Raw genomic sequence first — 72,089 nt, 5'->3', positions numbered from 1 at the left:
CCGCGGAGGGGGACCCGCAGACGACAGCCGACCCGGAGGGCCAGGACCCGCAGGCGCCGACCAAGCCCTAGCGCCGGCGAGGGAGGGCGAGCCAGGGGGCTGGGCGGGTGGGACCCCAGCCGTGCGTCTGTGTCCTCTCCCCTTATGGGACACAGACATAAGGACCCGTGGCCGGGGTCGGGCTCGTCGGGGTGAGGGTACCAGAGTCACAGGGGGAGAAGGGACTGGAGTGGGGCCAGGGACTGGAGCTGCAGGCTGCAGAGGGGGCGCCTGCCCGGGAGCTGCAGGCAGGGAAAGCGCCTCGGACGTGGGCGCGGTAGCTGCAGGCAGCGGAGACGGCTGCTCGGGCTCTGGGGCCGCAGGGGGCACTTATTTTATTATATAAAATAAGTGTCACACAACCGGGGTGACATGCCTTGCCTGCTTGTGGGATGAGGAAGACTCAGGGACTGGAAATGGGATTAAAACTGAAGATGTGCTCATTCCTTTGTGTATTTACAAATTTTCCTTCCGTCAGACATGAGGAGTTTGCTGCTATATTTGGCACTAATAGAGATTCTGATGCTGCTATTTTTATTGTCTATTAGTTTGTTATTATTTACAAGTTCTGTTGTGTTTTTGCATTTTTCTCTTCTGGTTAATTAACTGCTGTCTGATTGCTGTGAAGTATGAGTGTGGTGAGTAAGACTCAGGGACTGGAAGTGGGATTACAACTGAAGATAACATGCTTATTCCTTTTTGTATTGTTTACAAATTTCCTTCCGTCAAACATGAGGAGTTTGCTGCTATATTGTGCACTAACAGAGATTCTGATGCTGCTATTTTTATTGTTTATAAATGTGTTATTGTTTCCAAGTTGAGTATTCAATAAATGCTAAATTGAGAAATTTTGTGTATCGTTTGTTATTATTAGTGTGATATTTTACCATGCAAATAGAGGGGAAAACGTCCAATTATCGGCCAAAAAAAATCAGCAGCATATATCGGCCATCGCCTGACCCTGACTCCTAAATATCGGCATCGGCTATTGAAAAACCCATATCGGTCGACCTCTAGTAACAGTACATTCTGTCCAATTCATCCATCGAGTTAAGTCACACACCCACTTGAGGGGGCACTCCGGCAGACGTGAGGATGGGGATGTTCTTTCCGCTATAACATCCACTGCAGAAGTACATCTCGCTCCTGTTCACAGGGCTTACTTCAATGATGAAGCAGGGCTGGTTGTCTGGACAAGTGAAGTTGTCCTGCTGCTGGGTCTCGGTGCCGTTTTTCCACCTAAGCTTGAAGGTGGAAATGTGTTCCAACTTGGTCCCTGGGACTGCAGCATAGCCAAACATCGCGAGCAGCGTCGGCCACACCCACCACCAGAACCATCACACCGTCCTATACACATAAAGAAGAACTAAAACATAGAGTGTTGTGACAATCTATGCGTTAATGTTTGGCAGCATAGGTGATTCGTTAAAATTATACCGAAGAATGGAAAATGTGATATTTAGAATATTTTTTGCCATTTAGTAGCTAATTTAAGCACTTACCCAATGCCTCAATTTGTTTTAGGTCAGTAATGTCTGAGCCAAAAGAATGAATGTATGAATTTAATACAATTCACCCACTCCCACCCACACACAAATCTGAAATTCAATTTATTAAGACACTTCTTAAACATTAGTGCATTAACAAAAAAGGAAAATCTTAAGAGATTCAGTAGGATTTTCTATGTTAGACTTAAGTTAATAGTTCAATAGTTTTTATATATTTCAGTATACCAATTTGACTTTAATGTTGAAACAGATGCTAAAACATGGAATAATTTCATAACTAGAGAAACATGTTATTCACAAACACTAGCAAAGGTAGCTTATAGTTAAACTTACTTAAGTCAGCAAGTCAGGCTACAGTGTGTAAGAATTGTCGTAAACGATAATTTGTCTCAGTCTTACATGACAGAATAAGTAAACAGAAAATATAAAATGGCTGAAACAGCATCATTAACGCCAGCTACAGTAGAGGCGCAGAAAAGGTGTCATGACTGAAGTATTCCCAAACTTTGGAAGACCGCATGCGAGCCTTTTTTGCCGCGTGTTTCTCCAGAGGCTCCGGAGCTCCGCTGGTTGACGCAGCCAAGTTGGCTCATGTGCAGGGGGACAAGCGGCAAATTTCTTTTTTGCAGGGTGGTAGGTGATGTCTCATTAATATTTCTGAGAGAAGTGCTACATGATTGGCCAGTGCATGCCTTACAAAATGGTGCGGCACTGCATCCAAGCCTGCGGCACTCAGAGTCACAAATACAGTGGAAACCATTTGTAGTAATTACGTCTGTCTGGCTGATTTCCAACTAATTGATATTTGTATATTTATTACACGAATATAAGGTAATATAAGGTAATAGAAGAGGTATTTAATGGTTTTCCGTCTGAGGAATTTGCAAAAAACTGCAGTGCATGATGGGTCGGATCTAAAGGCTGCCTAACGTCCTCATCTGTAGGACGACTTACATCAAGACTAGGAAGGTGCATAATGTTCATGCCTGGTTGCGTTTGTTGGTCCAGAAAGTAATTCAATTTCGCCATGTAGGTTACGTTCTTAAAAACTGCTTGGAATATAGCCCGATTATATGCTGTGGGCCTTTTAATTTCTTTGTTTACCAGGTAGGCTACCTTCTTTAAACTGCGTTTTGTTAGACTACATATTTAGGGAGGTCTTTATAAATTTATTGTAGTCTTTATAAATATGTACATAGTTTAGCCTAACCCAGCCACTTAAGGGAGCAAGCCAGCTCAACTAGGTGTCGGTCCCAAGCCCGGATTAATGGGGAGGGTTGGCGTCAAGAAATAAAGAGACTGTATCTTCACTGCATGACTGATGTCAAAATGTGTGAAATATGTGGTTGTATAAATAAATTCATTAAAGTAGGTTAATGATTCTGTGCTGTCTAAATTGTATAGAAAATTTCTACATATAGCCAAACAAATCTCCTCCTGTTTGAAAAGGCATAGAAAAAGCAATTTAGCCACTAAAACTTTACAGTTTTTGTGAGGGACAGTCGAATTCTCTCGTTAAGTTTTTTGTGATCCTGCACCTACACTTTGCCGGCCCCAGGAGGATGGGCTCCCCCTTTGAGTTTGGTCCCTCCCAAGGTTTCTTCCTTCTTGGGAGTTTTTCCATGCTATCGGCGCCTATGGCTTACTCACTGGGGGCTTTGGGTGGGCATGATATAAAGCAAAGCATTTTCCCTTCCAGTTTCCTCCTCTGGTCCACATTGCAGGACCATCAGCCATCAGAAACAGCCCAGACAGTCTCCTTCAGCTTCTTTAGTGTCCTTGGAAGCCAAGGCAGTTTTAGATCTGAGAGGAGGTTTATCAGAAGGACACATATTACGTCGTTTGTCCTGAAATGTAACATGGGGAGGAAAAGTTAAGCGGTTTAGTCAGATTGGAGTCGTTTATTCAGCAGTGGCAGCGCCAGTGACTTAATGCTACAGGTGCTATAGGGGAGTGAGATTATTTAGAGCGGGTGCTTTAGCTTTTCAGCTTATGTAGATGCTGTATAGAAGCACACAGCACGATAAGCTACAGCATGGATAAAATATGAAATTCTAACGTCTAGCTCACAGAGCCTCTATGTGTACTTTGAAGAAAAAATACACTACAAGTATGCTATAAAAACCGCAAAAATGTCTTACACAATATACAGATTTTACAGATAGTTAAAGAAAAAATGAAACCAATATTTTGGGGGTGCTGTGGGGGTACTATGGTCATTGGAGGAGGAGCTAGAGCCCCCCCCCCAAGCTTTTCCCTGGTGCTGCCACTGTTGTTCAGATTAAAAGTAACCTTGTCATTAATAAACAGTACTCTGATCAAATTTTTGCATGTACAAACACAATCAAAGTTTAACCACATGTTTAGACACAATTCACACACCTGTTACATTTCCATAATGCTAAGACTCTCTACACTTACTTCATCCACTTTCTTGTTTGGTACACAGTCAATTGATGGATGTGTAAGATTATTACCAGACCGTCTGCTGCAAACTCTACAGTTAATGAATGGCTGCAAAAACACACAGACACACAAAAACAGTATTTAAAGAGTGGTGGGCAATAAATACAGTGAGAGAAGGTGTAGTAAAGATATATCTAAAGATTTAAGGCAGAGCTGCTGGACTGCAGGGTTTAATGACACAGAACAATTTTAGAGGAAAGAGCTTCCAAAGCAGGGTCACCTTAAGGCTATATTATACAAAGCAAGTTCATCTAAAAGTATGAACAACAAATTCCGTTTAACTGAACACTGCTCTGTATTAAAATACTGTCCTCCGATCAAGCTAAGTGGTCCTGTAGTTCACTATTTAAAGAGGTAAATTTAAAGGGTAATTCACACTGCGCATCTACCCTGCTCTGACCAGATTTAATTGCCCTTTCACCACAAAACACCACACTGCCATTTAAGGCTGATTTCAACTGCCTGGTAATCCAGCCTTTAAGCCTGTAAACCTACTAAAATTTGAGAATAAGGTGATGGAACTGGCTGTTTGAGGCCACCTATCTATTTGTTACTTTATTGTTGGCTAACTTTCCCCCGCAGGGCATCAAAAAAGTTAACATGAACCTAAATTAATTTGCTAACTGATATGTCCAATGCTCACAGTCACAGTGACTCTTTACTTACCCTCTTGTCCATGAAAATACAGTCAGCCCGATGGTCTGTTGCAGTTGACTTTGGACATTTTGTTGCTCTCAAGAGAATCTCAATGTCAATGTATTCACTGCTGATCTAAATCACATAAACACGTTATATACAAAATTGCCTACAACTGTTTTAAAGGCAATATAACAAACAATAATCACCCAAAAAATGGCAAACTGTCACAGACTTGACTGCAGCAGATTCAGAGAGAAACTGTGAGAAGGTAAAATTGACCAGGGCTGAGATATACAACCATCACTTTCATTGTGAAGAGACATTAAGCATCATATGCATTGAAATTAAAACATCAAAATCAATGTGATTCTCATTAGTTCAGCTTGCAGATGATGAAAGTTTCACACTTTTGTAAACACTTTCTCAGCAGTTACCTTCGGACGGCCCTGGATGTTATAGAAATTCATGTGCTGACGGGTTCCTTGATGAGCATTTTCGACTGCGAGTTTAATGGCCGTCTTGTAGAGTGCAGGGAGACTGTGGTAATCTTGCTGGGCCTCTGTGGAGATAAGCAGAGCTCCATAAGCCAAAACCAGAACCAGCAGGCGGGTCATCTTCCTCTCAGCTTTGAAGGGAGAAGCAGGACTGAGGACACTGATCTGTGGTCCCCTTATCCAGCACGTCCAGGGGCGTGTCCTTCACCCGAAACAAACAGACCTTTGAACAACATTGGAAAACTCTTCAGGATGAATCGAGGCAGGTGGTCAAGTGGGTTTATTGTTATTTCAGCAATATACACAGTACACAGTGAAAGGAAACATTGTTCCTCCTGGACCACGGTGCAAGACAAAGAAGAAAAACAGAAACAACACAAGATGACACAAGTGCGGGCAAGATAGAACTATACAGAGTGAAAGGAGCACAAACAGAGGGAGAAAGTGCAAGATAAACACAAGAGCAACAATACAATACTACAGGACAAGACAGCGCAGTCAAGAACACAGAGTGCAGCCAGAGCTAACCTGAATAGGGGCATCAAGGTTGCCAGGCAGGCAGAGAAACAGAAAATAGAGGTCTACTTCACATACAACAACCCACAGTGGGTGTGGCAGGGAATACAACACATTACAAACTTCAAAGGCAACAACACCGTCACTGTTAACAGCAACGCCCTTTTAGCAAAGGAGCTAAACAGCTTCTTTGCTCGTCTGGAGGAACACAGAGCAGACATAGCCACACTGCCCCCTCCCCCAATCTCCAGCACTCACAGACTCCCTCTGCAGGAACACCACGCGAGAAGGCACATTGCATCTCTAGGTGTGTGGAGTTTAAGACAAGGCAAGTGATGCTACGATAACATAATTCCTTGGTAAGACCCCACCTAGAATATTGTGTGCGGGTTTGGTTACCATACCTTAAGAAGGACATTGCTGCCTTGGAAAAGGTGCAACGTAGGGCAACGAGAATGATTCCTGGTCTTAGAGGAATGTCTAATGAGGAGAGGTTAGCTGAGCTGAATCTGTTTAGCCTCGAGCAAAGGAGACTAAGGGGGGACATAATCCAGGTGTTTAAGATTCTAACAGGTCTGGATGCTTTTCAGCCAAATGACTATTTCAATGTTAGTTTAAATACCAGAACTCGTGGCCATAAGTGGAAATTAGCTGGAGAACATTTTAAAACGAATTTGATGAAGCATTTCTGTACACAGCGTGTAGTTAGAGTATGGAATAGTCTTCCTGTTATTGTAACACAAGCTAAAACCCTGGGTTCTTTTAAATCAGAGCTAGATAAGATTTTTTGCAAAATTGCTTGTATTGCAGAACAGTATTTTCCCTTTTAAGGTTACTCATTTTAAATCTGGTCATTGCATTTTCATGATTACATTGTTTGTGTCCACTCCGTTATTTCGTGTTTATTGTTTGTTAGGTGTAATGTCTGTCTTATGTTAGTTATAGGAATAAATGCATGTCTTTTACACAACTTCAGCCTCTGTTCATTGAGTGCTCACAAGAATCCCTGCCTGTGCGATCTACGCTCTGAAACCTCAAATTCGCCTGAAATATCGCGAGACTCTCTCTCGTTGGCCGTGAGGGGAGCTTCGCTACCGATCGTTTACATTACCTGGTGACGCAGCTTGTTGTATGAGCCTTCTATTCTAACCCAGGTTATTACGCGATACTGGTTATTAATGAGTTCCATTTAAGTCACACATTAACAGACTCACAGTGTTTCGCAATTGAGTTTGGAGGAGCCGACCATTCGGCATAACAATTGGTTAATAATCACAAGGCAGAAGGTTTAAACTTATTCTGAGCACACAATTTAAATTTTTTATGACCGAACGTGCAGTGAAGAAGCGCTACTGTGAACTGGTTGCCAAAGTCGCACTCATGGCAATCTGAAGGCATTTAAGCGGGATCATAAGGGCTTATTATAGTTATTTTTATTTCTATTATTAGTAGTTATATTATTTTGTTTTATTTTCGGTTATTTCATTGTAGTTCTTTCGTATTAAACTGCAGTGAACCTTAACCATATGTCTGACGAAATTCTCAGATGTAGCGCTTTGTTTCCAGGTTCGATTCGGAGTTTCTCCGTTTCTATATATCCTGGGAGAGATCTCTCTATTAGCAAACGGGAATACTTGTTACGAGGTTCTAACCTAAATTATGTTGCGCTTGGACATAAGACCGATAGCTTAGTTACCTATCAGGATCATACTCGTATGTGTGTGCCTGCTGTAGACAAAGCAAGTTTAACACAACTTTGCGCTGTGAGTGTGTCATTTAGAAATTGGGAGTCTCCTGTGCTTGAGACCCACCGTGGTTAAGCACCATTTGCGACAAATTATAGTGCACTCACAATTTAAATCCGTCGCCGTAACGCGAGCGCCGTCTCGCTTCAGTAATTGTTTTAAGGGGGTTTATACTGTGCAAGGCACAGAAGAAGGCCGCAAGCGGCATGCGCATGCATTAAATGTGTGTGTCACTCATCTTGCGTCGGCAACCGTTTGGTTACCTCTAGTGGTCAGGCATAGAACTTCCACTCCATTTCGAAATTGCGCCTCCAGTGGCCAGGCATAGAACTACCACTCCATTTCGATATTGCGCCCCCGGTGGTCAGGCATAGAACTACCACTCCATTTCGATATTGCGCCCCCGGTGGTCAGGCATAGAACTACCACTCCATTTCGATATTGCGCCCCCGGTGGTCAGGCATAGAACTACCACTCCATTTCGATATTGCGCCCCCGGTGGTCAGGCATAGAACTACCACTCCATTTCGAAATTGCGCCTCTAGTGGTCAGGCATAGAACTAACACTCCATTTCGAAATCGCGCCTCTAGTGGTCAGGCATAGAACTACCACTCCATTTCGATATTGCGCCCCCGGTGGTCAGGCATAGAACTACCACTCCATTTCGATATTGCGCCCCTAGTGGTCAGGCATAGAACTACCACTCCAGTTCGAAATTGCGCCTCTAGTGGTCAGGCATAGAACTACCACTCCATTTCGAAATCGCGCCTCCAGTGGTCAGGCATAGAACTACGACCCCATTTCGATATTGCTCCCCTGATGGTCAGGCATAGAACTACCACTCCATTTTGAAATTGCGCTTCTAGTGGCAAGCCATAGCAGTGCCACTCCATTGAAATTGCACCTCTAGTGGTCCGCCATAGTAGGTTAACAACATCTGAGTTGGGTCTCTGGTGGTCAACTGCGGTGATACAACACGCATAATTGGACACACAGGTTCTTGCCTGAAAGCAGGAATTAACTTCATGGACTAAATCAATTTGATCACAATACATTAACATCCAATTAGGTTATTGTTGCATAACTAATTTATGTTTACAATTGAAGAAGAAACACAATTCATTTGGTTTGATTTCTGTTTAACCTTTTTGATTTATTTTAGGTTTTATTTCACCTTATGCTTTCATTCATTCCCTCTCCCCCAACAAGGGGACTTGCATAGAAGTTCAACCACTATTAACAACAGTAAACCAGTTACGTACACAATCCCATCAGGAAGTCGTTTGGATGTGATCAGTTGAGCCCTTCGGGTGTTGGGTGCTTACCATTCGCTCTCTGCTGGTTGAGCTTGTCTGTGGCTCTGCTGTCACTGCTTGCGATCGTACAGTTTGTCAAAACCGAAGGGGAGTTCTCAGCAATTGGACGCCCAAAAGCGTGTCAGCTCGGCTACACCCACTGACTCATTACGGGCAAGGCTCACAGGTACCTCAGGCGGTCATTACAACTTTTGAGCAGGACCTCGTTTAGGGTGAGTTCTGAGAACGGCCCTAGCTTGGACTCTCACTAGGGTGGGTGATACCTGAAGGCAATTTTGCCAGCCGATAAGCTGAGCTCCACCTGGGTTGTCTCAGTTGTGCATACAGAACACGCCCTTCCAAGTTAACATTGCTGGGAATCGGGGGAGTGGAAGCCGGACTCAGGCTTGCTTAGCTGGGAGAATGATTCCTGGTCTTAGAGGAATGTCTAATGAGGAGAGGTTAGCTGAGCTGAATCTGTTTAGCCTCGAGCAAAGGAGACTAAGGGGGGACATAATCCAGGTGTTAAATCTGGTCATTGCATTACATTTTTTTTGTGTCCACTCCTTTATTTCGTGTTTATTGTTTGTTAGGTGTAATGTCTGTCTTATGTTAGTTATATCCATCCATCCATTTTCCAAACTGCTTATCCTACTGGGTCGCGGGTGGTCCGGAGCCTATCCCGGAATGTGGAATGGGCACGAGGCAGGGAACAACCCAGGATGGGGGGCCAGCCCATCACAGGGCACACTCACACACCATTCGTGATTATATTATTGCACTATACTGTATAAATAAAAAGTAAACTTAATACCAGTTGTGGTAATAAAGTGCACAGAGAGGAAGAGAGAGTAGGGTTTCACATAAACTTATGTTCATTAGCATTTAGTATTCTGATGGCTTTGGGGGTAGAAGGTCTTATTAAATCTGGTTGTTCTGCAATGCATACTGCGGTAACGTTTACCAGAGAGCAGAAGTTCAAACATCTCATGTGCTGGGTGCGTGGGATCTTTTTAAAATATAATTATGCATATGTAGAACTAGGGATATGATCCTATTAAGTATGATAGTTCTGTCTCATTATTGCAGGATCGACATCCATAGTAACTGTGTTGATCTATCCATTTGTGTGCATGTGTGTGTGTGTGTGTGTGTGTGTGTGCGAGCGGGTATACCTATCCTACCCCATAACGTGATAAATACCTGTTTTTTTTCCCTTATGGGGACCACGAAACCGAAAACCAGGAAAACTCTATTTTATAAAAATCTGTGACTGCTATGGAAAAACTAAAAATGCAAAACCTCTTGTATTTTGCTGGGTTACTTATGGTTATGGTTAGGGCAGGGTGGGGGTTAAGCTTGTCATAGTTAGCGTTAGCATTTATCCCATAGAAGTGAATGAGCGGGCCCCATAAAGATAGGTATACCCTATGTGTGTGTGTGTGTCCCATATTGCCTGGGCTTCAGGATACCTCATATCCCGGAACTTCATCAGAAGTAGTTAGAAAATGGATGGATGGATGGATGGATGGATGGATGGATGGATGGACGGACAGATCAATAAAAGTACAGAACATCCATTTTACAAAGAACCGTCAACACTAAATGTTTGCACTGGTCATGTTCCTAGAAATTAAACTTCTTTTCTGAAAAGCAGCATGTTCATAAATTAGCTGTTGTTATTCCTTGTGGGAACAAATGCAGATGAAACTGTAAAACAGACTGCAGTGGCAAAACAGTTCTGGCTACCCGCCAGCCCTTCTGCCTGTGCTGCCCTGCCTGCCCGCCCTCCTGCCCATTACGTCCTGCCTGTGCCACCCTCCTGCCTGCCCTCCTGCCTGTGACGTCTTTCCTGTGTGCCCTGCTGCCAGTTATTCTGTATTTACATCCGGACTTAACTAATTGAACCATATAGATCAGGACTTTGTTAACCTGACTTCTGCCCTGTGGAGGATGGGCTCCCCCTTTCACTCTGGTTCCTCCAAAGGTTTCTTACTATGACTGAGTTTATCCTTGCCAATGTGGCTTTATAATTTTTCAGGCTTGATATTGCTCACTGGGACAATTGGGCAGGGACAAAGTAAAGTGCTTTGAGACTATGTAAGGCTGTGAAAATGCACTATACAAAATAAAGTGAATTGACTTGAGTAACGTGGCACAAAGCAACCCTTCTTTGCCACAGGAAATGTCTGGTGCAATTTCTTTTTTAATTGTACATGTCAATTGCATAATACCCTAAACTAATTCATTATTATTTCTATTATTATCATCATCATCGTCATCATCATCCTGATAAGTATTTCATTAGTATTCCATGGTATTTTGATTTTTCAGGAATCAGTGTGTGTACTGTATACTTTTTAATTTATTTGCACTATGTGTAGTGTCTCTGCAGCTGTACATACTTGCTGCATTAAGCACAAGAACTTCCCTCAGGCATCAGTATAGTTAATCAAATGTAATATTTCTTGCTTGTTTATTAAGTGGTTTTAGGTATTTTGTGTGTTCCACTTAATTTAGTGTAATTAGTCCTAGTTGACTCAGGTTTAGTTAGATTTTTCCTTCTGTTGTTCCTCTGCATCATGCTACTGTCATAAAATTTCAATGTCTTACCTAACTTAAGAGTTTTTTGCATTGTGTTTTGGAGAGAAAGAAATCATAACTTTTTTTCTTTAGATTCATCCACTGATTCTATCACCTATGACACATTCCCCCTGAATATTTGTTTGTTTGTTTATTTATGTATTTGCTTGGGAGGTGGAATTAACAAACATAAATAACTGAATGAATCAGGGTAGTGAAAAACATTTATAAACTTATCATTTTGGTATTGGTACGATCCTGTTCTGGTTAGTTAGCCGAGGGAGTAAATCATCCGGAGTTTCATCTCTCAATCTCCTCCTACACCCACTCAGCATCACAGTATGGACTCCCCAATGCAACTGATCTGCACGTATTTGTACTCTGGGAGGAAATTGAAGCCCCCATAGGAAAAACTCAAAGCCTACAGACATATGCACAAAACCAGGGGACATGCTCAGTTCTGCAGGTCTGGAAGTGTGAGAGAAGGCTATTTATTGAGTTTCCCCTCTGCCCCTGGTAAAGATGAAACATGCACAAGTCTACTTTTTAACCAACTGCTAAGTCATTAAACACACATATACTTACATGAAAGTCTGACTGATACTGGAGCTTCCAGTGCCCGTAAACCAGGTGCTGGGGTACTCCATTTCCTTCTTGATAATTAGCGCCATTGAAAAAAAACTGTGCCTTTCCTAATATTAATTGACTCTCAGACAAATGTACTACTTGAAGACCCTGCCACTATTCGCATTTTCCAGCAGGAGTCACAAATCTTCATTGCATTCAGTTTATTCTCAGATGAGCTCATGCATGTTTCTATGTGCATCTTTACACTTAAACAAATACAGCTGCCTAAACTCTGTTGTTATATTCCATACATATTTGTCGTGACTGGCCTTTTTTCTCAAATGATGGATTTCTGAAACTAAAACTGACAGTAATATAAAATATTTATATTGCCACATAATCGACACATGTTCTGATATGACATAGCATTCCCCTGGACCATAGTGCGACTTAGAGACGAGATATAACATGCCCTTCACAGTAAAACACTAGATAGGTGCAACACTTAATGTCAACGTTGTCAATGTCAATGTTGACTTAATGTCAACGTTAAATTCATGGATGCGCAAATTAAGTAACACAGTAACAGTACAAAAACGAGCAGAGCTGTGTATGGCATGACTATCTCGCGGCGGCGACAAAATATGCTTATCCTTCTAATTATTCAGAAGAAAATATATTTGCAAGCACAGCCGTTCACGGCTTCCGTACAAAAAGCTGTCACTACGCTACAGGAAGAATACACGGCCAATATAGGATTTACACAAGTCTGCTTCTTTTGTTTTTTTTAGTAACAACTTTCACAAAAATGAACAGCAATACTTCTAAAAGTGCAAATCTGTTGCCAAATTAAATAAACAAAGAAATTAATCATAAAAATATTCAATGTATATACAACTAACCATTTCCAATCAAAAAGTACATACAAATCTCCAGTACAAGTTATACAATGGAGCGCAGATAAAACTTTTAAATAGTAATTAACCAAACTATATAAAGAATACAAGTTTGAATACAGGTAATTTGTATAAATTTTACTGTGTTCAGACTGAAAAATCAGCACCAGCCTTACACACATTGCAGTTCTGCTTTTTTCTTCTTTTAGCATAATTATCCGTTTCACGTTCACGAGGCAGAAGATCCCTGCAAATGTGAAAATTCACAAGTAACAGGCACCATTAACCTCAAGCCATAACAGTCTGCTAGCCTGAACAATAGCAAACTCTATGTATTACCAATTATTACGCAGGTTGTCACTTTATCAAATCATGACTGTTACTAAGAAGTGGGAGTGAAACGCGTGTCACGAGATCTCGCGATATTACAACATGAGTTTCTCGTTGGAGCGAAAAGCGGTTTCACGAATGCGCTGCAAATTAGCTGCTGTGAATATGTTGGCATCTGACTAAATTACTATAGTAGATACCCCAGACACTTTTAAATCTTTTGTGTGGCAGCATTTCGGGTGCCCGGCGGAAAATATAAATGGCGAATGAAGGGGGGCTAGGTTGCGTGCTAAACTTTGTCACACTGAGAAAGGGGAACAAACTGGAACACAGGCAGGAAGAGAAGGGGGGCTCCAGCCCTCCTCGTTGTGTAAGTAAATTCCGGAAAGCAGAAGGTACATTGACAGGCTCGTGGTGACATTAAGCTTACGCTTGACCTGCGGGGACATGACAAGGGAGGGGGTCGCTGACGCTGCTAAATTGCAACATAACAAGATAAGATCAAAGGGAACGGGTGTGGGGACTAACGCCAGCAATGTCCAAACAATAGTTATATGTTACGTCAACTGGAAAGATACCAACAAGAACAGTAGACGCCCTAAACGGGGTATAAAAGTTAGACACAGACAACAGGGAGCTGAGCTTCCCTTGGTGTGTACTTTTGTGCATCTGAGAGTGGCTCCCGGATCGATCTGTACAACAAATAAAGAGAGCTGACTTACAACCATCCTTTGCCTCACGAATGCATCTTTTCCTCATCAACGGACTCGGTGGAGTCTAACTCCAACAATTTGGGGGCTCGTCCGGGATGAGGAGAAGGTTGTTTGGATTGGAACCAGAGACGAGGTCTTGGGGACGCAGAGAGCCACGGGCGCCCAGCAATTAGGTGAGCAGAGCCTGTTTTATCGAATTCTGCATATTGGCGATTGCTAAATAAAGTGGCTGGAAGTGTCTCAGGATCTGTCGACCAATATTGTGGCGAGGGCCTGTTGTGCGTAGCTCTGACGGCCTGTGAACAGAGGGTACGGGACCCCGTAGTAGAACCTATTGGCGGAGGATTTAAGTCCACTGTCGTGTCCTTGGTTTGGCAACCCACCTACTGCTGATGAGCAGTAGGACAGCTGGGATTGAGCGTCCCGGGAAATTCAGGACCCCCGAACAGCTAAATTGGTCGGAGGAGTAAGGTTCATCCTCCTTAAAACGGGTTGAAGTCCCGAGGTGAAAGTCCTCAAAGTATTGGGTTAAAGTCCCGAGATTAGAGTACTCAAAGCATCGGGCTAAAAAGTCCCGAGACGTGGGGTCCCAAGGTACCAAAAAGTGTACACAGCGCTATTTACTATTTCGCGTGTGTAAGTGCGTGTTTACTATTCACTATTCCAGTGTGAGTGGGTTTACCATTTACTATTTACTGTTTTGCGTGGTTCGGTGATTGTGTGTGAGTGTGGGTTTAGGTTTTGGTGGTGTTTGTTAGTGGGGCACTCAGAGACAACTAAGAGGTGTACTAAGTGTGGGTGGATAAATCCATCCCCTGAGGCACAGGGGTTGTTGGATCAGGAGAAGTGTAGGTCAGATAAGCTAAAACATGGATCACGAATTTGATAGAGAATTGGATGACGGGGGCTGGGGTCCACCAGTGCGCGGGCGGTGGAAGCCTCTGTGTGAACAGATACAGCTGTTAAAAATAGCAGTGGGAAAAACAGCTCAGGAAAAGGGCCGAGAGAGAGAGACGGCAGATGCGTGGAAGCGTATGGGGATTGCAGTGAAATGTGCAGGATACAAACCGGAGGATAGGCAATCATTAGGAGCACTTTTATGGCGTAAGGTAAAGGAGCATAGCGGCCTGAAAGACGAGGCAGGACGCGAGCTAGTGAAAGCGAGGGTGTTACAACGGGGAAAGTGGAGAAAAGAGGGAGAGAAACAGGAGCAGGAGAGGCGAGCGTGGGCATTACGACACAACTTTGCCCTTATTGGCTTAAGATTTTAGTTACATACATGACGTTTGTATATCTGCTATTTCTCCCGAGAAGCAGGTAAAGCAGTGGTAACTGCTTTTCAATTAATTTACTTGGTAAAATTAAATTTAAATAAATGATATGAATACTGTAATAGTACTCGTGAACTTTGTTTGTTTGTTGTTAGTTACTGTAATGTTGCGCTGCTTTATTTGTTTAATCGTCTTGTCTGTGAAGACATTCAAGTTAATCAAATAAGAACTGCACTGTACACTGTACATGACCATAAAAACTTTGAATCCTTGAAATAAATGTTTTTGATCTTTTCCTTGGCAGTTATCTTTTTACACAGGGCCTCTATGTACACAATAGTTATTTTTTTCACGACTAACAGTATGGATCAGGAGTTGGTTATTGTAAAAGAAGTAATGTGCATGCAGGTGATATTTGTATAGATTTATGTTCACCTCTAGGTGATAAGTTTGATAGTCATTTCTTTTACCGTTTGGTCTCTCGGTTGAACATAATAGTGGCGCGAGCAGCTCCACTTGGTTTTTTAAAAATACTCAGCCATGAACTTCTGGTGAACTCAGGTGAATCCCTTCCTTCAGTAGTAAACCTTGGTATTTTCAGCCGTTTACACATTGTCTCACTAAAAGGTTGATAATATATTTGTCCTTTTACATAATGATGAAATATACGCTAATAAAAGTGAATATTCATAGATTCATGACTAACATAAAGTAGCTAACAGAAACTTAGACTAACAAAAGGTGCAAATACATACTCAGTTGGTTCCATTGTGTTGATTACATTACAATGTTTACATTGTAATGATTATATCATGGATATTTGGCATACTTTTTATAAAATCATAATTCTTATATTCTACGTTAGATAGTGCTAAATAATATTCCATAGATGGATGGACTTTATTAAGCCCTGTGGGGAAATTGTTTTTTATGTCTCCCTCAACTTACTCTTTGTGGAGTAAATTGTCCGCGAAGTGCAGCTGCCTGTTGGGGCGCCCAGGGAGCTGGGGGTTAAGGGCCTTGCTCAAGGACCCACAGACGTGCTGTGGCTGGGTTAGTTTCAACTGGTGACCTTCTCATTACAGGCACAAGGACTGACCCCTGCCCCCCAACTGTGTATGAGTAGCATTTATGCTGTTTCTTGAGTGTGAGCTAGTACATAAACCAGCTAGTGTTCACCACTGCAAAAATACTCTAGCTTTCATACACATTTTTTTATTTTCTTACATTGTCCGTTTTTGTTCATAGTCTGTAATATTCTGAATAACGACAATGTAGAGGAAAAACAGATTAAATTCTCCTTGTTTGTAATTTCCCCATGTAATCCACTGCCTTGTGGTAAGAGGTGGAAAAGTCGGACGCGTTGAATGATGAGGATACGATATTGAGTTTAGTTCTTGAGTGGATTTATTCATATGATATATTAACGCACAGTACTTTGAACTGGTTTGTTTGGCTCGAAAGGGTCGATATGCAGACACCATCACACACGGCAAATACGGTCAATGACTGTTTCACTTTGCACCTTCAGCCCTGAGCCGCGTAATCTCAGCACCTCTAATAACAACCATTGCTGCCCCCTACAGGTGGGAATACACTTACACAATAGTAAAGATCACTAAGGCAGGCAGTACCTCTCGTTTCAAGTATTACAATACTATCCATCCATCCATCCATCCATTTTCCAAACCGCTTATCCTACTGGGTCGCGGGGGGTCCGGAGCCTATCCCGGAAGCAATGGGCACGAGGCAGGGAACAACCCAGGATGGGGGGCCAGCCCATCGCAGGGCACACTCACACACCATTCACTCACACATGCACACCTATGGGCAATTCAGTGATTCCAATTAGCCTCAGCATGTTTTTGGACTGTGGGGGGAAACCGGAGTACCCGGAGGAAACCCCACGACGACACGGGGAGAACATGCAAACTCCACACACATGTGACCCAGGCGGAGACTCGAACCCAGGTCCCAGAGGTGTGAGGCAACAGTGCTAACCACTGCACCACCATGCCACCCCTATTACAATACTATATATATATATATATATAACATTATATTATAAACAATAAATACGAATAAATAAAAACATTGAACAAATAAACATCATCAATAATATTCATGAATAATTACGCTTAATATACAAATAAAAGAATAGCTCCTGCAGATGATTTCAGATAACTACTGGAACAATGAGTTCTGGAGGGGAGCAAGCTCTGTTACATGCTATAGAAATGTTGATCTGATTCCTTTCATTATCAGATTGTTACCACTGTTAAAAACCACAGATATTGTATTCTGATTGTATGCATTTCCTTATTAGGGCATGTCAGTTACTTCTGTTAAAAATCAGTTTATTCTGACGTCGTAAATTTCCTGACCAGAGTTTACCCTCTTTAAAGTGATGGAGGTCCACTTGTGCCAAAGATATGTCAATATGCATATGAGATTTCGTTTGTGCCAAAAATATGTAAACAGCACACAGTCTATGTCGACTGAGAATGTGACAAAGAATTTTTCTGTGACAATTCTATTATGTCAATGAGTTTGTCTGTGGAGCCCCTGAAGGGACCTAATGGTGTCCGCTAATTAGATACCCAGAAATAAACTGTGTGGCTCCTGCCCAAGCATTGCTGCCCAAACAGCAGCTTCCTCCTTATGCCGCCGAGGGAGGAGTAGCAAGTGGTTCCCCTGCCCCTTCCCCTCTCCCCCCTGCAGACGAGGATCATAACCATTCAGCACCCGACTCTACCTCCTTCTCGGTGATGAAGTGCCGTGGCGAAACACTCAGGCAGCAGGACGAGGTAGCAGAAATTCTTGCCCCTATGTTGGTTTGTCCAAATCCTCAAGGGGGAGATGAGGTTTGCTCATCTGACACTGTAGATGAAGGAGTTGAAGGACATTGCCAGTGACCTGCTGGATCCCAGGCAGAACAGACCTCACCATGCGACAGCCCTTCAGAGACTGGTCCTCCTGCGCATGGACTGGGGCATGATGCATCAGTTTAAACAGGAGCCTGGTAAATCCTGCGAGTGCTACACCGAGCGACTGATGGCAGCATTCTCCAACTACAGCGGGATGGACTCCCCCAGCGGACCGAGAGTGTATGTGATGTAAAATACACTAAGATAACTCAGTTCCTTTAAAGAGAGGCACTTTTAATACTCTGTATTTTTTTCGTGTGCTGTACCCTTAAAAAGTACAACACTAGTACTCCATATTCAAATAGTCCCATTAAAAACTACAGCCCCCAAACATCAAACTGCATGCTTCTATGTCACCTACACTTCATTAAGCAATATTAACACAAGTAACATGTTTCATCACTTAAAGCCAATCTAACTTTTTAAAAATAAAGTCTGTTTCAACTGGACTTTTACCTAAGTAAAACAAACATTTTATGTTCTAGTTAACTTAAAACTACTGAAACAAATAATTGGCTACACTGCAGTTCCGCTGTTTTGTTTGGCACCCCTGCGTGTCCTGCATTGTGTGGAAAAAACCTGAAGGCTGAGGAATGTTATGTAACACAGCTAGAATGTAAAAACTCTCTCTGGTGTAATTCACTGCGTAAAACCAATGGTGCTAAGTGTGGTGTCTTCTTCATAACACTCCCTGATGTTTGTGTCCGTGACCATGAGATAGGGTGGGCTGCTTTTCTTCCTTCCTTTGACTAGTATTCCTCCTAAATTGTTCATCTGTATTTGCTGCATTGGTACTTGTTGATGTGCGTGTGCCTTGTGTCACGATCGCCGTTTAACGGGAGCGGCGGACGACGCAGGAAACAGGCAAGGCAGGCAGGATACGGGGAAATACGGGGATTTATTAGGAACACGGGGTGCAGGAAACATCTCACGCAGACGGACTTCAATGACGGACACTGAACTCTAGTAAGACATGGACTCAAATAGACAGGACTGATTGAAAATAATCGGACACAGCTGGGTACGATCAGGGAAGCACACGTGGATAATCAGGGGGCGTGGCACACACGGTGGTCGGACTGTCCGGGACCTCCTCGGGGACTAGGGCAGGAAAGTCTGGAGCTGGGTCAGGGACAGGAGTGGGGCCAGGAACAAGAGCCCCAGGGGGCACAGTCATTTGAGGCAGAGGGAGCGCCTCGGGTTCTAGGGCCGCAGGGGGCAGCGGAGGCGGCTGCTCGGGCTGCGCAGGAGCTACGGGCGACGAAGGCGGCTGCTCAGACGCTGTAGCAGGAACCCAGGACTTTATGCTCAGCCCACTGCTGTTAACTCCGATGACTCACAACTGAGCAGCAATGCACATTTCGAATCACATCATCAACATCAGGCTGATGACAAGACTGTGGGTCTCGTCAATAAAAACGGTGACTCAGCATACAAAGAGGAAGTGTGATGACTATCGGACTGCTGCAGAGCCAACAACCTGTCTCTGAATGTTGACCAAAGAAATGGTTGTTGACTTTAGAAGAACACAAAGCACAGAGTGACCACTCTCTGCTGCACATCGATGGCTCATCTGTGGAGATCGTAGAGAGTACCAGATTCCTTGTTGTCCATCTGGCGGAGAATCTCACCAGGTCCTTCAACATCAGCTCCATAGTAAGGAAAGCACAGCAGCACCTCTACTCTCCACGGAAGCTCAGAAAAGCCCATCTCCCATCCTCACACTCTATTGGGGAACTGTTGAAAGCACCCTGAGCAGCTGCATCACAGTCTGCTTTGGGAACTATGTCGCCTCAGATCGCAAGTCCCTACAACAGATAGTGATGACAGGTGAGAAAATCATTGGAGTATCTTGTTAGAGAAATATGTACTTTTTTTATTATCATTTTGCTAGACGCTTGGAAACAACACCCTGCCGCAGCTTGATCTTAATTGAGCAATAACACGTCTCAAGAACTGTCGCTTGAATATTTCCACCCCATATATGGTGACAAACAATGTTCAATGTCAGTTGCATATCCTGTTTGTGTACCTCAATAAAAGACACTGCGAGGGGAGTTCCTTTTTCGAAGTTGGCCGAGTTCGACTGAGAGGCTGACACCTCGAGGTCAGGACCGGGCTTCCCTTTGTAAGGAAAAGTGGTAAAAATGCCCCAAGGTTCTTGGTTGATCATTTGAATGCAGACAATGTTAGGAATTTATGATCATGGGGGAAGCCAGGGAGAGAATGGGGGTTCCAGTTGGCACCACTAGGGTGATAAGGATAAGATAAGGTGATAAGAATTTAATTACAATGATCATAAAAGTCTCTACCCTGTTCTGTCCTGTCCCCGTCTCAGGATCCTCACACTCCAGGGGGTCACTCTTTATATGTAAATTCACTCACAACACCTACACACAACACCTTGGTGGGGAGGGCCTTTTTGGGTATAAAGGGGGGTGAAGAACTGTCTTCAATTTGTGTCTGAGCTGCCTTTCAGTACCCGGTGTGTCTCTACACTGTATTACATTGTATTATTTTTGCTGTTCAATAAACCATCATTTTGCTGAAACTGCGGAGACTCTGCAAGTGGATTCCCTACACCTTGCAGCAAGTAAAACGTCATCACAGCTGTCTGTGTTGTTCTGTGTTCAGAGACTGGTTTGTTTCCAGCGCATCTTCAGAAGAAGATAACCCTAACATATCTCTCCCCTCCATCACGGATATTCACACCACACACTGCATCCGCAAAGCCACCACCATTGTGGATGACCCCACCCACCCCTCACATTATCGTTTCACCCTCCTGCCTTCTGGAAATAGGTCCCGGAGCATTCGGGCCTTTACAGCCAGACTCAAACAGCTTTATCCCCCATGCCGTCAGACTACTGAACTCTCAGGGACTAATCTGATACCACACACACATACACTCATTAACACACTTTATTATTTAACTACTATTTTTTTATCTTATTGTAGCCATGTTTACAGTTACTTTTATTTATTTTTATTGCTACCTCATTGCACAACCAAACTGCACCTTATCAGTATTGGGTTTACTGTGCTGTTTGTGCTCGTTGGTGTCAGTTGTCCTCTCTTTTTGCACTGTCCTGCAATGTTTGCACAGTTTTTGCTCATTATGCACCATACAGTATGTTGCTAGGTTGGTATGTGTTAGTCTTGTGTTAATTTAAGTAGCACCTTGGTCCGAGGGAAACAGTTTCTTTTGTAACTGTACTATACTCAACTGTGTAAAGTTAAAAATAACATTAAAGACCTACTTGACTTGACTTTTACTGATAACAGGTGCTAAAGTGAAGTGACTTGCTTCTGGGAAAGATCTCCAGCTGAAATTCTCTACAACAATTATGGGAGAAATATGGGAAGGACGCGGCGTCAGACCTGCCCCAGTGGGACGAATGTGGTTTTCCTAGAAACAGCAGCTTCAGTCCCAATCAGATAAGCCAGATGCGTTTGAAATTAGAGGAACAGGATCAGACTGGTTGCTCAGGTATTAATGTGGTAGAACTAAAACGGAGACAAATTGGAAGGTGTTTCAATTGTGGGAAAATGAGACAAAGCAGGCAGAGGAGATGCGGGTGGCAAAAAAGCATGAGATAAGGAATGCAGAGAATGTGGATGAGGGTGAGACTCCTGTGAAAACTGTGTATTGAAAATTAGGGCCACAGTATTGTCATCCATCCTGTCAGGGTATGTGGAAATACACTGAGGGTAAATGGCCTAATGCAGGAAGTGTCTTAATCCTATAACATCCAGCTGATTCAGGCTGTTGGGACAGTGTGGGACTGCACTCTTCTGGCTGGGACCTCGAATAAATGAATGAATGTTACATGTATACAGCCCTTTTCTAAGATACACAAAGAGCTTTACAGAGGCAATGGGGAGCCACTTCAACCCAAAGGTGAGGCAGCAGGAGAGGGGGCCCAGGCAGAGAGAACAGCCAACAAGAGGGGTGCTTCCACAGACAGGACGGGGGCCCCGGCAGACCAACGCTGACGACTCCTGGGACCAAGTCAACAGAGCAGCTGTTGTCATTGTGACTCACCCTCATACATCCATCCATCCATTGTCCAAACCGTTTATCCTACTGGGTCGCGGGGGGTCCGGAGCCTATCCTGCAAACAATGGGCACAAGGCAGGGAACAACCCAGGATGGGGGCCAGCCCATCGGAGGGCACATTCACACACCATTCACACACACATGCACTCCTACGGCCAATTTAGCAAGAGAGAACATGCAAACTCCACACACATGTGACCCAGGCAGAGACTCAAACCGGGGTCCCAGAAGTGTGAGGCAACAGTGCTAACCGCTGCACCACCATGCCGCCCCACTGTTGGTTACATGTGTACATATTTTGTCTGATCTCTTCACCACCAGGTGGCAATATAGCAGCTCCAGAGTTGTTGATGGCTAGAGTAAAAATAAAAACACAGTAGCACAGAGGTGTAGCTAAAAATTCTGGGCCCCTGACAGAATGTCACCTTGCGCCCCTCTATCGAATTTTACATACTGGGAGAGAGATTTGTTGAGCCATCTTCCAATCTAATCCAATCCAGCTTTATTTAAAAAGCACTTTAAACAACCTTATCGACCAAAGTGCTGCACAAAGGAATAAATAAAAATATTCACAAACTTAAAAACGAATTAAAATAAATTTAATAAAAACCAAAACATTAAATGTAAGTAAATGGCCATTAAAATAAAAATATTATATTAATAATTATTTATGAATATATAAAAATTTATATTAATAAAGAAAAGGCTAAGATTGAAATAAAATTTACTATTAAAGTTAATATCTCACAAGGTGTCCAAGGAGAAGAGATGAGTTTTAAAAAGAGATTTAAAGATTTAAAGAGAAGAGGCCTCTCTAATGTGAAAAGGCAAATCATTCCACATTTTAGGAGCTGCGAATGCAAAAGCTCGATCCCCTCTAAGCTCACGCTGAGTCTTAGGAACCATCAGGAGCAGCTGATCAGCTGACCTGAGAGAGCAGGTGGGGGTGTAAGGGTGAAGCAGCTCACAGAGGTCAGGTGGAGCAAGACCCTTGAGGGCTTTAAAAGCAAATAACAGAATTTTAAAATGAATCCTAAAATGTACGGGCAGCCAGTGGAGTGAGTCTAAAATGGGGGAGACATGCTCATATTTCCATGTGCGGCAGTATTTTGAACCTTCTGGAGGTGAACAATAGTGGAGCCTCTAACCCCAACATAGAGGGCGTTACAGTGGTCCAAACTAGTACCGACAAAAGAGTGGATTACTGTCTCAAAGTGCTGCTTAGAAAGAATTGGCTTTATTTTGGCCAACTGCCTCAATTGTAAAAAGCTTGACTTGACAACTGATCTTATCTGCGTGTCAAACTTAAGGTTGGTGTCGACTTTAACCCCTAGGTGTGTGATGACTGGTTTACAATATTGTTCCAAGGAACCTAAAATTACAGTGGAGGTCAGAGGAGTGGAGTTACCAAAAACCAACACTTCTGTCCATTACCTCCCCACTTCCTTGTTAGTTACATTATTTGTTCTGCATTACTGTACTGCTTTGGAGCCTTTTGATATTAAGGTGAATAACACAGTGAAAAAAGAGACAGATGCATTGACAGCAGTTGTGGCCACACTTTGGACTGGGAGTGTAAGAGCAAAGGAAACTGAATCCACTATGTTCTGTCCTGTAAATTTTTATTAAACAACACATGACACACATACGAGTCCTGTTTTAACTTTCAGGGCTGATGGTCTGCAGCCTGGCTTGTGGTCTACAGTGCAGCGCAGGTGCAGTCACTGTGCTGAGCCCGGCGTTATAGTAATGATGCAGCCTTTCACACTGACCAGTGAGAAATAACCTTGAAAATGACTGTGCTCTTTGTGGTTCTCCTTTTGGAAACATCTTACCACCAAGCAACAGACATTTGACAACAGACTTCTACTCATCAATTATCAGAAATGTCATGCAGTAATCAGAGGTTAGACGGAAAAAATGACTTTTGTATTTTTCATCTTTTATCTTGGAGCAAACAGTTTTAATTGATGTACATGAGAGTAAATGGTGAATCAGTTTATTTGCTTTCTAGCTTTCTAGCACTTGGCTACCCAACCATTCATCAGTATGTGACCACTGCCATCTGGCTGAGTAAGTCTACTGTAATACTATTATTACAGTAGTATTATTAGTATTATTATCAGCTTATTGTGAGAATGGGGTGTGGGAAAAATGTCTTAAATGCAGACTGGTTACGGTGATCAGGAGCTTACTAATGAAAATGAGAAGAGCAAAGGGTTTGAACATCATAGTGGTTCCACTTGTTTTGAATCAGCCAGTGAGAAACTGACAAAGGGACCGGAAACAGGGAGGTACATGCTACAGAGCAGGCTGATCTGATTGGCTGTTCACACAGGTTTGCACGGCACTGCAGTGATTTACATTTTAATTTTTCTGGGTGTCTGTTAGCTTAACCCTAATAAATCAGTTTCACTTGTTGGATTTCCACTTATGGTCCAGCATGGTGGTGCAATGGTTAGCACTATTGCCTCACACTTCTGGGAGCTGGGTTTGAGTCACGGCCATAACACCATGTGTGTAAAGTTTGCATGTTCTTCCTGTGTTGTTGTGGGGTTTCCTCCAGGTTCTCTGGTTTCCCCCCCCCCCCAGTCCAAAAACATACTGAGGCTAATTGGAGTTACCAAATTGCCTGTAGGTGTGACTGGTATCTGTGCCCTGCGATATGCTGGTGGCCCATGCTGGGTTGTTCCTTGCCTCACACCCATATCCTCCAGGACAATGTACGCTACTGTAATACAGAATTGAGATCTTGCAAGTACAAGTATGAGTACGTTGGAGGGCACGTCAGAGGCGGAAATGCTGTAGGTGACGTCAGACGCCGGAGACTTGGCGGAAAATCTGAATGAACAGCGAGGGGAATTTGGAATCTCTTGTGGAATATATCGACTGGTACTTCAACATTATAGTCATGAAGAAGAACGCAGATGCATCTTCTCCAGCCAAAAGCGAGACACCGTCCTCCAAAAGAAGTTGCCCGGCAGACTCCCCTGGCACAGCATCGCCGACTGGTAAAGACTTTGCCGACATCCTGGATTCAATCGACAAACGATTGTCCAGCTTCGACGAGAGGTTGGCTCTCGTCGAGATTCTACATCAGGAATTCAAATCCCCGAGGGAATCTTTGGAATTCAACCAGCAGCAGGTGGAAACACTCGCTGCTGAAAACACCTCACTATGGGACTCGGTTAAGTCTCTAACTGAAAATGTGACCCATCTAAATGAAGAAAATAAAAAAATAAAAGAGACTGTCGTCGATCTACAGGCCTGTAGCATGAGAAATAACCTGGTGTTTTCAGGCATCCCAGAATTACCGTCAAAACCTTTATCAAGAACCACCTGAAGCTTTCAGAGGACACTGAAAAACATCTGCTTTGAGAGAGTCCATCGGCTGGGAGCCAAGAGGCCTGGTGCACTGAGACCGTATCCTATTGTGGTTAAATTTGGATATTTTAAGCAGAAGGAGCAGGTGAAGAGCCGCGGCTGGGAGCTGAAAGGAACAGACTTTGTCGTAAACGACCAGTTCCCCAAAGAGATCCTGGAGCGACGCAAAGTTCTGTTCCCAATCCGACGCAACTTTATTTAGAAGGGTTCCCGAGCTCTCATCGCCGTAGACCAGCTCTACGTGGATGGGCAGCTGTACGGCGACCCCAGTACCACTCCCTGGTAGCCAGCTTAAACTACAGGCAGACGTTTTATTACAAGAGACTCATACACCTGCCAAAGGATGAACTTAAAACACCCGAGTTTCCCAATGTGTTCTCAGCCTGCTATAACTCTAGGCAAAGTGGGCACTAGGGGGCAGCGTGTGGCTCAGTGGGCTAAGCCTGTATCCTTGTAATCAGAAGGTCGCAGGTTCGAACCCAGCCTCAGCACGTCTGTGGCTCCTTGAGCAAGACCCTTAACCCCCAGCTCCCTGGGCGCCACTATGAGTGGCAGCCCTTCGTGGTCAACTTACTCCACAAAGAGCAAGTTGAGGAGGCGTAAAGATTATTGATCCCCTGTAGGGAAATTAAGTTATTTATTTATTATTATTATTATTATTATTATTATTATTATTATTATTATTATTATTATTATTATTATTATTATTATTATTATTATTATTATTAATAATAATAATAATAATAATAATAATAATAATAATATTATTATTATTATTATAATAAAGAGGGGTAGCAATTCTAATACATCTATCCACCCATCCATTTTTCAAAGCGCTTATCCTACTGGGTCGTGGGGGGTCCGTAGCCTGTCCCAGAAGCAATGGGCAAGTGGCAGAGAACAACCCAGGATGGGGGGCCAGCCCATCGCAGGGCACACTCACACACTATTCACTCTCACACGCACACCTAAGGGCAATTTAGCAACTCCAATTAGCCTCAGCATGTTTTTGGACACTGGGGGGAAACCGGAGTACCCGGAGGAAACCCCACGATGACATGGGGAGAACATTCAAACTTCACACACGTGACCCAGGCGGAGACTCGAACCTGGGTCACCCAGGTGTGAGGCAACAGTGCTAACCACTGCACCACCATGCCGCCCCCATGGAACACCATAATACTCAAAATTAAATTAATAAAAATATCCATCCATCCATCCATTTTCCAAACTGCTAATCCTACTGGGCCGCAGGGGGTCCGGAGCAACAGTGCTAACCACTGCATCACCATGCCTCCCCATTCTAATACATAAAAATGTCAATTTCACAGTACTCAACACAATTATAGATCCACAGGGTAGATTTATAATCATTAAATTATCTATACTTAACAAAAAGTTATGTATTGTTAATATATATGGTCCAAATGTTGATAACCCCTCATTCTTCCACGTTTTCTTTACCGCACTCTCTGAACACCAGGACTGCGCACTTGTTCTTGTGGGCGACCTCAACTTTGGACCAAATAAAGAAATGGACAGGCTCAGTACAGCTGCTCAGCGCAATTGGGAATCCACAAACATAGTTAAACAGCACATGAGCGACTATGGACTTTGCGATGCATGGCGTTCTCTTCACCCCACCCGTAGGGAATATACTTTCTTCTCACATGTCCATCACTCTTACTCTCATCTGGATTATTTCCTAGTCAGTAGCTCTCTGCTGAGTGACATTTCAGACACAGAGATACACCCTATAGCTGTCAGCGATCATGCTCCTGTATCTTTAACCCTAATAAATAAGAAGGCCATTCCACCAAGTAGAAACTGGAGATTTAATACATCATTGCTTAAAGATGGAGATTTTATTAACTATTTTAAAAAAAGAGTGGGCTTTATATTTAGACTATAATGACCTGCCTGGAACATCAGCATCTGTTCTCTGGGAAGCAGGCAAAGCTGTGATGAGAGGTAAAATAATCTCATTCTCATCACATAAAAAGAAGAGAAAACAAGTGTATCCAGGACTTAGAAGAAACCATGTGTCACGGGAAGGTTCGGGTGGACAGGCGATCGTGCGGGCGGTGGTTCAGAAAACCAGGCTGACGAGCAGGATCGGGGTAATCGGGGTTTATTCGGGAAAGGGAGACACGGGAGACAAGCGAGGCTAGATACGATCAGTTAAAAATAAATATGGAAAAAAACAACTATATGTGCTGTTAAAGACTGAAATGGGGATACAGTATATGACCCTGACAGAAAAAACAGCACTTTCAGGGACTTTTACAAATCTTTATATTCACCACAGATAAACCCATCTAAAGACGAAATTGATCAGTTTCTTGATAGTATAACCCTTCCGAAATTATCAGACAATCAAGCGATGGCACTGGATTCTCCGCTGACACCAGGTGAACTCCAGGAAGCCCTGAACGGTATGCCCAATAAAACGGCTCCAGGTCCAGATGGATTTCCAGCAGAATTCTATAAAGAATTCTGGACAATTCTGGCATCAACATTCTGCAGAATGTTGCAAGAAACCAGGGAAAATGGTCGGCTACCACCAAATATGAATTCTGCAAACATTAGTCTCTTGCTAAAACCAGGCAAAGATCCTACAGTATCTACCAGCTATCGTCCAATATCCCTTATAAACGTTGACCTTAAAATAATCTGCAAAGCTCTCTCAAAAAGAATAGAGAAGTTAACCCCTCTCATAATTCATCCTGACCAAACTGGTTTCATAAGGGAGGCACTCATCAACAAATACACGTAGATTACTTAATCTAGACATAGACTATTCATGCAATAAAAACCTTCAAATTACAATACTGTCTCTAAATGCAGAAAAAGCATTCGATAGAGTTACAGTAACTGGAATTTTTTATTTGCAGCTTTATGCAAATTTGGTTTCAGAAACTCTTTCATAAACTGGTTAAAAATATTATATAGTTCACCAACAGCATGCGTCAGGACGAATGACTAAACATCCTCCAGTTTCTGTCTCAAGAGGGGCACCAGCCACGGATGTCCTCTATCCCCCTCATTGTTTGCGATTTTTATTGAACCACTAGCAGCAGCAATTAGACAGGCTACAGTGATTAAAGGCATTAAATGCAGGAATGTAGAACATAAGGTAAGACTTTATGCGGATGATGTGTTACTTTTTCTCCAGCATTCACAAACCACTCTTTCTGAGGTAATTACATTAATAAACTCTTTCTCAAGAGTCTCAGGTTATTCGATAAACTGGTTAAAATCTACAGTTCTTCCAATTAATTGCTCCTTCCAGAATAATTCTTCCTCTCCACTGTAGTCTGGAGATATTAAATATTTAGGAATTAATGTTACACCTAGGCTGGCAGATTCAACTAAACTAGACCATTTCCCACTTTTAAAGAAAGTAGCGGATGATCTGGTTAGGTGGAAGTCCCTACCCATATCACTTATGGGAAGGGATGCCTCAATAAAAATGATGGTTTTGCCAAGAACTAATTATTTATTTGCAATGATCCCGAGCAAAACATCACCTGACTGGTTTAGATCTCTGGACTCCGCTATCTTTCCAGAGGAATTCAGATGAACCCCCACGTATTAGCTTAGAAAGACTGCAAAGGACTAAGGATAAAGGAGGACTAGATCGGCCTAACTTTCACCACTATTTCTTTGCCAACAGGCTCCAAAACATCTCAGGGTGGTTAAAACATACCCTCTTAGATGAGCCTTGGCCAGACGTAGAACAGGCACTATGCAATAAGATAGAGATTTCGGATTTACCATTCATTAGCTCAAACATCAAAACGACAGGAATGCTTCAAAAGCATCAGTATCAGCTCTTTTCTGACAGCGTGCTGGGAGTTTCTAAAAATGACTGAGTCTTCATTAATCCCATGCAAGCGTACTCCCATCTGGAACAACCCTGATGTACTACTAAACAATAATTGATAAACTTCCCAGATTGGAGTTGTAAAGGTATTAAATACTTGGAACATATATTTGAAGGAATAGACTTTATTCCCTTTGACATATTAAACAATATGGGATTAGCAAGAATAGATTTTTAGAATATCAACAAGTTAAATCTATAGTAAAAAAAAAAATAAGGTCTAATCAAATCAAATTACAAATACCGCAAAGTGTGGCAGAATTCCTTAATCTGAAACCCCCCAAATTACTGTCTAAAATATACAGGACACTTTCTAAAATGGATGACTCATTGCAACATGGGTGGAAGATCTATCAGTCAGCTGGGACCACAATTTCTGGTCTAAGATATGTTTAAAAACCTATAAACTGATTAGAAATTCCAGTTTACAGTTAATACAATACAAAATCCTGCATAGAGTGTGTAATATTCGTGCAGAAAATATTGCATAATTTGTTAGACACAGAATTGATTATTTAAATGATGTGTACGTGTTAAATAGAAGCTTTATGTTGATTGGTTAATGCACACGTGATCTGTTTATGCATACTCGCTGAGACTCAGTCAGAGTAGTTCTACCTGCCTGTACGGAGTACAACATAAACTCCGTGTCATTCAATAAAGATTCTGCACAGCTATCCTGCCGTAATTCTTTATAAACAAGACAAAACATGGTGCGAGAGTAAAAGTGAATCACACGGACACAATGGACGTCGCTGGTGTTCCGTCGCCCCGCATGGACAAAACAGACAAACAAGACAAAACAGCATAAACGTCAAATTCTCAAAACGAATACTGGAAGAAATAATCAAGCTTAAAATTGAGTATTATATTTGTGACCTTGAGCGAGTACCCCCCTAATCAAGCGGTATCCAAAGCGAGCACACAGGAGAGATTAGGGCTGGATCATAAAAGTATTTATTGGTTTTATTAACAATCGCAACAAAAAGGGGAGGGTTCAATAACTCCCGGTGACCTGGTTGATGTTTCCACTGGTGAAGTATATCCCCCAGTAGGTAGTTTAAAACCCCGGCCCGCGCCACTGGGCAGCCAGAGATATCCTCACAGCAGGCTGGGACCCTATTGCTCGATTAGCACCCCTGGTTTAAACAAATCAAAATACCATATACTCAAAACAACAAAATAGTCCTCACTGCAGAACAAAATAAAAACCAATACCGACAGCGCACAGCAAATCCACTCCAATACGCACACTGGGGTCGTCAGAGCACTGGTCCCAGGCTCCAACTAATAAGCCCAGGGACAGCCTGCTAGAGGGTACGGACAGAGTCACCCGAGAAAGTCCACGGTCTCAGCGGAGTTATACATGTGTATCGTTCGCAGATAATTTTACAAAGGCAGTATATACGTTGCGCCCTAAAAGAGGGGAAGAGAAACAGTGGGTACAACTTTCCCCAAAGGTTGCGGTTTCCTGCAAATGCCAAAACAGAAATTACAAAACCCACACTCCATTCCTCATAATAAACATAAAACCAACATGTATCCCACACAGCAAAAGCGTTTATCTACCTCCAGAGGACCCGCACTCACACCAGCCGATCAGGTTTTCACCTCCGGTCGCTCTTTTATATATTACCATCGCGTCAGTCAATAATTAAAACTATGTCCGACTCAATAGCAATTAACTATGTTAGGAAAAAGATAAAACCCATACCTTGTCTTTGCAAACAATCTTGTTCTGGATACACGACTTCACCCCCTTGTGCCTTTGGGCAAATGCGTTCGTCCCTCACCATCAATGCCCCAAAACTTCACGAAGAGTGGTCCGCCTTATCCAGAGGAAGACTAGGCTACTTGCCGCACTCCCTCTTCCCAAGAAACCTCCAAGACCAAACAGTACTTCGATTCGAATCGCGAGATTATGCGGGTATAAATCTGATGGAATACCGCGCCCCATATCATCATAAAAATCCCCTCGGGGTATCAAAATAAAGGTCCCCCTTTTCAGCTATATGGTCGCTACTCGTACCGGTTATATATTAATTGTTGTTTGTATTATGGTATAAAATTTAATCAAGAAATTGACTAAAACAACACCTGATGCACTGACAAATATAATACATTTTCATACCCGTAGTATCATATTTGATACACACATTTTCAGCACGTTTTTCTATAAAATATTTCATGATATATTAAGTTATTATTAGTTAGTTCACACTAATAAAGACTCATTTTGAAATATAATTAATTTTCGCTACATTGCGCTTACTGTAACTGTTCCCAAAATAGGACTTCTTATCCCATGAAAATCCTGCCGGCTACAACGTGTTTGCAGCCGTCAGTGATTCTTGAAAAAAAAAAGACGTTTTCCATCTGAACTACATAGGTCATCCACCAGAGGGCAGAATACAGGTATATCATTATATACACCAGGTTTTTGAGGAAAGGGATAATCGTATTACTGACGTAGAGGTCTTAAATATGATACATGTGGCGTTATAGGGAGTTAATGTAATTTTCTATTCACTCATGCAAATAAATAATTGTTTGATAACAAAAAAATACATTTGTTTTAATTCTTTTTTCCTGTAAACATATCACTTGTCCCCCCCCCCATGCTCCCACATTCAAAAACTTTTTGAAACTTTTGATAGCACTTTATTGCCATCGGTTCCACGGGAATGCAGACCTCTATTCTTTTCTTCTACCTGGCAAGTCCACCATTATAATAGCAATTCACCAAGGTGCAAGCGCATGTAGCTCTTAAAGAAATTGTTTGAAAAAATTAGTTTATAGCATGTTTACACCCTAAATACACCAGTGACTGAGTACAACCCTTGTGGACCAGGCGCCTGGCTTTGACTATTTTTCTGCCATTAAACTAGCAAACATGGGTTGGCCATGAAGTAAAATAACTTGTGCCTTTAAATTGTTAAAAAAAAAGTCCTGTGTGTTGTAAAGTGAGGTATGAAACAGATACCAGGCTGCTTCAGTGAGGGTCAGCGTAAGTTTTATTCATGTGATTTTGCGGTTTCAACTGTTTCATTGGAATCAATCCAAGCAGCAGCATGAAGACTGTAAACCAAAGAAGTGGGACGATGCCTGAGAAGAACAACTCAGTCAATCCTCACATCTCCTCTCTCCTCAGGCGATTGATGGACTCTGAGCATGACACATGTACAAAAGATGAGGACTCTTCTCCACTATTCGAATGGAAATTGTTCTTAATCTTTTATTTATACCTTTTGCTTATACCGTAAGATTTAGGAACACACTGAAAAAGATCAACTTTAATACATTTGAAGGTTGAAGTTATTGGAATTTGTTACGGCTGATTTGGTGGAATATGTTTTTGGACAGAACTGTCAAAAAATGTGGAATGAAAATGCAGTTTAATGGTTGAATCTGTAGCTTGCCTAACTTGCTATAAATTACACACACATGCAGCATTAAAGTAACAGGGAGCTATTAGAACAGAGTTGTTGTATTACATTAACACAGACCAGCAAAAAATATAACATTATTCTAACATTAATGTAATGTTGTTCTGAATAGATTTCTATGTCCAGTCCTGATTTCAAATTGGGCCTTTAAGCCTAGAATATGGTCAGTTTTAAAAACACTTGACTTTGTTGCAACTCATTTTCATGTTAATGTCATCTTTCCTGTTAATGTGAGTTTGTTCTGTGTGGGTCTCTGTCTCAGGCTGTCATTTTATTCATAGTTATTCATAAAATACTTGACTTTGTTGCAACTCTGACTAAGTTGAATTCCATCAAGTGGTTAACGGGTGTGAAGATAAATGTAAGGTACTCCATCTAGGGAGCAGAAATATAAAGTACAGGTATTTCATGGGTGTCACTGAAATAAAGGTAGCTGATCATGAGAAAGACCTTGGTGTGTATGTTGATGCTTCCATGTCCCATTCTCGCCAGTGTGAGGAAGCAATAAAAAAGGCCAATAGGATGTTGGGGTATATCTCCAGGTGTGTGGAGTTTAAGTCAAGGGAGGTAATGCTAAGATTATACAATTCCTTGGTGAGACCTCACCTAGAATATTGTGTGCAGGTTTGGTCACCATATCTTAAAAAGGACATTGTGGCCTTAGAAAAGGTGCAGCGTAGGGCCACAAAAATGATTCCTGGTCTTAGAGGAATGTCATACGAGGAACGGTTACTTGAGCTAAATCTGTTCAGTCTCAAGCAAAGGAGACTGAGGGGGGACATGATCCAGGTATATAAGATTCTAACAGGTTTGGATGCTGTTCAACCAAACAGTTACTTCAGCATTAGTTTAAATACACGAACTCGTGGCCATAGGTGGAAATTAGCGGGAGAACATTTCAAGCTGGATTTAAGGAAGCACTTCTTTACACAGCGTGTAGTCAGAGTATGGAATAGCCTTCCTGATAATGTAGTGCAAGCTGAATCCTTGGGTTCCTTTAAATCAGAGCTAGATAAGATTTTAACAACTCTGAGCTATTAGTTTAGTTCTCCCCAAGCGAGCTTGATGGGCCGAATGGCCTCCTCTCGTTTGTATAGTTCTTATGTTCTTATGTTCTTAAGATTATCCTGAAATTTTCAAGTTAATGTCATTCCAGTTAATGTGAGTTTGCTCTGTGTGGGTCTCTGTCTCAGGCTGTCATTTTCGTCTTAGTCTCATTTAAACCACTTAACAATATGCATAGATTGCATAGCTGCAAATGTAAAATACAAAAATTAACTTGGAAAGCATTCTACAACAACATTCAGTATTGTGGAGTATTAATAGCATTTATTGCCAATTCCAGTTGCTAGGTAACTTCTATATTTTGAATAGAATACAAGATAATATTTTAAACTAGATTACAGTTAATTGTTATTTTTCTGTTTAAAAAAGACAATTGCTGTAATTTACATAGGACAAAACCTGTAAAAGACATTTTGTAATTATTTTCTAAATGAAATGAAGATGCTTTGTTACTCCCCTTGGGGAAATTCTCTTTTCACCTACCCCATCTTGCTCTACTTGACACACGGGCACAGACAAAGGTAACAGCAAACCTGGCAGCAAAGGGCAGCCACCTGTAGGGACACCCATGGAGCTGGGGGTTTTACAGTGATTAACAGCAATTTTGCAATACCTTTCTGGCAGCTTTTTTTTTTTGCTAGGTATTTACAGTAAATTCCACATTCAATTCTACACCAAAACAGACGTCATTCCTAAGCGCAGCATGGACTGCTTCCAGACACAGTATCATATGCAATTTCCAGAGTCACTTGAGTAAGCTGGAGATGCCTCATCCCCGGGTAAGAGAGCCTGCAGTAGGCAGCTTACCAAAAGAGGGCCTTTCCTGTTCCCTTCGTGAATTATAAAACCAGTGGAGAGAGCTCTCCTGTTGCAGTTTCAAAGAGAAGACCAACATGGAGAATTTTGGACTGAGGTTTTGCAGTATGAGGGTGCTGAAGGAAAAAGGAGTTTCAAAGACATTGGTCTGCCTGTACTGCCGATTTTGTCTCTGGCAATTTCAGATGTTCATGTAGAACGTGAATTTACTAATGTGACATTCCTTAAATCTGACCACCAAACAGAATGGTTGTAAATTTTCTGTCCAGTTTGGTAGATGTACAATTTGGACTGCAAAGAGATGGACTGATGCAGAGGCAGAGCTATAGATAGGCCTGGGTGAGCTCTGCTGGGCCCACCCATTCAGATTAATGAAATTACATTTTTTATATGTATTACCGGCTTCTAACTCTGTTCCTGCACATCACTGCTGTTACTGTGGCAAGTACGACAGAATGTGTGAGCTCCCTCTAGTGGTGCTCTTTAGGTAGAACACCACAGTCGTGGGTGTATTATTGTTGCAGTCACCATGTTTGTAAATATCTAAGCCTATATAAGAAAATGTAGGGTAATGAGCTTCACTCAGGCCCACCCAAATTTAATACAGGTCCATCCATCAGCCACTTTTCCATATTTAAATGCTGCAGGAGGATGCTCACATGAAAAAAAAGACTAATTCATTTCTTTATCCAAAACTATTTCTTTCCTCATTCATTACAAAGAAAAGAGCTTTAACTTGTGCGTGCATTGCTTAATTTTAAGCAGCATTATGGAGTATTTTTGGAGATAGAAAAGTTTATGAAGGGTCTGATTTTGGGTATCTTTTACTTGTGGTTTGGGCTATAAAATTGGAAGGAGTTGCCAACCTTCACTGTGCAGGGTCTGCGCTGTTCTCATCCGTGGACAGTGTGTGAGTTTGTGGGTCAGTCATAAATATGCGGGGGGGCTGTATTTATTCAAAATAATACAGATAAAATTAATATATCTCATCAATTAATTTAAAGTTATTTTTCACCCCAAGCACACCTACCCTTCCTGAAAATGGTTTAGTCTACAGTCCTGCTCTGGGGTACGTTTCCTGTACCATGATGCATGTTAGCAAAACACAAAAATATGCCAGGAAAATAGCAAGAGATCAAAGAAAAAGATACATTCTGTGGGCCATGGCTGCTGCCGCATGGCAGAGGGTGTGAGGGGGAAGTGCAGGGACGATGTCGGCATCACCAAAAGGAGGGCTACAGCTCTTTGGAGGGAGCCGGTGAGGAGGGCTGGGGGGAGCCAGTCTGCATCCTCTCACTCCTGGGGAGGACCGAGTATTGGCCATCCTAGATCTGAGAGGCACTTGAGGGAATCCCGGGGTGCATAAATCTCTGTAGTCTACCCACCTCCAAGACATCTATGCTTTCTACTCCCCAGCCACTTCCTCTTGGCCCACCAACATTTGGCCCCCTGTAGTGTGATCACCAGGGTTCCTCAATATGTGGCACCTCCACACCTGGCTCCTCTACATCAGCCATCCCTTGTCTGGGCCCCTCTACATCAGGCCCCCTCTGACGTGGCCCTCAGTCCCTCAGGGCGACACTGTCCCCTGAGTCCCCAGAATCCCTTTCAGTCTGGGAGATCACCTAACCCACCCATCCTGCTGCCTAATGCCGGTGTCGTGCTGTAAACTGTCCCCCTGCCACGGAATGTAATCTCTCATTTTAAAGGCAATGTCGCTTCGCTTCTCCTGCGCGGCAGCAGCGTCCGCTCGCTGTAACATCGGTAGTCTTGTTTAAGCAGACTAAAAACTCACATTTCTTGTTTATTATGATATTTTACAGTCAAAGTTAAGATTAACATCCTCCTGTAATACGTCGCAAATGTGACACTTACTACTGTTTCATTTAAACGCGACAATAATGCATTTCTTTTCGACGCTCGTTCGTGCAAATACAGTCGCCTTCAGTCTCAAGAAGCGATTCATCTACTTGAGTAATATTTTTAATACTTTGTTGAATTAATTCTGCCTCAATTTCTTTGCTATTCTGTCTTCTTTTCATAACTATAATGCGGCGATTAGCTTCATACTGGGCACCGACACACCTGGAAATGACGTAACATCGAACCAAATGGCAAAAGTAATCAGAAGTCAGCAGCCTGTCCAGAACGCACAGATAACAAGCTACACTGCAAGTCATCCAGCCACGACGTCACCCAGCCACTCGTCTACCATCTAAAATACAGATAAATTACATGTGCTCCGTATTTCTGCAGTTGATATTATTTTGAACTGGACCATAAAGAAAATATTCTTGGCCTGGAGGGAGGAGTGCTGGGCTATTTTATAGGAGGCTACTCTTTCTTAATAACCCCATTTTTAATTCTGAACAATAAGCTTAATGGGATGGGGCGACATGCTGGTGCAGTGGTTAGCACTGTTGCCTCACACCTCTGCGACCCGGGTTCAAGTCTCCGCCGGGGTCAGATGTGTGTGGAGTTTGCATGTTCTCCCCATGTTATCGTGCGGTTTCCTCTGGGTTTTCCGGTTCTCCCCCACAGTCTAAAAACATGCTGAGACTAATTGGAGTTGCTAAATTGCCCGTAAGTGTGCATGTGTGAGTGAATGGTGTGTGAGTGTGCCCTGCAATGGGCTTGACCCCATTCAGGGTTGTGTCCTGCCTCGTGCCCATTGCTTCTGGGATGGGCTCCCGACCCCCGTGACCCAGAAGGATAAGAGGTTTGGAAAACGGATAAAACTGAAGAGCGATTTAAAATAGGTGATTGTCCAGTAAGAGGATTTAACTTTAGCTACAGTGTTTTTTGTTATACAGGTATATTTTGTTTTACAAAAACAACATTTACTTCTACACTATACGGTCAATTAAAGTACCTTCTGCATCCTGGAGATGGTCATTACCTTCTGGAGAGTCTATTTCCTCAGCAACTCTCTTGTTGCTACCTTCTGGAGACAGATGAATGCTGAAAAGATCTTCCATCTGGTCAGCAGTAATTGTGATTGGCTCAAAGCAGAACAGGTGGCGCAGAATGTAGACAGTGTTTATAACTCACTTATTAATTATCAATGTGTTACTGGTTACTTTATTAGTTTATATTCAAAGAAATAATAGCAACTTGATCCATGTTGGTCAAAGGATAAAATTCTGATCCTAACTAACGTACATGTAAACAGAACACAGAATACCTCTGAAATGGACCCTGACCCCTGTGGATGACCTGAAACGTGACAATGTCATGTTCCAGCAGATTCCCATCTCTTATTGACCGGATAGGCCTCAGACAACCTGCATTGGCCATGAAGTCAAGCAGAGGTGTCTTTCACTTCTCAAGGTCCTCCAGAGTTGTACTTTCAGGTACCTGCCATCAAAATGGACTGTTATTGAGGCTACTTGAATTATAACTTTTTAGTAAGAACCCACACACCCATATCATGTTTGAAGCCTTTCAATTGCAGCATTAAAATTAGGCAGCATTCGGCAGGTAAAGGAGCAATATTTGCTGGCAGGCACATGGGACGATTAATCTGCGCAGTAGGGACAACATGAAGAGAGGAAAATTTGCTGTAAAAAAACTCAATTTGTTCGCCATAATATCTTGCTGACCTCCTTCCCAGGGCTTAAACTGCCCACAATGCTTTTCCACCCTCTATGCATATTTAGTATTTCCCTGATATATCAGACGCTGATATGGGCAGTACGGTATGCGCTCCGTCTGGTTAGATGTGGGCCTGCACTTTCTTAGGGGCCTGCCCCTCCTGACGCAGACTCTTCCAGAATCTCATACTCCTCTCCATTTCCCATTCTTCACACTGTTTATTAGTGTATGGGAACGGGACAACCCTAACTGAAGGGTCAGGACTTGCACACAACACACACCCCTCCTGCCCTAATGAAGTGGCGGTATACTTAGCCCATTTATACCACCAATTTCCAAGTGTACGTTTTGCTAACCCATCCAGGTCTACTTCATCCTGGGCATCCTTCTAAAATTTGCTCACTCTCCTCACTCCCATATCTCCCCCCATTTCTCTCCGCTTTCGCTCACTGTAATCTGAGAGGTTATTCAGCATCAAAGGACCAGGCTGAGTCAGTGAAGTCAGTTGTCCTGTGCTCACCTGACCTGTGGTCCTGCTGTGCACCCAGACCTGAAGGGCCTGATAAATAATTAGCATCACTAACATCGTTGCTGTCAGCCGTACCAGAACCCACAGCTTCGTGTCCTGTCTGGAGTGGCTGGTCTGCTTGCGATGCTCCCTCTTGGCCCTCACTCTGCTCTGATCCTGAAACTGACTCCACCCCAAGCTGTGGAGCTCCTCTGGGAGCTCCATCAGGGCCATCTGAGTCAAGGGCAGCTGCATCCTCTGTGTAGTTTTCAGTGACTCTGTCTTTCGTGCGGTACTCTAGTGCAGTGGTTCAAATGGTACCACGTATTACTCCCTTCTACCTGCACCGCTGTTGCTGTGGCTCGTGTCACCTTGAAGGGTCCCTTTCGTCGGGGCTCGTGCCACTTTCACCGGAACACTCGCAGGTAGACTTTATCTCCGGGAAAGATGACTGGCTCCTCCTGGTCTGTGTCTTCTTTCTGTGCTTTCTCCTTTTCCTGTTTGGAAATAGTTTTGTGTATTTTGGTTAAAGTCCTCATGTACAACTTTAATTCATCCCCCAGCTGATCTAGGCTGGGTCCCTTATACGCCCCCTCAAGTCGATCCAGGCATAGGTCTCCCAGTCAGCATTTCATGCGGAGACAAATGCATCACCTGTGCGTTTCCATCCGATATGCCATCAAGGCTGTTGACAGGGCATCCACCCAGTTCATTTTCATGGTGGTGCAAATCTTATTCAGCTTCTGCTTAAGTGTGCCATTCACTCTCTCCACCATACCCTGCAACTGAGGGTGATACACACATGCCAACTTTTGTTTTATTCTCAGCTGTTAAACCACTAACTTTTAACTTTCCCCACAAAGGCAGCTCCATTATCAGAGCTTATTTCAGTTGGGATCCCAAACCTCGGACTCTCTGATCAGGAATTTCACCACTGTCATCGCCCCCATGTCCTTGGACGGTATTGTCTCCACCCATCTGCTGAACCTGTCCACAATCACAAGCATATATCGCTTTCCATATGCTGTTTTTCCCATGTCCACATAGTCCACCACAAGTGTCTGAACGGTCCCTCAGGCACTGGAATGTGCCCTACTGGGGCCGTGATTGCTTTGCGTACATTGTTCTTAATGCACACCTCATATTCACATTCTGACAACCTTGCATCCATCATTGCTTGCAGCTTGTTGTGTAATTTTCCTTAACTCCTCCCCCCGTGCGCAATGGTCAAGACCATGCGCATCCGTTATCAAAATATTCACCAGAGACAGAGGTGCAGCCAAAAGTCCCTCATAGTTGCGATACAGACCATTAGCATCCTTAGAGGCCCCCCTTTTTAGCCACACTGAGGCCTCATAGGGGCCCGCCCGCTCCTGCAGGGCCACCAGATCAGAAACCTGCTCTGTAGTCACCATAGGTAAAAGATCAGCAGTACTCACCTGCGCAGCCGCCCTGGCTGCCGCATCAGAGGCTGCATTTCCTTGAATAACAAAATCACGACCTTTGCGGTGGGCCTGACACTTAACAATAGCCAAACGCTTGGGACGCATCATTGTGTGTAGCAACTCCAAAATCTGATTATAATGCTGAATGGGGGAGCCGTCACTTTTGCGAAAGCCCCTTTGCTTCCAGACTGCTCCAAAGAGATGGCATACACCGTGTGCGTATGCAGAGTCTGTGTAGATAGTAACTGTCTTATGTTGTCCTCGCCGGCACGCTGTAGTCAAAGCCTTTATCTCCACTAATTGAGCGGAACAGGGTTGTGCCACTGGCTCTGAAACGAGAGTGTGAAAATCATCACCCTGTGCCTGGACTACAGCAAACCCAGCCTTCAAGGCATCCCCATCTCTCCAACATGAGCCATCCACAAACAAAACCATCTCGCTATTTTCAGTGGGAGAGCTCTCCAAGTCTGCTCTCAGTTTAGTGTAAACCAAAGACTCTGCCACACACTCATGTGGCTGCCCCTCATCCTCCAGGGGAATGCTGTCTGCAGGGTTTACTGTAGTGGAGCGCTTTATTGTCACATCCGGGTAAGTGAGAAATGCAAAGTACGCTAGCTGCCTTGCTGGGGTCAACACAAATTTGCCTTTGTCAATAAGGTCCACCATCTTATGTGAAGTATAAAGTGTTTTTGCATTCTAGCTGTGTTACAGTATGTAACACAGCCTTCAACTTTTTTCCCCACACAATGCAGGACATGCAGGGGTGCCAAACAAAACAGTGGAGCTGCAGTGTAGCCAATTATTTCTTTCAGTAGTTTTAAAATCATTTCTGAGGCTGTGTGTTAGAGATGGAGGTGAGCAACACTGAGGCATCTCAGGGAACCATGTTGCCCATATTAAAAAACACACACGCATGCAACTCAGGCAATCCAGCATTTCTTATTTCAGTTATATATGACACTGCATGGGGGCGGCATGGTGGTGTAGTGGTTAGCACTGTTGCCTCACACCTCTGGGACCCGGGTTCGTGTCTCCGCCTGGATCACATGTGTGCGGAGTTTGCATGTTCTCCCCATGTCGTCGTGGGGTTTCCTCCAGGTACTCCGGTTTCCCCCCACAGTCCAAAAACATGCTGAGACTAATTGGAGTCGCTAAATTTACCATAGGTGTGCATGTGTGAGTGAGCCCTGTGATGGGCTGGCCCCCCATCCTGGGTTGTTCCCTGCCTCCGGACCCCCCGTGACCCAATAGGATAAGCGGTTTGAAAAATGGATAGATGACACTGCATGTTTTTGTTTTACATGTTCACTACAAGTCAGTGTTTTTTTCATTGTATGATTAATGCCACATTCATACCAAAAAACACACTAGACATACTGTACAAAGCAATCAAGGGAAAAACCTTCTCAGAATACAAAGTGAATGTATCAACCGAAGAAGGATGTTTCCTTTTCAGAATATTCATTTTTTTACCATGTGGAACCACTGTCCATGATTCAATTGAGTGCATTCAAAGAATGATACATCAAGACTAATAGTGACAAAATATTCATTTAATATGCATTGTACATGAATGTAGGACTTAGATGTTGATGAATTTCTCATCAGTGAAGGGCATATACACTCAGGGAAAAAAAAGTTGAAAACCCAGAACTATCCAATTTAGATGTAATTTGGTACACGTGCAGACCAGTGATGGATATGTAAATGATTAGAATTGCAAGGAGTTGGCATGTTTAATTACCAGACACAGGATGCCTCGTAGTCACATTAGCCAGTTAACAGCACTTGACGGAGTTTGATAGGGTTGCATTGCGGGTTTGCATGAAGCCAGGTGGTCATATGGTGCAACTGCATGTGGGCCATGCGGATATCAGTCGCCTGATATTGAAACCAATGGGCACGTGAGGCATCCACACACGTCGTGAAGTTTCTGGTCATCCAAGACAGACCACGCCAAGGAAGGATCGTTGGATTGTGCTCCAAGCATCACAGATCCCCATGACACCTGCGCCTGATATATGGACACAGCTACTGGACTCTCTACAACACCCTATATCATCGTGTCGCGATGACTGGCATCAGCTGGACTACGGGTTCACCGTCCCATGCATAGGCTGCCGTTCACAATAGCACAGAAACGGTTGCGTTTGGAGTGGTGTAGTCACTGGGAGGCATGGACTGATGACGACTGGCGTCCTACCATGTTCAGCGATACATCTCAGTTCTGCAGTACCACAGATGACCGTCGTGTGCGTATGGTGGCGCCGCAGGGAGAAGAGCAATCCTGCCAACACTGTGGAGTGACACACCACACTCTGACGGCACAGTGGTACACCAGTGACATCCTAGTGGTATCCGGGCCCAGGGGTGTGCTATACCCTACTGACATGGGACCAGCAGTGTGGCCATACCGCCAACTCCGTTTGATCTGATATTATAATCATCGAGATACTGTCACATGCCCTTTCATCACATGCAGATTTCATTTTCACAACTTAGTCTGTTGTGCTTCACTTTTTTGCCACCGAGTTTGTGTTCTGACACCAAGTTGATGGGAATTGATTATTTGAGCGTCATCTAAAGAGCTTATATTACTTTAGATGGTATTTAGACTCACATGGTATTTTGAAAAGATTCCCATATGCGCTGATTAGCTGGGGTTGATCTGAGCAGCTGTGCACTTTTCTCCTGTAACACAAAAGTTTGCTTTTAGGACAGAAAACAAGGTTAAGACCATATTATGTGGTTTACATCTATCAAAATAAAACCAAAGTCACTGTTACCAAAAGAGTAACCATGTGTTGTCAAATTCCCTAACATTTTGCTTCATCTTACTTTGGATGTCCATGGTTAGGAGAGAAGCAGAAATCTGCTCAACCATTAGAAAGACTTTACTCGATACAGGGAGTGAGATCTTGTTGCAGGTGACAAGGCAGGATAGAGTGTATTTAGAAAAATAATGAAGAGGGAATGTGAGTGTGAGCTATTGTGGCATCTGTGTATAACCCAATATGGCGGCATCCTTCTGAATGTAAACAACATAGCCAGCTTAATTAGCTTAGTCAAGTGTAATTGAACTAAGAAAAACTTAGCAATATACGTTCCCTGCTTGGTGTGATAAATACAGCAGCAGCTGCTGGTGGACGGGCTACAAACAGACATCAAGAAGAAATCCCAACTCACAACCATTTACTGTACCAAACCCCTTAATGTAACTTGTAAAGATGTAGGTATTGGAGTATTCACATATTCATTTGCAGTGTACACTTCCTGTCCAGTAAATTTGGCAGGACGAAATTTGAATAACCTAGGCCTGACTCGTGTATGCGGCTGAAGGAGTAAAGGTAGAATGGGTGGAGAATCCTGGGCTGAGCTGCATGGTGGCCTGGGGGACAATCATGAAAACACAGACCCTGTGATATCCTCAAAACCCACAACTAAAAGGGGAGTCAGGAACCACTTGACCCGTTAAGCCACATGGTGGCCTTATGAGCAGGCAAACACACTATGGGCTAAGGGGTACAAGACAGAGGAGAGAATAGGATGGCCAGTGACATGTGAACAGGACAAGGCAGGGATGGATTCTGACACAGGTGCCATACTACTTTGTTTAAATATGCCCAAGTGCTCAGAATGTTTTAGTGCAAGTCTTAGACAATGGTATCTCTGAATGAGGCAGCAGTTTGGTTCCTCCTGAAGGCCCTATAACTGTCCTGAGAAGTTGTTTGTATGCACTTGCTGCCTTGACACTTGCTGATGTGCGTGTGCTCTGCTTGAGCAGTAAAGGGGAGATCACATGCAGAGATGATTTTCTGTAGCTTCTCAGTCCGAGTAAAAATAAAATCTTCTCGTTATATAGGAACCAAGTCTCTGGCTGGAAATTTCTACAACAGAGCCATTTAGTCATTTATAGAAATATACAGAGCCAATGAAGGAACCAGATGTCACAGCACAGTAACACAGGTCACTGTCCGTGGAACTGAATGAATAGGATAACCGGCCAATGTGTTTGTGTGCTTACACTGATTATATGTCAGGGGGGAAAATATTTATATCATTGAGGGGAAAATGTAAAAATATATACAGTAAGGACAATATAATCGTAATTTAATGTATCCCTTCTGCTCTTTAAAAAGCACAATGTCTGACTGACAAATATGTCTATTATTAGCACATTTTAATAATTTAATTAATATTAAGCAGTACACCTATTTCCTGTAATCACTCTGCGTTAAAGCAATTTTTAAAACTAGCTGTGAACTGGATGCTGTTCTGACTGTTGTTGCCATGGTGCCTTATTTACTTTCAAATCGCATTGTCCACAACCTGATCAAAGGACCAAACTTTAAAATCAGTGCAGGGTAGTGTCGCAAGTAGTGATGCTTAGGCTTTAACCTATGTCCTGGAAAGAAAGAAAATCTACAAGCAAGATATTCTTGGATAAGAACGTCAAGGTATGCAACCTCTGGCAATAAAATTTTCTGTGCACAAATCAGCTCCACAATGTCTTTTAGCTGAAGGGTCAACTGCCAATCATCATCTGTGGGCTCTTTCACCTTGTCACACATGATCACAGGAAGAAGTCTTAGAAAATTCCAGTTCTGAACAGCCTGACCATAAAGCTTTACTCCATTGGAGTTTACTGCACATGGCTTACTCAACACATCAGAGCCACTGTACTTAAATTTCTTAATGCGTCTATTCAGAATTGAATAAGTGAACCATTTTTTCTGCTTGATGAAGTACTTCAGGTAAAGGGCTAAATCATAGGAAAGGATACCCTCAAAAATGTCATGGCCTAAACAAGGTGGCAGGCCAGGCATACAAACATCGAAGTAATTCAATGAATTAAAACTCAGATATTATACCTTCAACGTTTTGTTGTTCCTCAGACTGTAAAATGCATTTGGATCTGTTTGAAAATCTGTTCGGGTTGTCCGGCAATACCTGCAGAAATATTCAGAAAAACTAAAATTTTCTGTAAATCCACCGATATTATGAGACCCCAAATTGTCCCCTGCAATGCACAAAACAGTCCCTTTAACTTTTTCCTCTGCCACCGTTATTCCATTGTCTTCCAGGTCTTTTAAGTCTGCAATGAGCCTTGAGAAAACTTTGTCATGGCCAAAGTGTTTGAAGTCTTTTTCCTGACACAGCATTACAAGTGACATGTGGTCTGTACTTGATGAGGTGGTAAATTAGCCAGAGACAAATATACAGCTACTACTTTGTGCTGCTTTTTGCTGAACCTAATGGGTTCACCGCCTCAAAAGAATCTTGATATAGAATTAGTTTTAGACATGATGGGTTTTGAGAAAAGAACTCATTGTTTTTATATACCTGACCATCACTGACATCACAAAGCACATCAGTGTATGGTACGTATGTACCCTGTGCAGCACAATTCTGCCATAAGTCTGACTCCAGTAAATGTCTCAAAGTGTCTTTCAATGGAACATAGTAGGCAAACCTCTGTGACCTTGTTTCATCCCTTCCTAAGTACAACTTTACAGGTTCTGTGTATCTAAACATCTGTTTAAAAGCCCTAGTTCTTGAAAAATTGGTCCTCATTGGTCCTTCATGACTAATGGTGAAAAGGTCAGATTCCTTCACAACATCACATATACTACCAATAACCTCATCTGTTAATTCAGTTAAGTCACTTTTCAGGAATGCACTTAATTTATTCAAAGTATATGTCTGTCCTAGTTCATGTATGCTTAGCATCTCTTCAATAATATTTTGTATAGTTGATGCTGGCAGAAGAAACTGCCCATGTAATTTCAAGTAGAAAAGAGAAATATTTCTAAGAAAAAGGTCACTGAAATTTTCTGTAAGATGGACTTCACCTTCATCAGTCTCACTAAATCTCTCTGTAGGGCCTGTAACTAACGGTTCAGTTTCAAGAAACTGAGAAACTGTCTCCTTATAAAGATCTCTTATACTGTCCACAGAACATTGTCTGTGTTTCCTGGACATGTAGGCTGTAAACGACGATCTCACAGTGAACGTATGGTCGCATCCTGTCACCGGACATGTCACAACACGTCCTTCGGCTATATGTTCCTTTAAGTGAGCTGTTAGTGATCTGACATCGCGACATTGGCGCTGGCACATAGACATATTACACGTAAACACCGTAAGGGCATTTGTAGTATCAATATATGAATCTGTGTTATGTTTACGGTAAAAATGAGCCTTAAATTCCCCATATGAACGAAACGTATTGTGGCAATCTGTAGCGCCACACTTGAACACGCATCGTGGTTCATGACGGTGAAGTTTGACATGTAAAACATGTTCCCTAAGGGTTTGCACTGATGTTCCACAGAAATAACAACTAAACATTGTAACTGCGTGAACAAACACGCACTCTATTGCTGTTTTAAACACCTAAATGCTGTTTCACATCCCGCTTGCAAATCTAAGTTTTACATGTGCTGCCAAGATACGTTCATGCGCCGTCAACACGGTACATGCTACTCGTGTTTAAAACCACACACTGCTTAACACTGCTTAAAACGATTTAATTTAACTTACCAATTTGCCCAGACACATTTATTTTATTTTATATTCCCACTAGTTTGTAGATTTTTTTTAAATGTTATGTTTGTTATTGGGTGCTTTCCACTTCATGTACCCACATACAGCGCTGGCTTAAAGCAATACATTCTGGTCCTGACGCAATGCATTGTGGTTAGATTTTTATCGTCCGCTGCATTATGTCACCATGTCACGTCGTACAAAAACCTCGCGAGAGCAAGACAGATCATCCTGCACCTCTTAAGTGTTATGTAGTTTTGCCTGAAACGCAAAAATAAAACAAAGCAATTAAAGCCGATCAGTGGCTCAAATTCTGCTGTAGCGATTGAAGAACTTTTGTCGGAAGTTGGATTCGAACCCACGCCTTACTTCGGAGAACAGAATACCCCTTACTTTGAAAGGCCATTTTCGCTGCGCAGGAGGCTTTAGACCGCTCGGCCATGGGGCAGTTTCCAGGTGAACCCTAAGGAGTAGGTTAAGTCCAGCCTTGGCTTCCAAGCTGACGTTTTTCTACATATGTGCTTGTGTGTCATGGACAGTAAGAGGGGGCAGGCAAGGAGAGAATTTCTCTCTTTGGGGATCAATAGAGTGTTGTTATTATAACGTCTAAAACGTATGATGGTCTGTCGATAAATCAATAACAATATCAATGAAGTCAATGTTTATCTAAAGGAATCAGAATTCAGGAAAAGCCAGGGGCCGGACCGAGTGTAGGGGGCGTGGCCAGAGACAGCCTGCTGACTGTTCCAAATCATGGGTGCATGTTACAAGTCCGGAACATATTTTAACTTAGTACTAACTTAGCATCATATTTGATCTGATTCGACTGAATATCCCAGGTTTCCATCTCTCATGCATCTGGTGTGACGTGTTTTCAGACTCTCAGGCTGGCGCAAAGAAATCTTACGGGAATTGAACGTCTCACTCCGGTCAGCTGACCAAAGTTGGTAACCTTGGTATTGTGTGTAGGAGATTCGGTATAACTATAATTTCGTTCTCCATTTACATGCCCGTAGTGTCTTTAAGTGTTATGTAGTTTTGCCTGAAACGCAAAAATAAAACAAAGCAATTAAAGCCGATCAGTGGCTCAAATTCTGCTGTAGCGATTGAAGAACTTTTGTCGGAAGTTGGATTCGAACCCACACCTTACTTCGGAGAACAGAATACCCCTTACTTTGAAAGGCCATTTTCGCTGCGCAGGAGGCTTTAGACCGCTCGGCCATGGGGCAGTTTCCAGTTGAACCCTAAGGAGTAGGTTAAGTCCAGCCTTGGCTTCCAAGCTGACGTTTTTCTACATATGTGCTTGTGTATCATGGACAGTAAGAGGGGGCAGGCAAGGAGAGAATTTCTCTCTTTGGGGATCAATAGAGTGTTGTTATTATAACGTCTAAAACGTATGATGGTCTGTCGATAAATCAATAACAATATCAATGAAGTCAATGTTTATCTAAAGGAATCAGAATTCAGGAAAAGCCAGGGGCCGGACCGAGTGTAGGGGGCGTGGCCAGAGACAGCCTGCTGACTGTTCCAAATCATGGGTGCATGTTACAAGTCCGGAACATATTTTAACTTAGTACTAACTTAGCATCATATTTGATCTGATTCGACTGAATATCCCAGGTTTCCATCTCTCATGCATCTGGTGTGACGTGTTTTCAGACTCTCAGGCTGGCGCAAAGAAATCTTACGGGAATTGAACGTCTCACTCCGGTCAGCTGACCAAAGTTGGTAACCTTGGTATTGTGTGTAGGAGATTCGGTATAACTATAATTTCGTTCTCCATTTACATGCCCGTAGTGTCTTTAAGTGTTATGTAGTTTTGCCTGAAACGCAAAAATAAAACAAAGCAATTAAAGCCGATCAGTGGCTCAAATTCTGCTGTAGCAATTGAAGAACTTTTGTCGGAAGTTGGATTCGAACCCACGCCTTACTTCGGAGAACAGAATACCCCTTACTTTGAAAGGCCATTTTCGCTGCGCAGGAGGCTTTAGACCGCTCGGCCATGGGGCAGTTTCCAGTTGAACCCTAAGGAGTAGGTTAAGTCCAGCCTTGGCTTCCAAGCTGACGTTTTTCTACATATGTGCTTGTGTATCATGGACAGTAAGAGGGGGCAGGCAAGGAGAGAATTTCTCTCTTTGGGGATCAATAGAGTGTTGTTATTATAACGTCTAAAACGTATGATGGTCTGTCGATAAATCAATAACAATATCAATGAAGTCAATGTTTATCTAAAGGAATCAGAATTCAGGAAAAGCCAGGGGCCGGACCGAGTGTAGGGGGCGTGGCCAGAGACAGCCTGCTGACTGTTCCAAATCATGGGTGCATGTTACAAGTCCGGAACATATTTTAACTTAGTACTAACTTAGCATCATATTTGATCTGATTCGACTGAATATCCCAGGTTTCCATCTCTCATGCATCTGGTGTGACGTGTTTTCAGACTCTCAGGCTGGCGCAAAGAAATCTTACGGGAATTGAACGTCTCACTCCGGTCAGCTGACCAAAGTTGGTAACCTTGGTATTGTGTGTAGGAGATTCGGTATAACTATAATTTCGTTCTCCATTTACATGCCCGTAGTGTCTTTAAGTGTTATGTAGTTTTGCCTGAAACGCAAAAATAAAACAAAGCAATTAAAGCCGATCAGTGGCTCAAATTCTGCTGTAGCAATTGAAGAACTTTTGTCGGAAGTTGGATTCGAACCCACGCCTTACTTCGGAGAACAGAATACCCCTTACTTTGAAAGGCCATTTTCGCTGCGCAGGAGGCTTTAGACCGCTCGGCCATGGGGCAGTTTCCAGTTGAACCCTAAGGAGTAGGTTAAGTCCAGCCTTGGCTTCCAAGCTGACGTTTTTCTACATATGTGCTTGTGTATCATGGACAGTAAGAGGGGGCAGGCAAGGAGAGAATTTCTCTCTTTGGGGATCAATAGAGTGTTGTTATTATAACGTCTAAAACGTATGATGGTCTGTCGATAAATCAATAACAATATCAATGAAGTCAATGTTTATCTAAAGGAATCAGAATTCAGGAAAAGCCAGGGGCCGGACCGAGTGTAGGGGGCGTGGCCAGAGACAGCCTGCTGACTGTTCCAAATCATGGGTGCATGTTACAAGTCCGGAACATATTTTAACTTAGTACTAACTTAGCATCATATTTGATCTGATTCGACTGAATATCCCAGGTTTCCATCTCTCATGCATCTGGTGTGACGTGTTTTCAGACTCTCAGGCTGGCGCAAAGAAATCTTACGGGAATTGAACGTCTCACTCCGGTCAGCTGACCAAAGTTGGTAACCTTGGTATTGTGTGTAGGAGATTCGGTATAACTATAATTTCGTTCTCCATTTACATGCCCGTAGTGTCTTTAAGTGTTATGTAGTTTTGCCTGAAACGCAAAAATAAAACAAAGCAATTAAAGCCGATCAGTGGCTCAAATTCTGCTGTAGCGATTGAAGAACTTTTGTCGGAAGTTGGATTCGAACCCACGCCTTACTTCGGAGAACAGAATACCCCTTACTTTGAAAGGCCATTTTCGCTGCGCAGGAGGCTTTAGACCGCTCGGCCATGGGGCAGTTTCCAGTTGAACCCTAAGGAGTAGGTTAAGTCCAGCCTTGGCTTCCAAGCTGACGTTTTTCTACATATGTGCTTGTGTATCATGGACAGTAAGAGGGGGCAGGCAAGGAGAGAATTTCTCTCTTTGGGGATCAATAGAGTGTTGTTATTATAACGTCTAAAACGTATGATGGTCTGTCGATAAATCAATAACAATATCAATGAAGTCAATGTTTATCTAAAGGAATCAGAATTCAGGAAAAGCCAGGGGCCGGACCGAGTGTAGGGGGCGTGGCCAGAGACAGCCTGCTGACTGTTCCAAATCATGGGTGCATGTTACAAGTCCGGAACATATTTTAACTTAGTACTAACTTAGCATCATATTTGATCTGATTCGACTGAATATCCCAGGTTTCCATCTCTCATGCATCTGGTGTGACGTGTTTTCAGACTCTCAGGCTGGCGCAAAGAAATCTTACGGGAATTGAACGTCTCACTCCGGTCAGCTGACCAAAGTTGGTAACCTTGGTATTGTGTGTAGGAGATTCGGTATAACTATAATTTCGTTCTCCATTTACATGCCCGTAGTGTCTTTAAGTGTTATGTAGTTTTGCCTGAAACGCAAAAATAAAACAAAGCAATTAAAGCCGATCAGTGGCTCAAATTCTGCTGTAGCGATTGAAGAACTTTTGTCGGAAGTTGGATTCGAACCCACGCCTTACTTCGGAGAACAGAATACCCCTTACTTTGAAAGGCCATTTTCGCTGCGCAGGAGGCTTTAGACCGCTCGGCCATGGGGCAGTTTCCAGTTGAACCCTAAGGAGTAGGTTAAGTCCAGCCTTGGCTTCCAAGCTGACGTTTTTCTACATATGTGCTTGTGTATCATGGACAGTAAGAGGGGGCAGGCAAGGAGAGAATTTCTCTCTTTGGGGATCAATAGAGTGTTGTTATTATAACGTCTAAAACGTATGATGGTCTGTCGATAAATCAATAACAATATCAATGAAGTCAATGTTTATCTAAAGGAATCAGAATTCAGGAAAAGCCAGGGGCCGGACCGAGTGTAGGGGGCGTGGCCAGAGACAGCCTGCTGACTGTTCCAAATCATGGGTGCATGTTACAAGTCCGGAACATATTTTAACTTAGTACTAACTTAGCATCATATTTGATCTGATTCGACTGAATATCCCAGGTTTCCATCTCTCATGCATCTGGTGTGACGTGTTTTCAGACTCTCAGGCTGGCGCAAAGAAATCTTACGGGAATTGAACGTCTCACTCCGGTCAGCTGACCAAAGTTGGTAACCTTGGTATTGTGTGTAGGAGATTCGGTATAACTATAATTTCGTTCTCCATTTACATGCCCGTAGTGTCTTTAACCGGCTGCACAAACTGGATCCGCCTCCATTACGACACAACTTTGCCCTTATTGGCTTAAGAATTTAGTCACATACATGACGTATATCTGCTATTTCTCCCGAGAAGCAGGTAAAGCAGTGGTAACTGCTTTGTAGTTAATTTACCTGGTAAAATTAAGTTTAAATAAATGATATAAATACTGTAATAGTACTCGTGAGCTTTGTTTATTTGTTATTAGTTACTGTAATGTTGCGCTGCTTTATTTGTTTAATCGTCTAGTCTGTGGAGACATTCAAGTTAATCAAATAAGAATTGCACTGTACACTGTACATGACCATAAAAACTTTGTATCCTTGAAATAAATGTTTTTGATCTTTTCCTTGGCAGTTATCTTTTTACACAGGGCCTCTATGTACACGATAGTTTTTTTTTTCACGACTAACAGTATGGATCAGGAGTTGGTTATTGTAAAAGAAGTAATGTGCATGCAGGTGATATTTGTATAGATTTATCCACACCCTTGTAGCAGTGCTGCCATTGCAGTCAGATCTCGCAAACTAGGAGTATTAGTTGTCTTTATTTCTCTTTATTTCTTGACGCCAACCCTCTCCATTAATCCGGGCTTGGGACTGGCACCTACCTGAGCTGGCTTGCTCCCTTAAGTGGCTGGGTTAGGCTAAACTATATATATATATTTACCAAGACTACAATAAAACATCTCGAAATGTGTAGTCTAGCAAAACGCAGTTTAAAGAAGGTAGCCTACCTGGCGAAATTGCAAACAAATTAAGGGCGTTAGGCAGCCTTTAGATCCTACCCATCATGCACTGCAGTTTTTTGCTAATTCCTCAAATGGAAAACTGTCCATCCATCCATCCATTTTCCAAACCGCTTATCCTACTGGATCGCGGGGGGTCTGGAGCCTATCCCGGAAGCAATGGGCACGAGACAGGGAACAACCCAGGATGGCGGGCCAGCCCATCGCAGGGCACACTCACACACTATTCACTCACGCATACACTCCTATGGGCAATTTAGCAACTCCAATTAGCCTCAGCATGTTTTTGGACTGTGGGGGAAACCAGAGTACCCGGAGGAAACCCCACGATGACATGGGTAGAACATGCAAACTCCACACACATGTGACCCAGGTGGAGACTCGAACCCGGGCCCTAGAGGTGTGAGGCAACAGTGCTAACCACTGCACCACCATGCTGCCCCCTAAATGGAAAACCATTAAATACAAAAGGAAAACAAAAGTGCTGTAAGACTGTATACTTATGTGTATGTTAGTAAAGGCTGTAGCTGACACAACGGACCCCACTAATTAGAAAGGGGTAATTGTACACATGTGGCATCCAGTATGTTCTTCTATAACAGTTTTTAAAAAAAAAAAAAAAACTCACATTACACAAATTGGCACTATCAAAACGAGGATTATGGGGAAAATGGGGACTGTGATGGAGATTACATACACGTAGGCATGGTATTTAGTTTTTTTTAATCTGGTCACCTTCCAGAGTAATTGTAAACTAAAACCATCTTCACCCTATTTGATTCTTTATAAATGGACAATCAGTCGTGCAGTAAATGGGGGTATAGAGAGACACAGAGCTTGTCTAACAAGAAACCCTGGGAAGCTAACATTAATAGGGTGGGTATGGATAGCAAAACCATTGATACAGATTACAGATTTATATCTCACCTGAACCCTGGCGGGCTCCATGCCAATAGGGGTTGGGATTAGGGTTAGTTAACTTAAGTAGTAATATTGATGTGTATATTCTCCTATTCTCCAGTCAGTGAATCGTGAAACGTAATGTTAATATGTTTCTATACCTATATGTTCTGCTTAAAAACCCATAAAGGCAAGCACAGTGTTTAGACATTCTGTTACTTAGACTAGTAAACACTAAGATCCTTCAGCTTTCAATTAACCTGACACAACAGTCTAAACAACAAATGTGTGCCATGTCATTTGTCATCTTTACATCTTGTATCCTTTATATGGTAATTGGATTTTCAAGGTGGAATTGCAGGTCGATCATTTTAAGGATCTAGATGTAAACCTCCCTGGTGTTGCTTTAATATTTTTTTTGCACAATTTGCTTCACACACTTCCTCCAGCAGAGAAGCTTACAATACTACACCCCACCAAATGACTGGATGATGCCTTTTTATTTAAGGTCTGGCTGTGAGCCTCGATTACCGATACACTATCTTCAGGCTCCTGCCGGGATCAGTCAGTATGGTGGACCTTTGGAGGAATGGGTACAAAACCATCAGGAAAGTTTGCAGGTGCTTCAAGAGTATGTGAAGGCTTAGTTGGAGGAACAAGCCACACCATGAAATCGGAAACACAATGAGTTGGTTAATGATTAGGGGTTTGATGAAGGTCAGCTGGTGTGTTTGCGGAACCATGTTCGAGGTAAAATACAGGATCATTGGGATGCCTGTTTGTATATGGTAGTTCGGTGTCCCCAAGATCAGGGTGCAGTTTACTCTGCAACTCCAATGGAGGGGGACGGGGTTGTCCGTCAAGTTCACCGAACAGAGTTGCGTCCAGTACCACAGGGGGTTGTTATGTCAGGGGAAGATGTTCTGGTAATGTCTCCTGAGTCTGGGTTGCCCACAGGGGCAACAAAAATGGAATCGGATGAGGACTCTGTGATTTTACGGGGACAGGGCTGGTGGGAGGGGTCGCAATAGAGCATCCACAAGTAGGCCTCGTATAATGGAGGAGGTTATGTCCCCCCCGAGGTGTAGAGACCAGTTAAACGTTCGGTGAGGTCCACCACTGGTCATCATACCAACCCTTATAAGTTACCACGGTCAGTGAATGATCGTTCGGTTGGGGAGGAAGACCAGTGGTTTGGGGATAGAATTCTTAGCTGTGATCGTTGGGTCATCAATTTCATTTTGGGGAATGGATTGTAGCCAGGCAATTATAGGCAGGTATAGGAACTGCAGTTAGGACAGGAGGCATAGCCGGGGCGAGATGGCTGTGCATGCTCCGATGGTAGGGCATATTGGCAAAGGAGCAGGCACGGGAAAGACAGGCAGGGTCCTGATAGATTTGGTGGAGCATCGGCGGGCATATTGAATTTGCAGTGTAGCAGCCTTTCTGTTTGCTTGTTTCAGGGGTGAACAATCTTATCCGCAAAGGGCCGGTGTGTATGCAGGTTTTCGCTGCAACTCCCTAATTAGATTTCTAATTAGAGGACTGATTAGCTGAAGAGTCCTCATACCTGGTTTTGAAGAGCTGACCTAAAGGTTACCCCAAAAACCTGTTTTTTTTTTGTTTGAATGGGGCAGTGAGTCATGGGGTAAACTACTGTTCTTTAGGGGTTTTCAAGGTGGAATTACGGGTCGATAATTTTAAGGATCAGGTTGTAAACCTCCCTGGTGTTGCTTTAATATGTTTTATCTGAGGTTGTATCGTGTATTATCAAGCCAGCCGGCTTAGTGGCCTCGGGAGCGGGGTTTAGTGGGAGCAGCTGGCTAGTTTTATTTTCTTTTTTGTTTGTGTCTTTTTCTTTGTTGTATGTATATTTTGGGTTCATTATTAGGCAGGCTGGGCCTTTTGGCACCTGTAGTCTGGGTGCTGGATTGCCCATAGGGGTCTTTTTTATTGCTGTGATTTGCTGTGTCATTCACTAGTGTGATTTGTGCTGGAGTGTTTTTAAGGTTGTGCTGTGGCGTGTACCTGAGCAAACTTTGGGCAACCTGTTCTCTTGTTGGCTTTATTGACAAAGGGTGGATTAGTCTAATTACGGCCTGCTACAAATAGCTGCATATAACGTATAAAAAAAATCACCTTATGGGTGCTCCGTAGGGTAGCAAGATCTTGAGTTTTTTTTACAGTACTCGGGTACGTTTTAAAATTTTCGACCAATCAGCAAACATTATTCTGACAGCATAGCTGGGAAACCAATGAAAAGTGAGTGCAACGTTCTAGAACTTGACTTCGGGTTGACGCTCCCTATAAAAGAGCTGGGTACTGCTTCAAGGCGTTCAGTTGGCGCTACCTCCTGATAGAGTAGCACTGTACGGCTCTTGTTCCGTAAAACAACATCAAAAGGATGAAAAAAAAACCATATTTAAAGAAGACGAAAAAAATCAATTTTTAAAGAAGACGAAAAAAATCAATTTTTAAAGAAGACGAAAAAAACATCGTCTAAAAAAATAAGCCAAAAAAAATAATATCCGAAGAAGGAAAAACATGCAAAGTAAAAAAAACAAACAAAAATAAAAAACAATATCCAAAGAAGAAGGAAAAAAACATCCAAAGGGAGAAAAGAAGAACTGAAGGGCCAACGAGGTAGGAGGAAATACAAATTTCGTTTCAGCACCGTTGGAGTGCCAAGCCGTGAAAAGCATTTGGCCAGAAGACGAGGTAAGTGTTGTACCTGTTATTTTAAAACAGCGCTTTTCAAAATGCTGCTTTATAATCGTTTGAGATCGTTAGCCAGTGTGACAGGTGAAGGCTTTTTGAGTTTACCAACATAAAGTTTTATTTCTGTATTAGGACATTGTCAGGAACAATGATGTGTTCATCGCTATGATGTGGTCAAAAAGCGATGCATTGAATCTTAGAAACATTTGTGATTTTTCAAACGATGCTTTTCCTTTTATTTAATCAGTAAAATTTCCATCGGTTTTATATAGTGCCCCTTGAAATATGTCTTTAGCTCATTTTCCGGGCATTTTACTAGAATGCATCCTGAGAAATACACAAGCTCTGCTGCATTTCCGTGCCTCGATGTTTAGTGCCGAGTATAATTGTTGCAGTTGCCTTTTATATATTCCATGAGACCTGTTGGTACCAAGAGAAGTGTGAGACTGTCAGGGTGAATTTATCATACAATCGCACGCATAAATACCTGAGGGTTGCCAGTCCTTTTGCGTTGTTACAGGAGGACTAGAGCTGACGAATGTGTTTCTACACACTATCAAGGGCATTGTAGTACAGTTTTCTCAGGTGGGAGAATGCTGCCGATCTCCTATTTGACAATACAGCCCTTGATATATTAGAATATTACAGAACTAGAAGCCTTTTGCAAGGAAGAATGTGAGAAAATCCCAAGTACAAGAACTGAAAGCCTTTCAGCTGGCTATAAGAAGCGCTTGTAAGCTGTGATATCTGGCAGAGGAGGTGTTACTAAGTACTGATTACGTAGGGTGCCCAAACTTTTGCAGAGTGCCATAATAATGTTTTTATTTTGTAATTTTGTTCAATTTATGGCATAAAAAGTAACTATTCATCAATGTTTGCTGAAAATATTGTGTATTTTTCCCCCAGTTCCTAAAGAGACTGTATTAACTGATATTGTTGCTTTTGTAATTGAAAAGATGTTATTTGTCAAGGGGTGCCAAACCTTTGCATAAGACTGTACACAGTGTGTGTATGTGTTTATGTGAGTGTGTGTCTGTGTGTGTGTGTGTGTGTATATATATATATGTGTGTGTGTGTGTATATATTTCTGTATATGCATGTGTATATATATATTTATATATAGTTCACACACATTCAAACTTATTTGAATACACATTCAAAATTATTTTTATTATTATTATTTTCGTTTTTTTTTTTTTTTGTGTTTTAAAATTTTTTATTTTTGCAATGGAAATAAAAATAAAGCAGTCCTCCGTAGAGGAGGGGTGGTGGAGGGAATATATATATATATATATATATACATATATATAAAATAATTGTCACACAACTGGGGTGACATGCCTTTCCTGCTCACCCAATTTTAGTGCACTTTAGTTATGCATAATGACCTTCTAGTCTCGATACACCCATATATATATATATATATATATATATATATATATATATATATATATATATATATGTATATATGTATATATATAGTTTTTTTGTGTTATTTTTTTGCAATAGACAATAAAAATAACGCAGTTCTCCATAAAGGAGGGATGGTGGATGGAATATATATATACATATATATAAAATAATTGTCACACAACCTGGGTGACATGCCTTGCCTGCTCACCCAGTTTTAGTGCACCTTAGTTATCCATAATGACCAACTAGTCTCGATACACCCACATATATATATATATGTACATATATATAGTTTTTTTATTAGCAATAGAAAAGAAAAATAACGCAGTTCTCCGTAAAGGAGGGATGGTGGATGGAATATATATATATATATATATATATATATATATATATATATATATATATATATATATATATATATATATATATACATTTATATAAAATAATTGTCACACAACCTGGGTGACATGCCTTGCCTGCTCACCCAATTTTAGTGCACTTTAGTTATCCATACTGACCATCTAGTCTCGACACACCCATATATATATATATATATATATATATATATATATATGTATATGTATATATATATAGATATTTTTTCTTTTTCTTGTGTTTTTTTTTCGCAATGGATATTAAAAATAAAGCAGTCCTCTGTAAAGGAGGGATGGTGGATGGAATATATATATAAAATAATTGTCACACAACCGGGGTGACATGCCTTGCCTGCTCACCCAATTTTAGTGCACCTTAGTTATTCATAATGACCATCTAGTCTCGATACACCCATAAATATATATGTATATATATATAGTTTTTTTATTAGCAATAGAAAAGAAAAATAACGCAGTTCTCCGTAAAGGAGGGATGGTGGATGGAATATATATATAAAATAATTGTCACACAACCTGGGTGACATGCCTTGCCTGCTCGCCCAATTTTAGTGCACTTTAGTTATCCATAATGACCATCTAGTCTCGATACACCCATGAATATATATGTATATATATATATATATATATATATATATATATATATAGTTTTTCTGTTTTTTTTTTGCAATAGACAATAAAAATAACGCAGTTCTCCGTAAAGGAGGGATGGTGGATGGAATATGTATATGCATATGTATAAAATAATTGTCACACAACCTGGGTGACATGCCTTGCCTGCTCACCCAATTTTAGTGCACCTCAGTTATCCATACTGACCATCTAGTCTCGACACACCCATATATATATATATATATATATATGTATATATATAGATATTTTTTCTTTTTCTTGTGTTTTTTATTTCGCAATGGATATTAAAAATAAAGCAGTCCTCCGTAAAGGAGGGGTGGTGGATGGAATATATATATACATTTATATAAAATAATTGTCACACAACTGGGGTGACATGCCTTGCCTGCTCACCCAATTTTAGTGCACCTTAGTTATCCATAATGACCAACTAGTCTCGATACACCCATAAATATATATGTGTATATATATATATATATATATATAGTTTTTTTGTGTTTTTTTTTTGCAATAGACAATAAAAATAACGCAGTTCTCCATAAAGGAGGGATAGTGGATGGAATATATATATACATATATATAAAATAATTGTCACACAACCTGGGTGACATGCCTTGCCTGCTCACCCAATTTTAGTGCACCTTAGTTATCCATACTGACCATCTAGTCTCGATACACCCATATATATATATATATATATATATATATGTACATATATATAGTTTTTTTATTAGCAATAGAAAAGAAAAATAACGCAGTTCTCCGTAAAGGAGGGATGGTGGATGGAATATATACATACATATATATAAAATAATTGTCACACAACCTGGGTGACATGCCTTGCCTGCTCACCCAATTTTAGTGCAACTTAGTTATCCATAATGACCAACTAGTCTCGATACACCCATAAATATATATGTATATATATATATATATATATAGTTTTTTTATTTTTTTCGTAATGGACAATAAAAATAACGCAGTTCTCCGTAAAGGAGGGATGGTGGATGGAATATATATATACATATATACATTTATATAAAATAATTGTCACACAACCTGGGTGACATGCCTTGCCTGCTCACCCAGTTTTAGTGCACCTTAGTTATCCATACTGACCATCTAGTCTCGATACACCCATAAATATATATACTGAACAAAAATATAAACGCAACACTCTTGTTTCTGCTCCCATTTTTCATGAGATGGACTTAAAGACCTACAATTCATTCCAGATACACAATATTACCATTTCTCTCAAACATTTCTCACAAATCAGTCTAAATGTGTGATAGTGAGCACTTCTGCTTTGCTGAGATAATCCATCCCACCTCACAGGTGTGCCACATCAAGATGCTGATCTGACATCATGGGTAGTGCACAGGTGTACCTTATACTGCCCACAATAAAAGGCCACCCTGGAATGTGCAGTTTTTTGCTTTATTGGGGGTCTGGGGACTCAGAACCGGTCAGTATCTGGTGTGACCACCATTTGCCTCATACAATGCAACACATCTTCTTCGCATAGAGTTTATCAGATTGTCAATTGTGGCCTGTGGAATGTTGGTCCACTCCTCTTCAATGGCTGTGCGAAGTTGTTGGATATTAGTGGGAACTGGTACACGCTGTCGTATACGCCGGTCAAGCACATCCCAAACATGCTCAACGGGTGACATGTCCGGTGAGTATGCTGGCCATGCAAGAACTGGGACATTTTCAGCTTCCAAGAACTGTGTACAGATCCTTGCAACATGGGGCCGTGCATCATCTGTCTGAGTGGCTGGTCTCAGACGATCTTGGAGGTGAACCTGCTGGATGTGGAGGTCCTGGGCTGGTGTGGTTACACGTGGTCTGCGGTTGTGAGGCCGGTTGGATGTACTGCCATATTCTCTGAAACGCCTTTGGAGACGGCTTATGGTTGAGAAATGAACATTCAATGCACGAGCAACAGATCTGGTTGACATTCCTGCTGTCAGCATGCCAATTGCACGCTCCCTCAATGCTTGTGGCATCTGTGGCATTTTGCTGTGAGACAAAACTGCACATTCCAGGGTGGCCTTTTATTGTGGGCAGTATAAGGTACACCTGTGCACTACCCATGATGTCAGATCAGCATCTTGATGTGGCACACCTGTGAGGTGGGATGGATTATCTCAGCAAAGCAGAAGTGCTCACTATCACACATTTAGACTGATTTGTGAGAAATGTTTGAGAGAAATGGTAATATTGTGTATCTGGAATGAATTGTAGATCTTTAAGTCCATCTCATGAAAAATGGGAGCAAAAACAAAAGTGTTGCGTTTATATTTTTGTTCAGTGTATGTATATGTATACATATAGTTTTTTTTGTGTTTGTGAAAACGGGTCTTTAATCGGGGAAACGGAGCGGGTAGAGCAGGACGGAACGCAGGCATTGACAAACTACAATGACGGACAGGGCAAACAGGTAAGACCAGGACTTAAAATAGGTCATGACTAATCAAAGTAATCGGGCAAAGCAGGAGACGATCAGGGAAGCACACGTGGGTAATCAGGGGGCGTGGCACACACGAGGAGCGGACAAGCCGGGCATATATGTATATCTATATAAAACCTCATTAATGAGGGACAGGGAACAGAACGGACAGACAGAACTGGCACAGGGGAAGGAGCCAGGACAAGACTTGACATAAGACAGGAAAGGCAGAGAAACAGATCAGAAAGGGGGACACGGAGGGAACAGGCAGGACAAAAGGACCGGGAGTGAACGAAGGGAACATCGGGGAAAGAGGAGCAGAAGCCAGAGGGACGAGGGACAAAGAGAGGAGGGACAGAGACAGGAGGAACAAAGCGAGGGGGAGCAGAGGCAGGAGGGACAAAGACGGGAGGCCAGGGAGAGAAGGAGGGGGAACCAAGAGGAGCCCGAGGGAGACCCAGCGGGCGACGGGAGGCAGCCGGAAGGGCTGCAGGCGGCCGGGAGGCCGGAGCCGGAGGGGCCGAGGAGACGGGGTGAGGGACAGACGCAGGGACGAAGGAGGGAGTCGGAGGGGAGACCAGGGAAGGGGACGAAGGAGCTGGAAGGGACCCTGGCGAGGGCAAGGAGAGAGGGGGAGCCGCAGCAGACGGCGACGTCCTCCGACACGCCAGAGCGGGAGGACCAGCAGGCGAATGAGGAGCCGCCGTCGGGGGGCCCGCAGGCAACCGATAAGACGCCGGAGGAGGGACCGAGGCAGGGCGACGAGGCCGCGGAGGGGGACCCGCAGACGACAGCCGACCCGGAGGGCCAGGACCCGCAGGTGCCGACCAAGCCCTAGCGCCGGCGAGGGAGGGCGAGCCAGGGGGCTGGGCGGGTGGGACCCCAGCCGTGCGTCTGTGTCCTCTCCCCTTATGGGACACAGACATAAGGACCTGCGGCCGGGGTCGGGCTCGTCGGGGTGAGGGTACCAGAGTCACAGGGGGAGAAGGGACTGGAGTGGGGCCAGGGACTGGAGCTGCAGGCTGCAGAGGGGGCGCCTGCCCGGGAGCTGCAGGCAGGGAAAGCGCCTCGGACGTGGGCGCGGTAGCTGCAGGCAGCGGAGACGGCTGCTCGGGCTCTGGGGCCGCAGGGGGCACTTATTTTATTATATAAAATAAGTGTCACACAACCGGGGTGACATGCCTTGCCTGCTTGTGGGATGAGGAAGACTCAGGGACTGGAAATGGGATTAAAACTGAAGATGTGCTCATTCCTTTGTGTATTTACAAATTTTCCTTCCGTCAGACATGAGGAGTTTGCTGCTATATTTGGCACTAATAGAGATTCTGATGCTGCTATTTTTATTGTCTATTAGTTTGTTATTATTTACAAGTTCTGTTGTGTTTTTGCATTTTTCTCTTCTGGTTAATTAACTGCTGTCTGTTTGCTGTGAAGTATGAGTGTGGTGAGTAAGACTCAGGGACTGGAAGTGGGATTACAACTAAAGATAACATGCTTATTCCTTTTTGTATTGTTTACAAATTTCCTTCCGTCAAACATGAGGAGTTTGCTGCTATATTGTGCACTAACAGAGATTCTGATGCTGCTATTTTTATTGTTTATAAATGTGTTATTGTTTCCAAGTTGAGTATTCAATAAATGCTAAATTGAGAAATTTTGTGTATCGTTTGTTATTATTAGTGTGATATTTTACCATGCAAATAGAGGGGAAAACGTCCAATTATCGGCCAAAAAAAATCAGCAGCATATATCGGCCATCGCCTGACCCTTGACTTGAAAAACCCATATCGGTCGACCTCTAGTAACAGTACATTCTGTCCAATTCATCCATCGAGTTAAGTCACACACCCACTTGAGGGGGCACTCCGGCAGACGTGAGGATGGGGATGTTCTTTCCGCTATAACATCCACTGCAGAAGTACATCTCGCTCCTGTTCACAGGGCTTACTTCAATGATGAAGCAGGGCTGGTTGTCTGGACAAGAAGTTGTCCTGCTGCTGGGTCTCGGTGCCGTTTTTCCACCTAAGCTTGAAGGTGGAAATGTGTTCCAACTTGGTCCCTGGGACTGCAGCATAGCCAAACATCGCGAGCAGCGTCGGCCACACCCACCACCAGAACCATCACACCGTCCTATACACATAAAGAAGAACTAAAACATAGAGTGTTGTGACAATCTATGCGTTAATGTTTGGCAGCATAGGTGATTCATTAAAATTATACCGAAGAATGGAAAATGTGATATTTAGAATATTTTTTGCCATTTAGTAGCTAATTTAAGCACTTACCCAATGCCTCAATTTGTTTTAGGTCAGTAATGTCTGAGCCAAAAGAATGAATGTATGAATTTAATACAATTCACCCACTCCCACCCACACACAAATCTGAAATTCAATTTAAGACACTTCTTAAACATTAGTGCATTAACAAAAAAGGAAAATCTTAAGAGATTCAGTAGGATTTTCTATGTTAGACTTAAGCTAATAGTTCAATAGTTTTTACATATTTCAATATACCAATTTGACTTTAATGTTGAAACAGATGCTAAAACATGGAATAATTTCATAACTAGAGAAACATGTTATTCACAAACACTAGCAAAGGTAGCTTATAGTTAAGCTTACTTAAGTCAGCAAGTCAGGCTACAGTGTGTAAGAATAGTCGTAAACGATAATTTGTCTCAGTCTTACATGACAGAATAAGTAAACAGAAAATATAAAATGGCTGAAACAGCGTCATTAACGCCAGCTACAGTAGAGGCGCAGAAAAGGTGTCATGACTGAAGTATTCCCAAACTCTGGAAGACCGTATGCGAGCCTTTTTTGCCGCGTGTTTCTCCAGAGGCTCCGGAGCTCCGCTGGTTGAGACAGCCATGTTGGTTCATGTGCAGGGGGACGAGCGGCAAATTTCTTTTTTGCAGGGTGGTAGGTGATGTCTCATTAATATTTATGAGAGAAGTGCTACATGATTGGCCAGTGCATGCCAGTGCATGCCCAAAATGGTGCGGCACTGCATCCAAGCCTGCGGCACTCAGAGTCACAAATACAGTGGAAACCATTTGTAGTAATTACGTCTGTCTGGCTGATTTCCAACTAATTGATATTTGTATATTTATTACATGAATATAAGGTAATATAAGGTAATAGAAGAGGTATTTAATGGTTTTCCATCTGAGGAATTTGCAAAAAACTGCAGTGCATGATGGGTCGGACCTAAAGGCTGCCTTAACGTCCTCATCTGTATGACGACATACATCAAGACTAGGAAGGTGCATAATGTTCATGTCTGGTTGCGTTTGTTGGTCCAGAAAGTAATTCAATTTCGCCATGTAGGTTACGTTCTTAAAAACTGCTTGGATATAGCCCGATTATATGCTGTGGGCCTTTTAATTTCTTTGTTTACCAGGTAGGCTACCTTCTTTAAACTGCGTTTTGTTAGACTACATATTTAGGGAGGTCTTTATAAATTTATAGTAGTCTTCATAAATATGTGCATAGTTTAGCCTAACCCAGCCACTTAAGGGAGAAAGCCAGCTCAACTAGGTGTCGGTCCCAAGCCCGGATTAATGGGGAGGGTTGGCGTCAAGAAATAAAGAGACTGTATCTTCACTGCATGACTGATGTCAAAATGTGTGAAATATGTGGTTGTATTAATAAATGCATTAAAGTAGGTTAATGATTCTGTGCTGTCTAAATTGTATAGAAAATTTCTACGTATAGCCAAACAAATCTCCTCCTGTTTGAAAAGGCATAGAAAAAGCAATTTAGCCACTAAAACTTTACAGTTTTTGTGAGGGACAGTCGAATTCTCTCGTTTCTCTCGTCAAGTTTTTTTGTGATCCTGCACCTACACTTTGCCGGCCCCAGGAGGATGGGCTCCCCCTTTGAGTTTGGTCCCTCCCAAGGTTTCTTCCTTCTTGGGAGTTTTTCCATCCTATCGGCGCCTATGGCTTACTCACTGGGGGCTTTGGGTGGGCATGATATAAAGCAAAGCATTTTCCCTCCCAGTTTCCTCCTCTGGTCCACATTGCAGGACCATCAGCCATCAGAAACAGTCAGACGGTCTCCTTCAGCTTCTTTAGTGTCCTTGGAAGCCAAGGCAGTTTTAGGTCTGAGAAGAGGTTTATCAGAAGGACACATATTACGTCGTTTGTCCTGAAATGTAACATGGGGAGGAAAAGTTAAGCGGTTTAGTCAGATTGGAGTCGTTTATTCAGCAGTGGCAGCGCCAGTGACTTAATGCTACAGGTGCTATAGGGGAGTGAGATTATTTAGACCGGGTGCTTTAGCTTTTCAGCTTATGTAGATGGTGTATAGAAGCACACAGCACGATAAGCTACAGCATGGATAAAATAGGATAAAATATGAAATTCTAACGTCTAGCTCACAGAGCCTCTATGTGTACTTTGAAGAAAAAATACACTACAAGTATGCTGTAAAAACCGCAAAAATGTCTTACACAATATACAGATTTTACAGATAGTTAAAGAAAAAATGAAACCAATATTTTGGGGGTGCTGTGGGGGTACTATGGTCATTGGAGGAGGAGCTAGAGCCCCCCCCCCCAAGCTTTTCCTTGGTGCTGCCACTGTTGTTCAGATTAAAAGTAACATTGTCATTAATAAACAGTACTCTGATCAAATTTTTGCATGTACAAACACAATCAAAGTTTAACCACATGTTTAGACACAATTCACACACCTGTTACATTTCCATAATGCTAAGACTCTCTACACTTACTTCATCCACTTTCTTGTTTGGTACACAGTCATTTGATGGATGTGTAAGATCATTACCAGACCGTCTGCTGCAAACTCTACAGTTAATGAATGGCTGCAAAAACACACAGACACACAAAAACAGTATTTAAAGAGTGGTGGGCAATAAATACAGTGAGAGAAGGTGTAGTAAAGATATATCTAATGATTTAAGGCAGAGCTGCTGGAGTGCAGGGTTTAATGACACAGAACAATTTTAGAGGAAAGAGCTTCCAAAGCAGGGTCACCATAAGGCTATATTATACAAAGCAAGTTCATCTAAAAGTATGAACAACAAATCCCGTTTAACTGAACACTGCTCTGTATTAAAATACTGTCCTCCGATCAAGCTAAGTGGTCCTGTAGTTCACTATTTAAAGAGGTAAATTTAAAGGGTAATTCACACTGCACATCTACCCTGCTCTGACCAGGTTTAATTACTGGCTTTCTAATTAAAACAAGAGTTAAGTCCTGCCCTTTCACCACAAAACACCACACTGCCATTTAAGGCTGATTTCAACAATGAGTTTTAGTTAACCTGGCTCGATTGAGTTAACTCTGGGTATGTAAAACCCGCTTTGTAGTACAGCCCACAGGTCTTTAAATAAGGCCAGCTAGGGTTCATAGCTCGAAGCATAATCTACAGGTCACCCCTCAGATGATTAGCATTTGCTTCTGCCTGGTAATCCAGCCTTTAAGCCTGTAAACCTACTAAAATTTGAGAATAAGGTGAAGGAACTGGCTCTTTGAGGCCACCTATGTATTTGTTACTTTATTGTTGGCTAACTTTCCCCCGCAGGGCATCAAAAAAGTTAACATGAACCTAAATTAATTTGCTAACTGATATGTCCAATGCTCACAGTCACAGTGACTCTTTACTTACCCTCTTGTCCATGAAAATACAGTCAGCCCGATGGTCTGTTGCAGTTGACTTTGGACATTTTGTTGCTCTCAAGAGAATCTCAATGTCAATGTATTCACTGCTGATCTAAATCACATAAACACGTTATATACAAAATTGCCTACAACTGTTTTAAAGGCAATATAACAAACAATAATCACCCAAAAAATGGCAAACTGTCACAGACTTGACTGCAGCAGATTCAGAGAGAAACTGTGAGAAGGTAAAATTGACCAGGGCTGAGATATACAACCATCACTTTCATTGTGAAGAGACATTAAGCATCATATGCATTGAAATTAAAACATCAAAATCAATGTGATACTCATTAGTTCAGCTTGCAGATGATGAAAGTTTCACACTTTTGTAAACACTTTCTCAGCAGTTACCTTCGGACGGCCCTGGATGTTATAGAAATTCATGTGCTGACGGGTTCCTTGATGAGCATTTTCGACTGCGAGTTTAATGGCCGTCTTGTGAGTGCAGGGAGACTGTGGTAATCTTGCTGGGCCTCTGTGGAGATAAGCAGAGCTCCATAAGCCAAAACCAGAAGCAGCAGGCGGGTCATCTTCCTCTCAGCTTTGAAGGGAGAAGCAGGACTGAGGACACTGATCTGTGGTCCCCTTATCCAGCACGTCCAGGGGCGTGTCCTTCACTCGAAACAAACAGACCTTTGAACAACATTGGAAAACTCTTCAGGATGAATTGAGGCAGGTGGTCAAGTGGGTTTATTGTTATTTCAGCAATATACACAGTACACAGTGAAAGGAAACATTGTTCCTCCTGGACCACGGTGCAACACAAAGAAGAAAAACAGAAACAACACAAGATGACACAAGTGCGGGCAAGATAGAACTATACAGAGTGAAAGGAGCACAAACAGAGGGAGAAAGTGCAAGATAAACACAAGAGCAACAATACAATACTACAGGACAAGACAGCGCAGTCAAGAACACAGAGTGCAGCCAGAGCTAACCTGAATAGGGGCATCAAGGTTGCCAGGCAGGCAGAGAAACAGAAAATAGAGGTCTACTTCACATACAACAACCCACAGTGGGTGTGGCAGGGAATACAACACATTACAAACTTCAAAGGCAACAACACCGTCACTGTTAACAGCAACGCCCTTTTAGCAAAGGAGCTAAACAGCTTCTTTGCTCGTCTGGAGGAACACAGAGCAGACATAGCCACACTGCCCCCTCCCCCAATCTCCAGCACTCACAGACTCCCTCTGCAGGAACACCACGCGAGAAGGCACATTGCATCTCTAGGTGTGTGGAGTTTAAGACAAGGCAAGTGATGCTACGATAATATAATTCCTTGGTAAGACCCCACCTAGAATATTGTGTGCGGGTTTGGTTACCATACCTTAAGAAGGACATTGCTGCCTTGGAAAAGGTGCAACGTAGGGCAACGAGAATGATTCCTGGTCTTAGAGGAATGTCTAATGAGGAGAGGTTAGCTGAGCTGAATCTGTTTAGCCTCGAGCAAAGGAGACTAAGGGGGGACATAATCCAGGTGTTTAAGATTCTAACAGGTCTGGATGCTGTTCAGCCAAATGGCTATTTCAATGTTAGTTTAAATACCAGAACTCGTGGCCATAAGTGGAAATTAGCTGGAGAACATTTTAAAACGAATTTGATGAAGCATTTCTGTACACAGCGTGTAGTTAGAGTATGGAATAGTCTTCCTGTTATTGTAACACAAGCTAAAACCCTGGGTTCTTTTAAATCAGAGCTAGATAAGATTTTTGAGCTATTAGCTAAGTTCTCCTCAAAGGAGCTTGATGGGCCGAATGGCCTCCTCTCATTTGTAAATCTCTTTGGTTCTTATGAGTCAGCTTACAGAGATGAGGTCCAGAAACTGATAGGTTGGAGTTCAGCAAACAATTTGGCACTAAACAGCACAAAGACAAAGGAATCACTGACTTCAGGAAGGATGGAGGCGACACTGGCCTGCCTAGATGGATGGATGGATGTTTTTATTGACATTGTAAGTACAATGAGATTTAGTTTGGAACGCGCCAGCAGCTACACAGTATATTTACAATTATATAGATTGTGAGGCATAAAATAAGGTGTGAGTAATATAACATAACGACATAATATAAGTAATCATTAATTAATCATTACAGATGGTATGAGGTGTGAACCGCTAGGCTGCTATGGCATGTTTGGTATCAAACCGATGGAAAATCACTCCAGTTTCCAAATCTGGTCAGTGGTTACCACGAAAGTGAATATATCAAAAGTTACACCAGCCTAACGAAAATCATCAATACAAGGGAAATCACTCTGGTCATAAATCTCAAAAGGACTGATACAGACCCCCTTCCGAAAGCCCGCCAAATGGATGGTCAGCCATTGGTCCAGGAGTCGAATTCCTGGTCACTCCTATTCACGAACTTTACACTATAAAACCTGGCACCTCAGAACAAAGCCAGGAGAGGAGAAACAGAAGGGAGGAGAAAACAAAAGACCATCAGCACGAAGAGAGGCAGAGAACATCAGCCCAAGAGAAGAGAAGCCCACAAGAAGCCCTCCTGAAGCCTATCAGTGAAGACCCAGCTGGACAGAGAACTGCAACCAAGCCCAAGCTTCACCAGGAGAGGGAATCAGAGGGGCTCCACTCCAACAACCGCTGCAAACACCGCGCCTCCCTGAGTGCCATCACCCATCAGCTCATCAGCCTCCGCAACCAACTGCCAAGACCCCCCCCCCCCCACTCTGCAACCAAGTAAACAAACTTCCTTTCATTTATAACAACCTAAACTCCTATTCACCTGCTATATTACTTTAGGACAGTATTTCCACAAATTGCTTGCTTTGCAGAACAGTATTTTCCCTTTTAAGGTTACTCATTTTAAATCTGGTCATTGCATTTTCATGATTACATTGTTTGTGTCCACTCCGTTATTTCGTGTTTATTGTTTGTTAGGTGTAATGTCTGTCTTATGTTAGTTATAGGAATAAATGCATGTCTTTTACACAACTTCAGCCTCCGTTCATTGAGTGCTCACAAGAATCCCTGCCTGTGCGATCTACGCTCTGAAACCTCAAATTCGCCTGAAATATCGCGAGACTCTCTCTCATTGGCCGTGAGGGGAGCTTCGCTACCGATCGTTTACATTACCTGGTGACGCAGCTCGTTGGACAAGCCTTCTATTCTAACCCAGGTTATTACGTGATACTGGTTATTAATGAGTTCCATTTAAGTCACACATTAACAGACTCACGGTGTTTCGCAATTGAGTTTGAGCCGACCATTCAGCATAAAAATTGGTTAATAATCACAAGGCACAAGGTTTAAACTTATTCTGAGCACACAATTTAAACTTTTTATGACCGAACGTGCAGTGAAGAAGCGCTACTGTCAACTGGTTGCAAAAGTCGCACTCATGGCAATCTGAAGGCATTTAAGCGGGATCATATGGGCTTATTATAGTTATTTTTATTTCTATTATTAGTAGTTATATTATTTTGTTTTATTTTCGGTGATTTCATTGTAGTTCTTTCGTATTAAACTGCAGTAAACTTTAACCCTATGTCTGACGAGATTCTCAGATGTAGCGCTTTGTTTCCAGGTTCAATTCGGACGAGTGTCTCCGTTTCTATATATCCTGGGAGAGATCTCTCTATTAGCGAACGGGAATACTTGTTATGAGGTTCTAACCTAAATTATGTTGCGCTTGGACATAAGACCGATAGCTTAGTTACCTATCAGGATCATACTCGTATGTGTGTGCCTGCTTTAGACAAAGCAAGTTTAACACAACTTTGCGCTGTGAGCCAAGTGTGTGTCATTTAGAAATTGGGAGTCTCCTGTGCTTGAGACCCGCCGTGGTTAAGCACCATTTGCGACGAGATATAGTGCACTCACAATTTAAATCTGTCGCCGTAACGCGTGCGCCGTCTCGCTTCAGTAATTGTTTTAAGGGGTTTTATACTGTGCAAGGCACAGAAGAAGGCCACAAGCAGCATGCGCATGCATTAAATGTGTGTGTCACTCATCTAGCGTCGGCAACCGCCTAGCTATATCTTTGGTTACCTCTAGTGGTCAGGCATAGAACTACCACTCCATTTCGAAATTGCGCCTCTAGTGGCCAGGCATAGAACTACCACTCAATTTCGATATTGCGCCTCTAGTGGCCAGGCATAGAACTACCACTCCATTTTGATATTGCGCCCCCGGTGGTCAGGCATAGAACTACCACTCCATTTCGATATTGCGCCCCCGGTGGTCAGGCATAGAACTACCACTCCAGTTCGAAATTGCGCCTCTAGTGGTCAGGCATAGAACTACCACTCCATTTCGAAATCGCGCTTCTAGTGGTCAGGCATAGAACTACCACTCCATTTCGATATTGCGCCCCCGGTGGTCAGGCATAGAACTACCACTCCATTTCGAAATTGGGCTTCTAGTGGTCAGGCATAGAACTACCACTCAATTTTGAAATTGCGCTTCTAGTGGCAAGCCATAGAAGTACTACTCCATTTCGAAATCGCGCCTCTAGTGGTCAGGCATAGAACTACCACTCCATTTCGATATTGCGCCCCCGGTGGTCAGGCATAGAACTACCACTTCATTTCGAAATTGCGCTTCTAGTGGTCAGGCATAGAACTACCACTCAATTTTGAAATTGCGCTTCTAGTGACAAGCCATAGAACTACTACTCCATTTCGAAATCGCGCCTCTAGTGGTCAGGCATAGAACTACTATTCCATTTCGAAATCGTGCCTCTAGTGGTCAGGCATAGAACTACCACTCCATTTCGAAATTGCGCCCCCGTTGGTCAGGCATAGAACTACCACTCCATTTCGATATTGCGCCCCCGGTGGTCAGGCATAGAAGTACCACTCCATTTCGATATTGCGCCCCCGGTGGTCAGGCATAGAACTACCACTCCAGTTCGAAATTGCGCCTCCAGTGGTCAGGCATAGAACTACCACTCCATTTCAAAATCGCGCCTCCAGTGGTCAGGCATAGAACTACAACTCCATTTCGATATTGCGCCCCCGGTGGTCAGGCATAGAACTACCACTCCATTTCGAAATTGCGCTTCTAGTGGTCAGGCATAGAACTACCACTCAATTTTGAAATTGCGCTTCTAGTGGCAAGCCATAGCAGTGCCACTCCATTGAAATTGCACCTCTAGTGGTCCGCCATAGTAGGTTAACAACATCTGAGTTGGGTCTCTGGTGGTCAACTGCGGTGATACAACACGCATAATTGGACACACAGGTTCTTGCCTGAAAGCAGGAATCAACTTCACAGACTAAATCAGTTTGATCACAATACATTAACATCCAATTAGGTTATTGTTGCATAACTAATTGATGTTTACAATTGAATAAGAAACACAATTCATTTGGTTTGATTCCCGTTTAACCTTTTTGATTTATTTTAGGTTTTATTTCACCTTATGCTTTCATTCATTCCATCTCCCCCAACAAGGGGACTTGCATAGAAGTTCAACCACTATTAACAACAGTAAAC

This window comes from Brienomyrus brachyistius, unplaced genomic scaffold (assembly GCF_023856365.1).
Source record: "Brienomyrus brachyistius isolate T26 unplaced genomic scaffold, BBRACH_0.4 scaffold139, whole genome shotgun sequence".
Taxonomy (NCBI): domain Eukaryota; kingdom Metazoa; phylum Chordata; class Actinopteri; order Osteoglossiformes; family Mormyridae; genus Brienomyrus; species Brienomyrus brachyistius.
The sequence above is the reverse complement of the archived record's forward strand: the minus strand, read 5'-3'. Positions refer to the sequence as shown.